A 72,089-nucleotide genomic window follows, 5' to 3' on the forward strand; every position below is an offset into this window, starting at 1 on the left:
TGTCCATCATTCTTCAAATTAAGGAGTGTTCAAATCTTGCATTACTATTTTTTAAGTTTTTAGGTTGGTCAATGCTCCTCTTAAAGGGTATCACTCAGAATTAAATACATTAACCATAAACAAGTCTAGATTAACAGGATTAATAACCTTGTCTGTGTTAAATATTAGGCAACTATTGTAGTTAAAGATGACATGGAAAAAGATGAAACCAGTGTCTCTGTACCTAAGATAGTAATGAGCTGATATGTATAAGAGTGCCTATGCCTTCATTTCATATTGATGCAATCATATTCTGGGGACAGAGTATAAACATCACTGTATCTGTTTTAACTCATCGTTTTATCATAGGTATCTCCCATTATATTAACTATTTCTTTCAACTTTGTGTTATCTCCAAATCTGATAAACATGACTCCTATATCTTTCTCTAAGCCATTATCAAAACGCCTAACTGAAAGGCCAAATTCATTATATTTTCTGAAAGACAGTTTTAAATACACCAATAAACATCCACATTTATAAATATATGTTTCCAAACAGCCATCAATCATTGTTATACTGAGAAAGTGATTTTTATATGTTTGTGAACTTCTACTTCTTATCTGCTTTCTAGATAATTTCACCTTCCTATTCATCCATCCATAACCAGTCCACTACTGGGAGCCTATGTACTGAAGAAGCAGATGCATTCAACAAATGTTAACAGAGCCGTTCTCAAAGCGGAAGTCCCACTTTTGGAGGGCTGTTTTAGAAATTCGAGAACATTTTTTGGTTGTCACAATAATTAGGGAACCCATTAAAATTTAGGACACAGGGATGACCAGGGATACTGTTTATACTGCAGTGCACAGCACTGTCCTGCACATGAGATGACTGACTCATCTCTGCCAACTATCAAACATCATATAGGAGAGCCATAGATGAGTGATTATACAATGTCTGAGCCCAAGTCCTAACTCTACTTGGCATGAAAAAAAAAAAACATACACAAACACACTCACACACACACACACACATATATATAAACACACACATTTTCTCTGTTTATTACACAGAATTTTTCAGAAATGTCATGATGCTAATCAGCAAAAAGTACTTTCTTAGTAAGTCCACCAAGATTTGTTCACTTTTTTGGAAAAACACATCATAAACTGCAGTAATCTTATGAAATTTAAGTTTGCATGCAACACTTCTGTGTCATTCTGCACTTTTAGTTGCCACATCAACACTGTGTCTATGACTATATACACTGAATCTATTTATCAGCTCAATTAAAAAAGCTAAAAGTATAAATAATATTAGAAAGTTTCCTGGTTTTTAAGTGTTTTTCATAAGTAAATGCAAGTGACTAACCACTTAGTATGCCTTCTAGTATATTCATGGTTGGTGGTGGTTTAGTCACTAAGTCGTGTCCAACTCTTGTGACCCCATGAACAGTAGCCCACCAGGCTCCTCTTTCCCTGGGATTCTCCAGGCAAGAATACTAGAATGAGTTGCCTTTACTAAAGATATGCATATTATTTGATTATAAATTAGTTTCCTCTGATTTTTTCTTTTTATTAGAGTTGGGATATAATATTTATGTTTTTGAAAATATGTGTACATAGGTTTTAATATTTAAATTTCAGGATAGTAAATGGAATATTTCAAAGTATTTGCTATAAAAAGGGAGGAGTTAGGTGTGATAGGATTAAAAATATCAATTTAGGGCTTTCCTGGCTGCTAATTGGTAAAGAATTCACCTCCCAATGTAGGATCCATGGTCCAGGAAGATCGCACATGCCAGTGCAACTAAGCTTGTGCACCACAACTACCAAGGCTGTGCTCTAGAGCCCATGAACAGCAACTACTAGAGCCCATGCTCCACAACAATAGAAGCCACCGCAATGAGAAAACCACACATAGCGACTAGCCCCACTTGTCACAACTAAAGAAAAGTCTGTGCAGCCACAAAGACCCAGCACAGCCAAACATAAATAAATAAATAATTTAAAATATCAATTTAATACTTTATATAAATAAAGACTTCTGTGGTTGGGTTTGGTAGAGAATAAACAATAAGAAATAGTTCTGATTTAAGGAGCAAAAGAATAGATTAGAAACAGGTATGTAATAAACACAATGATAGACACATGAAGAAAGTACAAAACACATAGAAGGGAAGCACCTAATTTTGTCCTGAGCATGTAGCAGGTGCTGACATTGCCCCTTGGCCCTCATCATTCCTGTATCTGCTGACAGGTTCTCAGTGCAAGTACTTGCGATTTTCTGCCTCTGGTCTTTCTCTGATCATCATTCTTTGAGCATGTTCACCCCATGCTCAGGGCAGGCTGGAAGAACCACTGAAACAATTACCTATCCTCTTGCAAGACCAATTCTCAAGCAATGAGACAAAAGAACTGATGCATACGTACTCCAGCTTCATCATCTCTCAGGGAAAGAAACTACTTGAATGCAAGTCCTCATTTTAGGGTACTTGTAGGTAAGCTCAACTTAAGATAAGTTGTACATTTCATTTGCTGTTTGCGCGAAGATCCATTCCCTACCTCCTCTCTGATCTGCTTTGCATCTCAAGGAACCGAATTTCCTAGGCTCTCCTTGGCAAGTGACATCTAGCTGGTTTGGAAATGGAAGTCATTGGTAGAAGAATGAGGGGCAAGAAGAGAGGAGAAGGCAGGAGATTTATGTATCTCTCACACTACATGGGCTTCCCTGTTAGCTCAGATGGTAAAGAATCCGCCTGCAGGGCAAGAGACCTGGGATTGACCCCTGGGTTGGGAAGATCCCCTGGAGAAGGGACTGGCAATCTACTCCAGTATTCTTGCCTGGAGAATTCCATGGACAGACCATGGGGTTGCAAAGAGTCAGACACAATTGAGTGACTGACACTCTCACTTTCATTCTACATGATGGTATCTCCAGCAGCAGCTGTGTTCTCTCTGGTCCTCCCAAGGAACAACCTGTCATCAGGTCCCACCTGCAGCCCATACCATGGTTCTAGTTTGGACAATCCCAAATCCTAGGCTCTAATAAGCCAGCTGTTCCTCTTTTCCTTTCAGCATGACTTTTCTAGGAAATTCAAACAGTTTAGTGCTTTCAGATTATTCAGCATAAGATGGTGAATGACAGGAAATGAGCTAGAAATGTCTGAAGCAGTTAGATGAAAAAGGATGTCAGATGTATCTTATGGGATTTATCTCGTTAAGTAAAATTTTCTGAATTTAAATACTGTTTCTTTTTTCTTTTAGAAAACCCTTCACAGTGTTGAGTTATTCAACTGTGTGTGAATCTTTATTTTTAAATGATAAGACAGTTTTTTTCATATGTTTTTAGTTTGTGTATTTCTTTGGGCAACAAAATTATTTCCACCCCAGTGAAAATACAATGTCAATGAGACACACATCAGACTGGGGCTTAAGAGATGTGAATCCTAAAACCTATTCTCCCATATTGGGATGAAGATGACATAAGCAAACAAATAAAAGAAGAACTATTAGAGGTTACTTCACCATCTGGATAAATATCTGCCCTCAAAATGCTTCTTAACTCTTGGAACTTTAAAGAAAATTGGAGGCCAAAATTTGATGTATATGAGTCAAGACACTTTACCCTAAATGAGTTACTACTTCTTATTCTTTCAGTGAAAACAAAATCTAAAGACTGTACAAGGGCTAACTGTATTAAAAACAATCTGGGAAACTGTGAGTTAATTGTTTTTCTTCTTGATTCTTTCTTTCTAACTCCAAAAAAGAAGGGTAATATAGGAATAGTTGCCTAAAACCTAAACTGATAAATCATGGAATACTAAATGCCAAAGTTTAATACAAACAGGAAGCAACAATTTTGTCCTTTTCTATGTTTTCAGAGGTCTGGTGAATGTTATCACAAGGGTTGTTAAATTAGCTAAACCTTAATTCATTTTACTGAGGATATATTAAAAATAAAAAGGAAGCAAACTTCAGAAACCACTGTTACTTTATTTTCAAGTTCTGTCCCCATGACCAAATTTCAGCAGAAGTCATGATAAGTTAGGGAGTAAATTAAAACAACTTTGACAAAAACTACATTGATTGATGTGGACATAAAGGGGGATAAGCATAGCTCAGGTATTTCTAGAGATGATTCAAATGCTTTCAATTCTTCATATCCTAGTGCTCACTAAACCTCCTTAGTTAAAACAAAAAAAATGCTTTCCTTTGTGGGAGACTCACAAATTTCCTGGCATTGCAGGATGACATTTTCCCCGATAGGCTGTCAAAAACTAGGGCATTGAATTGCAGTTTTTTGCCAAGCAGTTTCCCTTCTGACTTATAAAAACAAGTGATATTTCATCCTTCTTTATTGGAGTCACTTAAATGTAACATAAACTAAACCCCATGGGCTCTATCAAAGTGATACAAATTTGAAGAATTCAAAGAATACCTATGATTTTCTTATTCCAGCAACTATTTTCTCCTTATTACACTGTATGACTTCTTTGTTTCATAAGAAATTATCATTATTTAGCCACAAAGAGCTTGAGGGAATCCCTGGTAGTCCACTAGTTAAGAACCTTGCTTGTCAGTGCAGGAAATATGGGTTCGATCCCTGGTGTTGGAAGATTCCACCTCCTGTGGGCAGCTCAGTCTGTGTCCCACAGCTACTGAAGCCTATGAACCCTAGAGCCTGTGCTGCAAGAGAAACCACTGCAATGAGAAGCCTGCACATTGAAACTAGAAAGTAGCCCCCACTCACCACAACTGGAGGAAGACTGCACACAGCAATGAAGACCCAGTACAGCCAAAAACAAATAAAATTAATTAAAAAAAAAAACAACTATCTGCAGGACATGTCACTATATGATCCCCATAGATTCTATAATTTAAAGACTGCTTTGATTCTAAAACTGAAGTATGATGATGCAAAAAAACAAAAAACAGGAAAAAAAAAAAACAACACCTCAGTCAAGAGGATAGATCAAGACTCCTAAATACCACATTTTTAAGCAGCCTCATTGATACCTGAGAGGTAGTAATTTGCCACCGTATTATAACTTTCACTAAATTGAAGTCCATTGAGATTTATAAGCAATCAAAAAAGAATTTATTGATCTCCTGTATTACGTAGCTTGTGTCTGACTGGCTTAGCTGTAAATGCTGGCGTTAGTTACCATCTTTACATGCGGAAAGAAAACTCTAAATTTCCTTGAGTCTCAATGCCCTCATATGCAGAATATTGAAATGCTGATTTCTTCCTTAAAGTAATGCTGTGAAGATAAAATTAGATAATTCCGTGAAGTCATATTCTGGATATATTTCTTTTTCTTATCTGATCTCAAGTACAAGTACTTGGTAGAGTTATGGTATGGAAAGTTTTTAAATAGTCTGGGTGACTACTCTAAATTGAACGTTTGTGTCCTTTCAGAATCCTTATGCTGAAGTCTTAATGCCCAATGTGATTGTCTTTAGTGGTGGAGGAATCTGGGAGGTAATCAGGTTTGGATGAGGTCATGGGGCTCGAGCCCCCATAGTGGAATTGAGCCCTTAAAAGGGGATAAAGAGCCCTGAGCCCTCTCCCTTCACCATATGAGGAAACCAGGAAGAAATCTTGAAATATATACATATATATAGAGAGAGAGATAGATACATATCTATCTATATATATATATATTTTTTTCTAGAAAGATACAACCTGCCCAAACTAGGTTGTATATTTCTAGAAAAAACCTGCAGTTTTCATAGGCTGTATTATTCTAGGAAAAAAATATATAGATATATATATGTATATATAACTGAATCATTTGCTATACAACAGAAATTAACACAACATTGTAAATCAACGCTACTTCAAAAAATAAATTTTAAAAAAGTCAACTTGATTCTGGGGAAAGACAAACGAATAATCACCATGTGTGCTGACTTTATAATCTAATTATCACATTCCGTTCAGTCACTCAGACTTGTCCAGCTCTTTGTGATCCCATAAATCGCAGCACACCAGGCCTCCCTGTCCATCACCAACTCCCGGAGTTCTCTCAGACTCACGTCCATCAAGTCGGTGATGCCATCCAGCCATCTCATCCTCTGTCGTCCCCTTCTCCTCCTGCCTCCAAACCCTCCCATCATCAGAGTCTTTTCCAATGAGTCAACTCTTTGCAAGAGATGGCCAAAGTACTGGAGTTTCAGCTTTAGCATCATTCCTTCCAAAGAACACCTAGGACCTATCTCCTTTAGGATGGACTGGTTCGCTCTCCTTGTAGTCCAAGGGACTCTCAAGAGTCTTCTCCAACACCACAGTTCAAAAGCATCAATTCTTCGGCACTCAGCTTTCTTCACAGTCCAACTCTCACATCCATACATGACCACAGGAAAAACCATAGCCTTGACTAGATGGACCTTTGTTGGCAAAGTAACATCTCTGCTTTTCAATATGGTATCTAGATTGCTCATAATTTTCCTTTCAAGGAGCTGCTGCTGCTGCTGCTTAGTCGCTTCAGTTGTGTCCGACTCTGTGCGACCCCAGAGACGGCAGCGCACCAGGCTCCCCAATCCCTGGGATTAAGTGTCTTTTAATTTCATGGCTGCAATCACCATCTGCAGTGATTTAGGAGCCCAAAAAAATAAAGTCTGACACTGTTTCCACTGTTTCCCCATCTATTTCCCATGACGTGATGGGACCAGATACCATGATCTTCGTTTTCTGAGTGTTGAGCTTTAAGCCAACTTTTTCACTCTCCTCTTTCACGTTCATCAAGAGGCTTTTTAGTTCCTTTTCACTTTCTGCCATAAGGGTGGTGTCATCTGCATATCTGAGGTTATTGATATTTCTCTCAGCAATCTTGATTCCAGCTTGTGCTTCTTCCAGTCCAGCATTTCTCATGATGTACTCTGCATAGAAGTTAAATAAGCAGGGTGACAATATACAGCCTTGACATCCTCCTTTTCCAATTTGGAACCAGTCTGTTGTTCCATGTCCAGTTCTAACTGTTGCTTCCTGACCTGCATACAGATTTCTCAAGAGGCAGGTTAGGTAGTCTAGTATTCCCATCTCTTTCCAAATTTTCCACAGTTTATTGTGATCCACACAGTCAAAGGCTTTGGCATAGTCGATAAAGCAGAAGTAGATGTTTTTCTGGAACTCTCTTGCTTTTTCCATGATCCAGTGGATGTTGACAATTTGATCTCTGGTTCCTCTGCCTTTTCTAAAACCAGCTTGAACATCTGAAAGTTCATGGTTCACGTATTGCTGAAGCCTGGCTTGGAGAATTTTAAGCATTACTCTACTAGCGTGTGAGATGAGTGCCATTGTGCAGTAGTTTGAGGATTCTTTGGCATTACCTTTCTTTGGAATTGGAATGAAAACTGACCTTTTCCAGTCCTGTGGCCACTGCTGAGTTTTCCAAATTTGCTGGCATATTGAGTGCAGCACTTTCACAGCATCATCTTTCAGGATTTGAAGTAGCTCAACTGGAATTCTATCACCTCCGCTAGCTTTGTTCGTAGTGATGCTTTCTAAGACCCACTTGACTTTACATTCCAGAATGTCTGGCTCTCGGTGAGTGATCACACCATCATGATTATCTTGGTGGTGAATATCTTTTTGTACAGTTCTTCTGTGTATTCTTACCACCTCTTCTTAATATCTTCTGCTTCTGTTAGGTCCATACCATTTCTGTCCTTTATCAAGCCCCTTTTTGCATGAAATGTTCCCTTGGTATCTCTAATTCTCCTGAAGGGATCTCTAGTTTTTCCCATTCTGTTATTTTCCTCTATTTCTTTGCATTGATTGCTGAGGAAGGCTTTCTTATCTCTCTTTGCTATTCTTTGGAACTCTGCATTCAGATGCTTATATCTTTCTTTTTCTCCTTTACTTTTCACTTCTCTTCTCTTCACAGCTATTTGTAATGCTTCCCCAGACAGCCATTTTGCTTTTTTTGCATTTCTTCCCCATGTGATTACATAGGAACTGTGTAAAAATCTCTCTCCTTGTGCTCGGCATACACATGTTAATGTCTCATCTGCTCTCTTGCCTTTACTGTAATTGGATTTCTTATCTTATATTAGGTCCAGAGGAGGATACAAAGAAAGTTTGGAGGTTTCCCCTAAAATTAAAAATAGAACTACCAGGGAAGTCCCTGGTGGTCCAGTAATTAAGACTCGACCTTTCCACTGCAAGGAGCACAGTTTCAGTCACTGGCCAGGGAATTCAGATCCTGCATGCCATGTGGCCCAAAAAAACCAAAAAACTAACCAGAATTACCATATAATCCAGCAATTCACTTTGGGATATTTGTCAAAAATATTAAAAGAAATAAAAGCACAAACTCAAAAAGATATATGCACCCCCATACACACATTCATGGCAACATTATTTACAACAGCCAAGATAAGGAAACAATCTGAGTCCATCCATGGATGAATAGATTTTACAATGGATATGTATATACAGAAAGAGAGAGAGAGATGTACATAGATACATAATGGATTATTATTCAGCCATAAAAAGAATGAAATCTGGCCATTTGCAACAACCTAGATGGTCCTCTAGGGCATTATGCTAAGTGAAATAAATCAGACATAGAAAGGCAAATACTATATGATCTCACATGCAGAATCTAAAATGAAACAAAACACCAAAATCTTAGATACAGAGAACAGATCAGTGATTGCCAGAGGTAAGGGGTGGAAAGGGGGAGAAATGGGTGAAGGAAGTCAAAAGGTGAAAAGGAAAAAAAATGCAGTTGAAGTAAAGCTAGCACAGAAATTCTGAATCATGTTCAAAATGCCAACTCTTTTCTATATATGTTTATATTTTTAAAGTATAAAAAAAAAACTTGCCCTCAAGAATTGGTCGTCATAAAACAGAACAATTTGTGAGAATACAAAATTATGTGCTAAACTGAGTAGTACAGATATGGAAGCATTTTCAATTTCTGGCTTTGCAGTGCATTATGAATAAAATATTCTATCTCACTGCTTTACATTTTATAGAAATATTTTTAAAAGATGGTGGGTTTCACAGTGCAATTTCAAAATCAGATCAAGGATGCTATTTTATAATAGAACAGATTTTAGAGATAAGCAGACCTGAGGTTGAGTTTATTCATTTAACCTTCCTGAGATTGTTATAGTAGAGGTTATAAATATCTACTCATGGAATATCAGGAGGATTAACTGAGATGCACCCAGCACTGGGCCAAACACAAAGCAAATAATAAATAACCATTATCGTTGTTACCATAATTTGTGCCTATCAGTCTGATTTGACATTCAAATAGTCTCTTCCACAGAGGCAATAAGGACCATACAAATATAATAACTTGACATTTTGTGATGAAACAGATCTGCTTTGGTACACACACACACACACACACACACACACACATCACTTCTCAGCAGAGTTGGCCACAGACCCAACAGCTTGTGGATGGAGATGTTGGGAGTTGCCATCTGCAGTCGACACTCAGTCACAGGAAGGAATGTTCCCTACCCAGTGGCATTCTGCTTCACTCTCTCCCCCACCCCCATCTCCACTCCTCATCCACGCACACAATTTGCATGAGTAGGTGGTATCAACCCCTTAATCAAGTGTGACTCATTTCTTCCCCAATATATGAATCAAAAAAGAATAGAACATGACCAGACCCCCAGGAATTAGCCAGGTAGCAGCATTCTTCCAAGAAGTTAACATTCAATTGGCTTGTGGAGAAGAAATTTTCTGTTTAATGGGACCATTCTGTCACTCTTTCAGAAACTGTCATGGAAGCTGCTAATGACAGAATGTCAGAAGAATTTTAACCATTGAAGCAAAACAAGTCAATGAAAAGGGAAGAACCAAATGTCACAAAAGGTCTCTTTTTTTCTGAAGGGTCTTCAACTCAGCTATTTAAAAATGTGGTCCTCTCTCTCAGTGGTATCCTCTCCCAGTTTTTCCTGTCTGGGTGTGATTTCTGTCTTTGCTAGCAAGCCAGAAATAGCCTCTTTCCTCTGATGTATGCATGTGTTTGTGGGGGTGGATAGAGAAAAGAGAGAAGCAAAAAGCAAGTGGAGGCAGATCAGGGGAGGCATCTCCTATGAGTCCCCAGGTTTGCAAGGGCACACAGGCCCACTCAAGCCCGAGCTGTCCACACTGGTCTCCCTGCATCCTCTGGCCATCTCTCTCATGAGTCGTGAACAGAAGAATTTCCACTCTTCTCCACAGCCAAGTAGGAGACTGTTTGGGCTAGAATCAAATAGATGGAGTCACTGTTGCAGTGTACAACACCTACTATAAATTCTTGTGTGATTGTTAGCTTCAGAATAGCTCTTGATATTTCATCAATTTAGTCACTGAGGGAGGAGAAGTATCATCAAGAAAACACATGGGATGTTAACAAATTTCTTCCTTCATTGCCTGCCCATGCTGAATGTGCCATCTTTTGAAAATGTTTACATGTTTTAGTACATGAAAATGCTCATCTGTACCTTCCCCTGGGGCCTTTTCCTCTTCACTTCCCTTCCATTTTAAGTTTGATTTCTTCTTCTAGAGTTAGGTATAATTCACAGAACAATGTTTACAAAGGTCAGTTTCTTTCAAGTCAGCCACAGCTCAATTAGTCCAGGGGCCAACTTGAACGTGGGTAAGGAAGTCTGTAGGTGTCCCTAGGAGAGGAGGCAAGAGTTTAGCTACAACTTAAGGAGATGTGTCCCTGAGATAACTTACCCCCCATCACTGGTGTCTGTGTCAGCTGCTGATTTAGAATTAGATTCCACTCCAAGTGTTCACACTTATGGGGGTGGAAAAAGGGATTGGGCAGCCAAGAGTTATTTGAATGATTCAGCTACAGCCACGAAACTGTGCTAGGTGGTTACCAAGCAACAGTCTCAAAAGCCTTCTGGCAGCTCTCTTTAGGATCTCTCTCCTCTTTGCAGTCAATCCTTCTTTGCTTAGCCTGTACTTTCTGCCTATAATTTCTATCCCCTTTTGCTCTTGCTGAATTTTTATTCACTCTTCATGACTTTCCAAGTGCCATCCCTTCCCTGAAGATCTTCACTGCTCTGACATTCACCCTGCAGAAAGAATAATGGGGTGGAAATTAATCTAATTGGCCCAGATCATCTTTTTGAGCCACAAAAACACCCAAGTCAGAGGTCACTGGCCCTCACTCACTTTGGTTTATATGCCCACTATTTTTTTCCATAAGGTTAAGACTGTGGTACCAACATGCAATGAAACATGGACATTTAGATAATGGGGTCTGTTTTATAAAGGATGAAAAATATCCATAGAAAAGGCAATATAAAATCTCTTCTTTCTAACATTTCTCAAACCTGTGCTGTATTCTCAGGGCCAAGCTGCCTCCTGATTGGCAAATAAGGAAAATATACCTCAAATCAAGAAATTTTTGGCTTCCCTGGTGGCTCAGCCAACAAAGAATCTGCCTGCAATGCAGGAAACCCAGGTTCAATCCCTGGGTTGGGAAGATCCCCTGGAAAAGGGAAAGGCTACCCACTCCAGTATTCTTCCCTGGAGAATTCCATGACAGAGGAGTATGACAGGCTACAGTCTGGGGTCACAAGGAGTCAGACATGACTGAGCAACTAACACTTTCACTTTCAATAAATTTTATAGAGAAATATATGACAAAATATGACAATATGTATGACCAAAAATAAACCAATAAATGCAACAAATGGAAAGTTAGGGCTTGTCTATAGTCTATCACTTCCAATGAAAAATGTTTCCATTTGAGTTTCATTACATATCTTTGTATTAAGGTTAATATACATCTGCTCATTTTGAGTGGGCATAGCATGATCTCTGGAGTTAAAAGGACTAGGTTTTAGTAGGACTTCTGCTGTTGTTTACTGTAAAGCTTTGGCAGGACTATTTTATCACTTTAAACTTCCTTTATCAGTAAAATGAAAATATGAATACTAGTTAACATTTATCAAGCATTACTATGTACTGAGCATTGTGTTATATAAACTTTACATATGCTACCTCATTTAATACTCACAAATATCACATGTTTAGCCCCAGTTTATAGACAGAGAAAATCATTATAACAATTGCGTTTATCACAAACATTGATTGAAGGGCCTTAGGAAATGGCAACCCACTCCAGTATTCTTGCTTGGAGAATCCCATGGAGGGAGGAGCCTGGTAGGCTACAGTATACGGGGTCGCAAAGAGTCGGATACGACTGAGCGACTTTACTTTCACTTTACACTTGAGGTAGCTACTATTATAATCCTTTATTAACAGATTAGGCACCAAGGTACTAAGAGGGTAATAGTCTGTTCAAATTCATACAGCTTTTAAGTACAGAGCTAGATTCCAATAACAGTCTCTCTCTAAAGCTTGTGCTGTGAACCAGAATGCACCACTGATCTAAACATTTCTGCTGTGGAGCTGCCACATGTGTTTCTTTAGGAGGAACCAATGAGACTTTAAAAATGAAAAGGTTTGGATGCTGTAAATCTCTATAACAGCAATGGAAAATGCGTGGCATCTATGTCACCACTCCTCCTCTGTCTACCAAAGAAATTGCTAATTGCAGGTAGCAGCAAACTATAGCCCTGCAGTGAGCCAAATTTTGCTACTATTATATAAATAAAGTTTTACTGGAATACAACCATGCCCATTTCTTTCTGTATTACCTTGGCTGCTTTTGGTCTGTGATGGAAGAGTCGAGGGGTTGCAACACAAATCATATGGCCTTCAAACCTAAAATAATATTTACCATTTGGCCCTGTACACCCCCCACCAAAATGGCCAACCCCTGTATTGCAGTATAATTTTCTACCAACCAATAAACAGTTTGAATTGTTATCAACCAACTGCTCCTATGACCCACTAGGATTGATTGAAATTTGACTGTTAGGTATTCTGATGATTTAAAAAATCATTTATCATTACTACTAAGTCAAACAGAGAAACCAAATCATTAATAAATCAGTGGACTCGACTTAGGTCACATTTGGGAAGTCAGCTTTCTTGTTTCTTGGGCTTTTAAACTTTGTGTGGAAAGCTCTTTTCTTTAACCATGGGAATCACCCAGTTAAAGAGTATTTCTAACCTAGGATTGGGGTGGGCAGATTAGGGATTACTTGTAAGCCACATCCTCATTCCATTTTTTCTGGAGATCCTTCTGGATGTGGCCTCTGTAGACTTCAATATCACACTGTGACTAACTGTGCCCCCTAATGAAGCAAGTCTGATTCACCAAATATCTAAAACAAAAGGAAAAATGCAGATAAAGGACTATCTGAAAACCTTCAGGGAAAGCGTTGTAGAGAGAATGAAGGGGATGGTGTTGGCTAAGTTGCCCATTCTAGTACATTCAGAAATCCTATTTCAAGCGAACTTCAAATCTCATTATCTTGTTCCCAAAGGCCAAGCACAAAAATGACCACAGCACAGCTATCTTAACCTTGGGAAGGCCAATTTTAAAGTGCATGACTTCAGTCATGTACAGAGTGACCTGAAGAGCAACAATGTAGCCTATATACAACAATTCCCGGTAGCTTTTCTTAAGGGAATATTGTGCATGCAGATTTCCAAGACACCCACACCTCAGAGATAATGCCAGTGAGTTAATCAAATACTTTTCTGCCTGCACAACTGTGATACCTAAAGCTGCTAGGAACATCATTTTTAGACATCCGTGGGAGGAATTCTTTTTGTAATTCTGCATTTCTTTAACTCCCACCACATGTCTAGGCTTGCCTTCCAAAGACACACACTGCCACCTTTTCAGAGCATTCTTTGTCTTTTTTTTTTTTTTTTAGCCATGGACTTAGTAGCCTTCCTAGGGTTGCTTGCAGCAAATGCTAAAATAGCAAGTATGATTTCACTGGCAGTACATGAACTGACCTGAAAGCAAATCCCATTGGGTCCTCTAGAACTGAGTCTGTCGTCCCTCCTTCCCCTCAGTCTGCTTTTGTTCTTACCTCCTCAGGCACCATTCCACTCTCCTAAAACATCCAACGAGAACAAAGGATCAGTTAACTCTGACACCTTTAACGGGACAGCTATACAAGTTAAACCCTAAGACAATGCTCACGAACAAGGCATAGAGCCAATGTTCTGAAAGCCCATCTCTGATGGGTGAGCAAGATTAATAAATAGAACATGCAAAAGAGTGGACTAAGTTCCGTGACAAGAGTAAACACAAGAGAATATGAAATCCCACAGAGTAGAGCTGGTGGGCTGCCGTCTATAGGGTCACACAGAGTCGGACACGACTGAGCGCCTTCACTTTCACTTTTCACTTTCATGCATTGGAGAAGGAAATGGCAACCCACTCCAGTGTTCTTGCCTGGAGAATCCCAGGGACAGGGGAGCCTGGTAGGCTGCCGTCTATGAGGTCGCACAGAGTCAGACATGACCAAAGCGACTTAGCAGCAGCAGCAGAGCAGGTATCACAGTAGGCTTCCAAGAATATATATTTCAGCTGAGGTAGAGACCATAATGAGCAACGCTTGTGGCTCAGAGTTAAAGAATCCACCTGCCAATACAGGAGATGAGGGTTCAATCCCTAGATCAGGAATATCCCCTGGAGAAGGAAATAGCAAACCATTCCAGTATTTTTTCTTGCCTGGGAAATGCCATGGACAAAGAAGCCTGATGGCATATAGTCCACGAGGTTGCAAGAATCAGACCTGACTTAGCTATTAAACAACAACAGGAAACATAAATGAGATTTAGTCAAGAAAAGACAGTGGAGAGAAAACTGTTCCAGCCACAAGGAACAGCATGTACAGAGACCTGGAAGAGACAGAAAACATTTGGAAACTGCAGGAAGGCTCATAGAACTAGTTAAATAATTAAAGCATATAAACTCACTCATTAGAAAGATCTGAATTTCAATTCTATGACTTGGGGCAGATTATTTAAACTTTCTGAGCCTCAGTTTCCTCATCTATAAAATGGAGATGATAAGCAGCACATAATAAGCTCTCAAAACCCATCAGTGATTATTACACTAGCATTTTATTACTTTATTATAATTCATTATTTTAGCATTATTTTTATTATTTTTAATATTAAAATATTACCTTTTATTATTAAGCCTCAATTTAAGTCTCAACTGAAGAAAACTGAGAATAACAACACTTTACCTTCCTGGGTTTTAACAGATAAAAATTTGCATGGTTTTAAATAAAAAATAAATTCCTGTTTAAACTCTGTTAGGAATGCTTTTACCTGCAAATAAGGAAAGAACTTCTGATAGAGTCAATATAAAACAATAAAATTAAACATTCAGTTCAGTTCAGTCACTCAGTCGTGTCCGACTCTTTGCAACCCCATGAATCGCAGCACGCCAGGCCTCCCTGTTCATCACCATCTCCCGGAGTTCACTCAGACTCACGTCCATCGAGTCCGTGATGCCACCCAGCCATCTCATCCTCTGTCGTCCCCTTCTCCTCCTGCCCCCAATCCCTCCCAGCATCAGAGGCTTTTCCAATGAGTCAATTCTTTGCATGAGGTGGCCAAAGTACTGGAGTTTCAGCTTTAGCATCATTCCTTCCAAAGAAATCCCAGGGCTGATCTCCTTCAGAATGGACTGGTTGGATCTCCTTGCAGGCCAAGGGACTCTCAAGAGTCTTCTCCAACACCACAGTTGGAAAGCATCAATTCTTCGGCGCTCAGCCTTCTTCACAGTCCAACTCTCACATCCATACATGACCAATGGAAAAACAATAGCCTTGCCTAGACGGACTTTAGTCGGCAAAGTAATGTCTCTGCTTTTGAATATACTGTCTAGGTTGGTCATAACTTTTCTTCCAAGGAGTAAGCGTCTTTTAATTTCATGGTTGCAATCACCTTTTGCAGTGATTTTGGAGCCCCCCTAAATATAAAGTCTGACACTGTTTATACTGTTTCCCCATCTATTTCCCATGAAGTGATGGGACTGGATGCCATGATCTTCGTTTTCTGAATGTTGAGCTTTAAGCCGACTTTTTCACTCTCTTCTTTCACTTTCATCAAGAGGCTTTTTAGCTCCTCTTCATTTTCTGCCAAAGGGTGGTGTCATCTGCATATCTGAGGTGATTGATATTTCTCTCAGCAATCTTGATTCCAGCTTGTGCTTCTTCCAGTCCAGCGTTTCTCATGATGGACTCTGCATAGAAGTTAAATAAGCAGGGTGACAATATACAGCCTTGATGTACTCCTTTTCCTATTTGGAACCAGTCTGTTGTTCCATGTCCAGTTCTAACTATTGCTTCCTGACCTGCATACAGATTTCTCAAGAGGCAGGTCAGGTGGTCTGGTATTCCCATCTCTTTCAGAATTTTCCACAGTTTATTGTGATCCACACAGTCAAAGGCTTTGGCATAGTCAATAAGGCAGGAGTAGATGTTTTTTCTGGAATTCTCTTGCTTTTTCCATGATCCAGCAGATGTTGGCAATTTGATCTCTCGTTCCTCTGCCTTTTCTAAAACAAGCTTGAACATCTGGGAGTTCACGGTTCACATATTGCTGAAGCCTGGTTTGGAGAATTTTGAGCATTACTTTACTAGCATGTGAGATGAGTGCAACTGTGCAGTAGTTTGAGCATTCTTTGGCATTGCCTTTCTTTGGGATTGGAATGTAAACTGACCTTTTCCAGTCCTGTGGCCACTGCTGAGTTTTCCAAATTTGCTGGCATATTAAGTGCAGCACTTTCACAGAATCATCTTTCAGGATTTGAAACAGCTCAACTGGAATTCCATCACCTCCACTAGCTTTGTTCGTAGTGATGCTTTCTAAGGCCCACTTGACTTCACATTCCAAGATGTCTGGCTCTAGATTAGTGATCACATCATCATGATTATCTGGGGGGGTTTTCTCACACAAAAAGAACCCTACAACTTCTCTGGCGGTCCAACAGTTAAGAATCTGCCTGTTACTGTAAGGGACACAGGTTCAATCCATGGTCCGAGAATATTCCACATACCCAAGAGCAAATAAGCCCTCAAGAGCCACATTACTGAGCCTGCTGGCCCTTGAGCCTGTGCTCTGCAACAAGAAAAGCTACTGCAATGAGAAGCCATTGCACCACAGTGAAGAGAACCCCTAGCTCTCTACAACCAGAGAAAGCCTGCCTGCAACAACAAAGACCCAGCACAGCAAAAAAAAAAAAAAAAAGAAACCAGGATATAGGTTCCTGCTGGTGCTGATTTTATAAATTGATGACATTTGGGCTGGCATTTCTGCAATTCTCTTGAAATTTCTCTGTGCTTGCTGCCTCCATCACAAATGGTAGCTTTGATTCCTAACGGTAAATTCATATTCAAGTAAGAAAAGCTGGGGAAAGGGTTATGTCCGACACACACCAGCTTATGTTCCCTTTGAACAGGGAAGTGAAACATTACCCAGAAACTTCCAGGAGACATTCACCTACACCAGTTGACTAGAACAGCAACATGTGGCTAACTCTGGTTCAAGGGAGGCTGGAAAGTGAATATTCATCTAGGAATATTGCCACTCAACTCAGAGTTTGTCAGCAAGAAAGGAGAGAATGGATATTAAGTAGACAATCAATACTTTCTGCCATAGTATTACTTAATGACTGTTCCATGTGCTAAGCTCTGTGTAGAGTGTTTTATATGAATTATTTTATTTACTCTTCACGTTTCACACAATGAGGCACTTATTACTACTAGTGTTATTTAATGGATAAGGAGCTGGAGGCACAGACAGAGAAAGAGTAATTTGGGCCTCATCACACATTGCCTTCTCCAGGGGATCTTCCCAACCCAGAATTAAACCCAGGTCTCCCACATTGTAGGCAGAATCTTTACTGTCTGAGCCACCAGGGAAGCCCTGACTGATACACACAACAATTAGGTGGTAAAGGTAGGTGCCAAAGCCAGACAAATGGACTCCAGGCTATGGAGCCAAAAAGAAAGAAATTATTCACAGGGCCTCTCCAAAATGAACTCACATTTTGAGCTACTATTGTGGTTGAAATATAGTGTGAGAAACCACGAGCTTTCGCGTTCCTCTAAACGTCCATCCCACAACTCTGGCACTCACCTTTTTACCAGTACTTGTGTTGAGCACTGTGTCATCTCACATACTCCCTCCTCTCTCACCATGCCTGCCCTTGTGCTTCTTGAGTTAAAGGGCATATCCAAAATTTCTTTAAGTTCACCTCTCCATCAACAACTTGTCCTCAACAAACCCAAAAGAATGCTGCTAATCAAATAAAATCAACCCGAGTTTATTTTTAAATTCAAAAGTTCTGAGTTCTGCTTTCCTAGGCATACAGTCTGTCCGTTAGCCGCCTCAAAGTGGTGGTACTAGGGGTAGAGGGATCATGGGCTGGGGATGCATGGTAGAGACAGACTTCAAATATCCCAGCTCTTCTCAAATAAAATAGCATCTTTAACTTTTCTCCGTTTTTTCTCTTTTTAACTCCTCTCAATTCTGATTTGAGGGAATCAGAAAAGTTCTGTATTTCTTGTTAGGAATAGCATAAAAGAGTAATGTGGCATCAGTGTCTTGACCTAAGACCTATAGGTCTGGGGATGTGTATCTTCATCAAACATCAGTAATTTAAGGTCTGTTTAATGAGATAAGTAAATCATAACAGCAAGCATGTACCTAGACCTAATATAGATCCAGCTGTTAGTCCCCTCAAGTAGCTTAAACAAGGAGACAAAACCAAGTTCTATGCCTCTTTCATTAGACTTTATGCATGAGAATAATTTGAGCTTGGTCAGTGGTATGTAGTTGATGCTATTTGTTTGTTGAAAGTTCTTTGTGTTTCTCCAGAGATCCACCCAGCATTACCCCTTTGCATTGGAGCCTGGTGGTTATGTCTTACCCTTAGGCCTTGCCCTTCTCTCTCCACAGCTAGAGCTGCTATTATGAAATAGCTACCTGCTGGCTCCTTACTGTCCTACCCACTGTTCTCTGTCAGAGCCTGCATGCTCCCCAGTTCTGGGTAACCTTTGGTTACAATGTAGAAGTTATGACAATTAAGTCAGGGGGTTTTTGCGCTGTTGGTGAGCTTGATCAGAGGGATCAGTTGGACACTTCTCCTGCTGTGAGTAATCAGACCAGTACATCAGCCTGTGATGTCTGAAAGAAGCAGAGCCTTCTGGGTCTGGTAGGTAAGAAAGTAAAGTCATTCCTATTGTCCTTGGTGATCTTTTCATGAAAAGCCTTACCTGCCAACAACCAAAGAAGAATGGGTGAGCGACAAACTGTGGCTGGAGCCCTTAAGCCTGGTGCATAGGGCTGAACAGGATGAGAAGAGTCTGAGGAGAGGGAAGGATAACTCCAATTTTACTGCCAAGCAGAATGCTTTTCGGCCTAAAGATTTTTGTTTTCAACAATCTGCCTTGGCCATTTGAATTACAGACTGTATGTTTTTATCTATGGTGATCTCAGCCTCTGCCTAATTCGCCATTGTTTGTCTGAGGTTTTCTTCTTAGAGGTCACAACTGCATGCCAACTTCCTTCACCAAGTAGCTGGTGCATGAGACAAATATGTAAGATCTGACCACATTCTCCATTAGGATTAAAAGCCCACAGCTGGGATTCATAAGGATATTTTAAACACCAAGTGTTTAACCCAGTCACACTCACATAGCCACTGCACCATGGAGAATAGGAGAGGGTAAGGAGGAGACAGAATTTCCATTTGTGTTAGAAAAACAGTATACGCACTTAGGAAGTTGCAATTCCAATTTGTACTGAAGCATAGTGGATATTAGAAAGCATACTTGAAAGAAAAGCCACAGTTATTTGTTTTACATAATAATGGATTCAGAGAAGTTTTCAAAACAGGAAAATTGGTTGATTCATCAAAGTTTATTTCTGGATCTTTTGATAGGCCAGTAGACTCCAAACCCAACTCTAAATGTCCTACAGGATTTCCAAAGAATGTCTCAATATGTCAATTTTCTTCCACTTTAGAAGAAAGGAAAACAAAATAGCTGAAATTTGCTCAGAGCCAGGGGAAAATATTATGTCTTTTTTGCAAAGTAATAGGCCAGCATTAAGTACTTCCCTTTAAAAAAATAAAATTTTTTTTTGTTTCTTTCTCTGCACTATAAGGAAAACTGTGTTTTTCCTCACAATTGGGCAGCATTTCAACAACAAAAAAGCCTTCCACTGAGATTAAAGATCGTTCCAGACATCTAATTTCTCAGGGCACAGATATCCTGCAGCCAAAAATGAGATGAACTCTGGGATCAGGAAGAAAGCTTTCCAAAGCCCCAGTCTGTAGTTGAGTTGACTTGCCCAGCATGATATATTTGGATGATCCAACCATTTTAAAATAACAAATGCTCTCTTAAAGAGAAGGTAACCTCTAATATCATTAGAGACCCCAGTGTTGCTCTGATTGTTACACTCTTTTCTTTTCTTCTTATCTATAATCTGATAACCAGTGGGAAGCCAGGAGAACAAAGCCATCTCAGACACTGTACATCAATCAAGAAATCAGTTGTACTACAATGACAACTCAGCTGGTGGTTCTGAAGGTTTATGCCATGAGCCAGCATCAAATGTAATCATCTCAGGAGTCAGGGCATATTATGGAATAGCAAGAAGCCTCGCTTTAGAGCTTGAGAAGATCAGCAGGGAAATGGGAGCACAGATAAAAGTCTTCAACATATTAAAATGGTTTTAATAAACAATTCAGGATAAAGGAGAGCCTTATGTCACATTTTCATGGGTAGCATGGCCCTGAAGGGCAGCATGCAGAAGTTTTGAACAAAGAGTAGCAGGCATGTTCCTTGGACACCGTTTGTACATCCTCTCTAGTATAAAATCTGGCTGCTGTTGCTGCTAAGTTGCTTCAGTCGTGTCCGACTCTGTGCGACCCCATAGATGGCAGCCCACTAGGCTCCTCTGTCCCTGGGATTCTCCAGGCAAGAGTACTGGAGTATGTTGCCATTGCCTTCTCCAATAAAATCTGGCTAGCTCCACTGAACTGCAGAATGCCGCTGCAAGAAAAATGCCTTCTCTTAAAACCCAAAAGGGTTCTTTTTAAGTATGCATATTATTTTTTTCTGTCATTGACAATCCAAAAAGATCATTTTTCTGTTATTGGGCTCACCCCACCAAAAGAATGATGCAGCACTTGAAAGTTCAGAATCCAGCTTATCTGAATTTACTGTTTGTCATTGATCTTCTGATATTACCTGGCTGGCTGATGAGAGCAAAACACTCAAGTGAGCTAGGTGCACAGTTCAGAGGGAGAAAGTTGATTATTCTCCTTAATCCTCTGAGTTCCACTTACGTGAGAAACTCTAATATCCAGTACTTTCCACTCTGTTAAACTGTGATATTCTCTTTTCCCTTCAATATAATCTAGGGATTGTGATGTGTTTATCTATCTACATGTGGGTTTGTTATGTCCATTTTTTATATACTGAAAACTTTCTGAGATCTCCCTCCCAAGCACTTTTAAATCATTGCCATTGTCAAAATCAATTTTTTTTACCAAACACTAACTGTAAGGAAGGGACTGTGCAAAATGGTTTCTATACATTATCTCCTTTAATCTTCATAATCACCTTGTGAGAAAGACAGTACAAACCCACAAGATGCAAATTAGAATTTTGACTCAAAAACATTTATTAACTTGCCCAAGATCAAGCAGTTAGCAAGCACAGGATTGAAGTTTGAACCAGGTTACCTGAACTCAAATTCCATCTTTTAGCTGTTATTCTACACTGCTTTCTGAGACTGAACTTAAACCTCTCTTTTCAACTTCAGTCCATTTCCTTGTTAAGAGTTTCACATTTCAGTGACCACAGTCCCTCATGCAATACCCAGCAAAGAAAAAAAAGAAAAACAGTTCACTTTTAGTTTAGGAGGTTGGGGAAATCCAGTAACTCTGCAACAATCTAAAAATTACCTTATCAATAAAAAGGCTTTGAAAATCTCACCCCCACACTATGTTCCAATCACACTAAACCACTTGTTATTCTAACTGGGCTCAGCTTTACACTGGCTTTTCTGTTTGCCTCTAATTCCCTTCTTAAAATTTACAAAATGTTCAGCCTTTCCTTATTCGAACATTTAACGTTCATTCTCAACAGCATATTTATTATCAGTGTTGCTAAGAAGATTTGCTTCTTCCAAAGCCCTCTGTCAAATGCAGGCTTCCTGCATATGTTGATGCCCTATGTTTGGGTTCTTTTGTCTGTGTGTTTAAATGCTGAAGTCAGTTCCCTCAGGATACTCCAAGCTCTCTGGCTCACAGCCTTGTGAACTTATCCCTTTGCTGCAAACAGAAGAGAATGCAACAAATGAAGAATCCTTTAAAGCCCTTTTCATAGTGTGAGCTTAAAACAGTCCTCTTCCTCAGTTGAATAGAGATATAGACACTCTCACAATTTCTATGTTAGATGGTCTGACTATCTAACGATTTTATGCTGCATTTCCATATCAAAAAAGCATTTTATTGACTCATAACTCTTACATTTGAACAGGATCTCAGATTTTTTTTCCCATCTTTTTGCACAGAATTATGAGATACTTTAGACACTGTGTGAAGCCTTGAACAAAAAAATAAAATAGAATAAAATAACCAAATGTTACTGCTCTTCTACTCAGAAAGTCCTATTAACCCTTGCAAGGCTGATGTCACCTAATACCTATATAACTAGTTAGTGCTGTGCTTCTACATTAGAGGGGAACATTTCTGGATAGCTTTGCTTTGTAGATAACAGCACTAGCAACTGGTACAGATGAAAGAATAGAAACCAAGATTTCTGCAGTCAAGGAAGTATTGCATGTAGCTCTGCTGTAGAAATTCTGACCTTAATGATGGAAGATAACACTGTTTACAAGGTTCCAAGCATTGTATTAAGTACCTTACATGGATTCTCTCCCTTAATCTTCTCAATAACCCTATAGGGTGAAATAGACATTAGCTTTTGTTCAAATCTGAGGCATTAGGCTAAATGTGCCTGTGTTATCACAACCAGTAAAAGCAGAGAGTCTAGGTCTGGAGTCTATGCTCCTGATCACTAAACTATGCTAAAATTTACTAAAGTGCTGCTGAAATGAATCTCTACTGCTTCCAGACAGGGTGGAACACAAGAGTTCATGAGAAAATGACATAATGAGAAAAGAACTAGATCATTTTCTGAAGTGTATTTATTAGTTGCATCCGGTTTATTCATTCGAAAAGCATTCTTTGAAACTACTTAGTATGTACCAAGCAGTATCCTAGATGTAGATGATGTATCGGCGGCTAAAAGAAAAAAATCTCTCACATTCTTTGGAAAGGAATCAGACAAAAATAATACATAGATATTTTATAATAGGTATTTTTATTGGTATTTACATAGGTACTTTATAATGATAAAATACATAGGTGTTTTATAATGCTAATTCTTGGTAAAAAGCCAGCCAAACAAACAAACAAAAAACCAACAGAAGGAAAAGGAATAGAGAGTTTCAGAGTATAAGAGATCAGGGAGGAAAAAGTAGAATCAGGAGACAGAAGACATGGTCAGTGACAGTGAGGTAAGAGGAAAACCAGGAGAGTGTGACGTCCAAGAAGCCAAGTGGAAAAAAGTTTCCAAGAAGGAGGGGGTAATCAACCATGTCGCCTGCTGCGGTGCCCTCAGATGTGCTGTTTGATAACAACCGTGAGGTCAAACACCTAACAGGAGCAGTTCAGGACCAAAGTGAAAGTGAAACTCGCTCAGTCATGTCTGACTCTTTGTGACCCCGTGGACTTTACAGTCCATGGAATTCTCCTGGCCACAGTACTGGAGTGTGTAGCCTTTCCCTTCTCCAGCGGATCTTCCCAACCCAGAGACTGAACCCAGGTCTCCTGCATTGCTGATACTGCTGCTAAGTCAATTCAGTCGCGTCTGACTCTGTGCGACCCCAGAGACGGCAGCCCACCAGGCTCCGCCGTCCCTGGGATTCTCCAGGCAAGAACACTGGAGTGGGTTGCCATTTCCTTTTCCAATGCATGAAAGTGAAAAGTGAAAGTGGAGTCGCTCAGTCCTGTCCGACTCTGTGCGACCCCATGGACTGCAACCCACCAGGTTCCTCCGTCCATGGGATTTTCCAGGCAAGGGTACTGGAGTGGGGAACCCTCAATAAATCTTTAATCCAATTTTCTGCTGATGGGTGGGGCTGTGTTCCCTCCCTGTAGTTTGGCCTGAGGCCAAACTATGGTAGGTGTAATGGTGACCTTCAAAAGGACTGATGCCAGCATGCCATGGCTCCCAGGACTGTTGTATTCGTGCCTCTGACCCCATGGCAGGCCACTGTCAACCCACACATCCACTGGAGACTTCTGGACATTCACAGGCAAGTCTGGATCAGTCTCTTGTGGGATCACTGCTTCTTTATCCTGGGTCCTGGTGCTCACAAGGTTTTGTTTGTGCCCTCCAAGAAGTCTGTTTCCCAGTACTGCGGAAGTTCTGTAGTCGAATTCCACTGTTCAAAGTCAAATTCCCTGGGGGTTCTCAGTCCCTTTGCCAGATCCCCAGGTTCTGGCAAATCTGTTGTGGGCCCCAGAAGTTTTGCAACGGTGTGAGAACTTCTTTGGTATAATTGTTCTCCAATTTGTGGGTCATCTGCTTGGGGGCTCTGTGGTGGGGCTAATGCCAGCCTCCTCCAAGAAGATGTATGCCACATGGCGCGCCTCCCAGGTCTGCTGCAGCCAGACCCCTGTCCCTGAAGCAGGTCACTGCTGACCTGTGCCTCTGCAGGAAACAGACACTCGAAGGCAAGACTGGCTCAGTCTCTTATGGGGTCCCTGTGTCCTGGTAGGCACAAGGTTTTGCTTGTGTCCTCGGAGAATCTCGTGGGTATAGGGTTGATTTTAGATGTTATTTCACCTCTCCTAACATCTTGTAGGGGCTTCTCCTTTGCCCTTGGATGTGGTGTATCGTTTTTTGGTGGGATGCAACATTCTGCTGTCAATGGTTGTTCAGCAGCTCATTGCAAATTTTGGAATTCTCACAGGAAAAGATGAGCGCATGTCCTTCTATTCTACCATCTTGACAAGAACCATAAAGAAGGCTGAGAACTGAAGAATTGATGCTTTTGAACTCTGGTGTTGGAGAAGATTCTTGAGAGGCCCTTGGACTGCAAGGGAATCCAACCAGTCCATTCTAAATGAGATCAGTCCTGGGTGTTCTTTGGCAGGAATGATGCTGAAGCTGAAGCTCCAATACTTTGGCCACCTGATGTGAAGAGCCAACTTACTAGACAAGACCCTGATGCTGGGAAAGATTGAAGGCAGGAGGAGAAGGAGACAACAGAGGACAAGATGGTTGGATGGCATCACTGACTTGATGGATATGAGTTTGAGCAAGCTCTGGGAGATGGTGAAGGACAGGGAAATCTGGTGTGCTACAGTCCATGGGGTCACAAGATGTTGGACATGACTGTGCAACAAAAGGACTTCTCACCCTTTTCAGTAAGTAAAACACCTTTCAGTTTTAAAGGAGGGGACAGATTACACAGCATTTCTGTGTATATATAATTACAAATTTCATACATCATCTAATGTGTGCTTTCCATAGCACACCATTTGGTAAATGCTTTTCTGTTTTAATAATAATAATAATAGCCATTATATATTAATGGTCTACTGTGGGTAAAGCCAATGAGTCTCAATTCCATTGGAAAGTCATTTCCATCTAGTCAATTGCTATTGGCCTTACTGTTTCTGTTGTCACTGTGTTGTTTTTATCACTTCAGACATACTAAATCAAAATCTCAGTGTGGAACTATAATTGTGATGAATAGCTAAAGTTGAGGAGCATCATGCTAAGTACTTTCTAAGCATTATTTCATTTAATTGTTTCAACTGCTTAAAGCATAGGTTCTATTAGTATAGTTCAATACATTAACAATAGTGTATGTTTGGCCTTAAAACTACTATTCTCATATCTCTCATTTAGGGAAGACATTTCTCATTATTTGTGCTGTTTTTTCTTACTGTATCTTGACTTTGCTTTCAGTTCAGTAGAGTTCAGTTGCTCAGTCGTGTCTGACGCTTTGCGACCCCATGAATCGCAGCACGCCAGGCCTCCCTGTCCATCACCATCTCCGGGAGTTCACTCAGACTCACGTCCATCGAGTCCGTGATGCCATCCAGCCATCTCATCCTCTGTCGTCCCCTTCTCCTGCCCCCAATCCCTCCCAGCATCAGAGGCTTTTCCAATGAGTCAACACTTCTCATGAGGTGGCCAAAGTACTGGAGTTTCAGCTTTAGCATCATTCCTCCCAAAGAAATCCCAGGGCTGATCTCCTTCAGAATGGACTGGTTGGATCTCCTTGCAGGCCAAGGGACTCTCAAAAGTCTTCTCCAACACCACAGTTCAAAAGCATCAATTCTTCGGTGCTCAGCCTTCTTCACAGTCCAACTCTCACATCCATACGTGACCACAGGAAAAACAATAGCCTTGACTAGATGGACCTTAGTCGGCAAAGTAATGTCTCTGCTTTTGAATATACTATCTAGGTTGGTCATAACTTTTCTTCCAAGGAGTAAGTGTCTTAATTTCATGGCTGCAATCACCATCTGCAGTGATTTTGGAGCCCCCCAAAATAAAGTCTGATACTGTTTCCACTGTTTCCCCCTCTACTTCCCATGAAGTGATGGGACTGGATGCCATGATCTTCATTTTCTGAATATTGAGCTTTAAGCCAACTTTTTCGCTCTCCTCTTTCACTTTCATCAAGAGGCTTTTTAGCTCCACTTCACTTTCTGCCATAAGGGTGGTGTCATCTGCATATCTGAGGTGATTGATATTTCTCCCAGCAATCTTGATTCCAGCTTGTGTTTCTTCCAGTCCAGCGTTTCTCATGATGGACTCTGCATATAAGTTAAATAAGCAGGGTGACAATATACAGCCTTGATGTACTCCTTTTCCTATTTGGAACCAGACTGTAATTCCATGTCCAGTTCTAACTATTGCTTCCTGACCTGCATACAGATTTCTCAAGAGGCAGGTCAGGTGGTCTGGTATTCCCATCTCTTTCAGAATTTTCCACAGTTTATTGTGATCCACACAGTCAAAGGCTTTGGCATAGTCAATAAAGCAGAAATAGATGTTTTTCTGGAACTCTCTTGCTATTTCCATGATCCAGCAGATGTTGGCAATTTGATCTCTCGTTCCTCTGCCTTTTCTAAAACCAGCTTGAACATCAGGGAGTTCATGGTTCACATATTGCTGAAGCCTGGTTTGGAGAATTTTGAGCATTACTTTACTGGCATGTGAGATGAGTGCAATTGTGTGGTAGTTTGAGCATTCTTTGGCATTGCCTTTCTTTGGAATTGGAATGAAAACTGACCTTTTCAAGTCCTGTGGCCACTGCTGAGTTTTCCAAATTTGCTGGCACATTGAGTGCAGCACTTTCACAGCATCATCTTTCAGGATTTGAAACAGCTCAACTGGAATTCCATCACCTCCACTAGCTTTGTTTGTAGTGATGCTTTCTAAAGCCCACTTGACTTCACATTCCAAGATGTCTGGCTCTAGATTAGTGATCACATCATCATGATTATCTGGGTCATGAAGATCTTTTTTGTACAGTTCTTCTCTGTATTCCTGCCACCTCTTCTTAATATCTTCTGCTTCTGTTAGGTCCAGATCATTTCGTCCTTTATCGAGCCCATCTTTGCATGAAATGTTCCCTTGGTATCTCTAATTTTCTTAAAGAGATCTCTAGTCTTTCCCATTCTGTTGTTGTCCTCTATTTCTTTGCATTGATCGCTGAAGAAGGCTTTCTTATCTCTTCTTGCTATTCTTTGGAACTCTGCATTCAGATGCTTATAGCTTTCCTTTTCTCCTTTGCTTTTTGCCTCTCTTCTTTTCAGAGCTATTTGTAAGGCCTCCCCAGACAGCCATTTTGCTTTTTTGCATTTCTTTTCCAAGGGGATGGTCTTGATCCCTGTCTCCTGTACAATGTCATGAATCTCATTCCATAGTTCATCAGGCACTCTATCTATCAGATCTAGGCCCTTAAATCTATTTCTCACTTCCACTGTATAATCATAAGGGATTTGATTTAGGTCATACCTGAATGGTCTAGCGGTTTTCCCTATTTTCTTCAATTTGAGTCTGAATCTGGTAATAAGGAGTTCATGAACTGAGCCACAGTCAGCTCCAGGTCTTGTTTTTGTTGACTGTATAGAGCTTCTCCATTTTTGGCTGCAAAGAATATAATCAATCTGATGTCAGTGTTGACCATCTGATGATATCCATGTGTAGATTCTTCTCTTGTGTTGTCGGAAAAGGGTGTTTGCTATGACCAGTGCATTTTCTTGGCAAAACTCTATTAGTCTTTGCCCTGCTTCATTCTGTACTCCAAGGCCAAATTTGCCTGTTACTCCAGGTGTTTCTTGACTTCCTACTTTTGCATTCCAGTCCCCTATAATGAAAAGGACATCTTTTGGGGGGAGAAGGGAGTGGCAAGCCACTTCAGTATTCTTGCCTTGTGAACCCCATGAACAGTATGAAAAGGCAAAATGACAGGATACTGAAAGAGGAACTCCCCAGCTCAGTAGGTGCCCAATATGCTACTGGAGCTCAGTGGAGAAATAACTCCAGAAAGAATGAAGTGATGGAGCCAAAGCAAAAACAGTACCCAGTTGTGGATGTGACTGGTGATAGAAGCAAAGTCCACTGCTGTAAAGAACAATATTGCATAGGAACCTCGAATGTCAGGTCCATGAATCAAGGCAAATTGGAAGCTGTCAAACAAGAGATGGCAAGGGTGAATGTCGACATTCTAGGAATCAGCAAACTAAAATGGACTGGAATGGGTGAATTTAACTCAGATGACCATTATATCTACTACTGCTGGCAGGAATCCCTCAGAAGAAATGGAGTAGCCATCATGGTCAACAAAAGAGTCAGAAACGTAATACTTGGATGAAATCTCAAAAATGACAAAATGATCTCTGTTCATCTCCAAGGCAAACCACTTAATATGACAGTTATCCAAGTCTATGCCCCAACCAGTAATGGGGAAGAAACTGAAGTTGAACGGTTTTATGAAGACCTGCAAGACCTTTCAGAACTAACTGACTTTGCTTTACAAACCTTCTTTTCATGGTTCTTCAGGCAGCACAATAAACCTGAATTAACCTAATAAGATGGGTTTATTTGGTATTTCTGTTAAATATATAATGTTTTATTGGAGAGACCCTATCTATTAAAGTGAAAATTCTGTTGCTCAGAGTAGGTAAAACCAGTAAATAGTCATCATATCACATTTTAGAATATAGTTGCTTTAAATTGTTTCCTCCTGTAAACATTTCACAAATAGCCTGGTAAAGGGAAATTCATTCAAATTATTTTCCTCCTAACATATAGTTGAAATTACCTTAAAAAGAAAGAAATTTTGAATGGTATGGGGAAAGTGGGAGCATAATGGGATATTAAGTTGCCAGCTGAGGACTGAACAGTTAAAATACAGGTGAAGAAAAGGTAGCACCAGAATGATAAAAAGTGAAGAATGGAAAGAGAGAAGGAGAGCAAAACAAATTTGCAAATTTTGAAAATTTGCTGATGATCCAAATAACTCTAATCCTGTTATTGGAGTTAGACTGCTTTAAAATATGCTTTAAAAATATCTCATATGTTAAGATTTACCATTAGCAGACTGCAGTGTCAACTTCTATTTCCCATACCAACTGCCTTATTTGCATAGCAAAATACAAAAAAAAAAGTTCAGAACTAATTCTCTCATTGTGTATATTCTATTTTGCACCCAAATTACTAATGCTCTCCTTCTTTTTAAAATGCAAATTGCACAAGACTTCAGAAATCAATTCAAGAATTTCTAACTTGGTAAGTCTTCCCACCTGGAATTGAAGAGTTAACCCCCTGGGAGAAACCTTAAATGTCTTAAGACTCCAAAGCACTTGAAGTCTCTTCTTTTTTTCTGAACTTTTCACTTCAATTGGCATTTTGAGATTGAAAAACTCAAATAGCTAGTAGAGGTAAATTATCTATGAATAAATGAAAAACTTGATCTTAAATCAAGAAATAGATGAAAGACCCAAGCTATAAAGCTAGAATGGGTTGCAAAGAGAAGGCAAGCATTTAAGATTAGATCACATGTGACAATAAAAGAAGTCAGTAATAAATCCCCAAAGAAGGTAAAAATAACAGTCCCACGCAAATTAAGAAAGCCAAGGAGTCTAAGTTAACAATAAAGATATCCTACTCGTAACTGATGCTCTATTTAAGTACTGTGCCAAGGAGAGGTTTTGCCACATGTTCATCAGTATCAGAGTTATTAAAAGAGTATATCAGTTAATAGGATAAACAAAGACTGTGCTGCAGATCATGCTGTAAAAATCAAAACCTCATAAAATGTATCCTCTTAAAAAAAAAGCGTCAACCTGCTAAATGAATAAGAGCTTGACCACCTTCATCCTTCGTTTTAGTTTAGGTTGTCTTTTACAAAACAACAGAATGGGCACATGATCTTTAATGGGCAAATTGTTAGGGGAAACACTGAAATCACCCACCCTGGCCAGGCACCATAGTAACCATCTGCACAAGTTACTTTATGACTGGAGGTCCCCGTAAGGAACATGGAACTAACAAGACACCATCAAACAGAAGGATTTGGAAAAGTCAAAAGGAGACAGGAGATGCCAGTCCATAGGTCCTACCAACTTCTCCGAATCCTCATGATATCCACCTTGGCTGAGCAATGTGTGACACCAGGAAGGACCCTGAGTCAGAATGACTGGTTAAAGGCCAACCTAAGAACAAACCTCATCACCATAAAACCCAAGGCTGTGAGCCACATGGCAGAGCAGTTCTCCTGGTTTCCCTTACCCTCCTGCTCTCCTCATGGGCACTCCCTTCCCAATAAAGTCTCTGGCTTTGTCACCATGTATGTCTCTTTGGACAACTCATTTCTGAGTCTTAGACAAGAGCCCAGTCTCAGGTCCTGGAAGGAGTCCTCCTTCCTGCAACAATATGAGCTACTTTTCTAGCAATGAAACTGTCCTCTTTCTTCCAGACTGAAATCAGAGACTTGATGGTTTTGCTATATTTAATCAGATTGTTGTTTCATGGAGACAATCAATGGTGTCAATAAGAAGCAACTGATAACAGGTCAGGGCCAAGCGAAACAATGCACATGGGGTTGAGCTACATTTTTGACCTGAGATGTTTAGGTCTTGTTTCAGCACTTTTCTCCTCTTGTAAAACTATTTGTGCACAATGCTGGCAGGGTACAAATCATGATAAATCTTTTTCTATTAAATACACTTAGGGTTTCGGGAGTTCATGTTTTCTCACGTGGAAATGGCTTCACTGCTTTCCCCTTCCATCTCACCCTCCCATACTGAATGCAGCATCCTGCCACCCTAGCATTTAACTGTTATGAAAGATGAATTTTATTAGTATCTCCCTCAGTCAGCAAAAATTCTTAGGCTATGGAACTGTTAGGGGAGACACACTGATTGAAACCGCCCACCCTGGCCAGGTGCCATAGTAACCATTTGCATGAGTTGTTTTATGACAGGAGATCCTGATAAGGAATATGGAACTAATAAGCCACCACCAACCGGAAGAGTTTGGGAAAGGTCTAAAGGAGACACTGAATGTCCGTCCACTTCCCAGAATCCCTCTCGCTAGCATCCATCTTGGCTGAGCGATGCATGCGCCACCAGGAAAGACTCTGAATTAGAATGATTGGTCAAAGACCACCTGGAAACTAATCCCATCACCATAAAACCTGACATTATGAGCCAGAGCAGTTCTCCTGGGTTCCCTTATCCTACTGCTCTCCACCTGGGTGCCCTTTCCCAATAAAATCTCTTGCTTTGTCAGCATATGTGTCTCCTCGGACAATTCATTTCCAAGTGTTAGACGAGAGCCCAGTTTCGGGCCCTGGAAGGGGTCCCTCTTCCTGCAGCAGAACCAGAGGAAAGTACAGCTTTTACAAATGCCTGTCACCATGTTTAACACAAAGGAATAGTTTTCTTAAATAATACTTGTACATTTCTCAGTCTCTGATATATGGATATTAGGTGTGAGAGGTTTGTAGCTAAAGACCGTTAACTATCATTCTTGGTGATCATTTGCATTTATATAGCATATTTCATAGGAGAAAATCAAATAATTGAAGTTGTTATGCTAATGAATGCAAGGCAGCAAGTGTCATTATTTCCATGTCTGTGGTGAGAGAGTGAGGGTCTCTGAGAAGCCAGAAAAGGAGCCTCCCAGGGCCTCCCCAAGACTCAAATGGTTCCCATGGAGTATATAGACCTTGAGAGAAGTCCTCCAACACTTTGATGAGGCCATTTCTGATCCTCATAAAATGAAAATTATTTTCCAGAATTGTTTGGAGGCTCTGATTTTCAATTCATTTCAGACAAATCCCGTGTTGTAGCCAGTGTCTGAAGGGATAAAGCAGTCCTTGTAAATGTTTCTCTTCAAATTCTATCAGAGAGGTGGTGCTCCTGGGACTAAAGAATTGGGCATTTTTGATCCATCATGCCTATCAAATTGCAAATCTTTGAAAGATCTTAAAATCATAATCAAACCAGATGAAGCATGACATTAAGGTCATCTGCCTTGACCCTCCCTAAAATTCCTTTATGGCAGCCTACAAAGAAGATCACTGAATGCTAGATGTGTGCCAAACCACCGCTGATTAAAGAGAAAAATTTCTCATCAGTGAGACAAAGTCTCTCATTTATTTAGCCTCCCTTACATAATGCTCTGCCGGCTCCACACCTTAAGGATACTGTGACAAACAGGAACACAGACCCTGGCTTCAGGCGGATTTACCCCCACCCCTCCCCCATCTCTGCCGTGCTGTTAGGACTCCAACGCAAGCTGAAGCAGAACAAATCTCCCTTCCCTGAGAAACATTTCTGATATCCCACAAAAGTGTACTAGACATCTTTTACTTCTGGTGAATACAGTTCAAGCATTTCAACAAAATATTCCCTTGAAAGAAAGAACCATTTTGTTTGCAACTGAAACTTCTAAATCTGCAGGACTCTCTCAGCTCAGTCTTTATTGACTTACATAAACTGTCTTTGAATTTGGTGATCACTGTCTGGGCTTACACATACTGTGCAGCACAATGCTCCTTTTCTAGTTTCTTAGTAGGAAAAACACTTGTTCAGTTTTTTTTCCACTGTCCCAGTCTAGTTCCACAAGCTGACAGACACGTAAACACATTTGCTGAAAACCTTGTAAGTGCCTCCTACTCAAGTGTTTCGGGAGATAGTTTCATGGGCTCTCTCTATGCTTCCCTGGTGGCTCAGATGGTAAAGTGTCTGCCTGTAATTCGGGAAACCTGGGTTCAATTCCTGGGTTGGGAAGATCCCCTGGAGAAGGAAATGGCAATCCACTCCAGCACTCTTGCCTGGAAAATCCCATGGATGGAGGAGCCTGATAGGTAGGCTACAGTCCATGGGATTGCAAAGAGTCGGACAAGACTGAGAGACTTCACTTCTTCAAGGTATATTAATATTTTAAGAGTTTATTTTAGCACTGGAGTGGTTAGGAGCATTCCACCAACCAGTAGCTAGTGACAAAAGAAGACACAGAAGCTAAGTGAGGAAAGTAATTGGGTAATATTTCCTTATTTGGTAAAATCTAGTTGGCTGTTTGGGATTGGTTGTCTTTAGGTTTTAGTTTCTTAACCTTGAGGCATTTGCAGGCAGAGGCTTTGGTTTACTTACTAGGCTGTTAAGATAATAGAACCACCTTAGTCTGATGGCCTCCTTGCTTAATTAATTTAACACTTCTGTTACAAAGACAAGACCTCAGATTTTATAAGTGGACAATTAATAAGTACCGAAGCATGTTTTCAAATTTAGGTTATTAGTTCATTTGACCAATGAGAAATTTGCGCATTTCTCAAGGTCAAATCTGTTTTAAGCAGAGAGATTTCTAATCAAAGCCTCAAATTCACTAAAAACAAAGAAATGAAACCTTTATATTTTCAGACTATTGACTTCTTTGATTTTGTCAGAATATTATATCTCAAAAACTAGATGTGAGAGTTGGAGTCAGCTAAAACGCACACCAACAGCATGTTTATCCTGTACTCTCCCAGGCATTATTTGGAGGCTCAATGGTATTTCCAAAGCAATCAAGAACAATTCAGTGATTTTTGTTTTGGCTGACTGGCTGGCTGAATTCACCGAGTCGTGTCCGACTCTTGGCGACCCCATGGACTGTAGCCCACCAGGCTCCTCTGTCCATGGGATTCTCCAGGCAAGAATACTGGCGTGGGTTGCCATTTCCTCCTCCAGGGGATCTTCCTGACCCAGAGATCGAACCCAAATCTCCTGCTACTTCTCTACCAATCACATTAAAATGATGGACACATTCTTATTTCCCCAGGGCAGTTTTTTGTTTGTTTTTCCTAAAGAACTTTCAGAACTAAAGATAAGATGAAGAGGCCATAAAGAGGGAGAAAGTCTGACTATTTGGGTTGGAGCCAGATAGAATCTCCAGGATTCAGGATTTGGTCTTCAACTTTAGATAATTTTATTTAAAAAAATTTTTTTTTCCTATTCAAAGTTGATCAGGGCCTCAGGATTGATCTATTAGACTTTTCACAACATGCCAATAGGTAAGTTAATTTCCTAAATACTAATTGTCAAAAGGGAATATAAGTTTGATGACTAGACTATTAATGTCTAAAAATTTAGGGCACCAACTTGCTGTGTCAGTGTGCATAAGAAATTAAATCACTGGTCAAACTCTGTGGTATCAGCATGTGTGGTACAATAACAAAATAAAACAGAGGTAATGGATATGACTTTGGGGTTAGAAGTCAGAGGTTTAAATTCCAGCTCTAGAAGTTGCTAGCTGTGAAACTAATTACTTTGTGCCTCAGTTTTTTATTTGCAAAATGGGTGTAGCAATTGTACCTAATTCACATGTTGTGAGGAACAAATGAGTACAGAACACAGCCCTAAGTAAGCACTGAGTACATGAAATCAGAGTAAAAAGGTTTGAATAGTGTAAAAAGCATATTTCATCTAGACCCCCAAAGTCTGATGAACTCTCTGTGATGTTGCAGAATTGGCCACTCTCGTGCCAGACAACTGTAGTTTATCAGACAGCATATTCATCTCTTTTGGGTAGCTTTAGCCGTTTTCCCAAATTCTTTCCCTTTCTCACCACACCCACTAGCAAACTTTTCATCTCTCTAGGCCTCATCTCTTCTATCAGACCTCCTTGTACCCTTGTCTTCATGACTGCTTTGAGACATTGCCAAATTGGGCCCTCTGCCCTCATGGCTCAGATGGTAAAGAATCTGCCTGCAATGCAGGAGACAGGATTCAATCCCTGGGTTGGGAAGATTCCCTGAATAAGGGAATGGCAGCCCACTTCAGTATTCTTGCTTGGAGAATTCCATGGACAGAGGAGCCTGGTGGGCTATAGTTCACAGAGTCACAAAGAGTCAGATGTGACTGAGTGACGAACACATACACAGGTTCTCTCCACTGTATATTTTCAAAACATCACTTAGAGTGAAATTTTTCTAGAGATGGATAGTCTTATTAATGGATGATCTGAACTAGGTTCAGTTAGACCTATCTTTAAATAATCACCCAGAAATTAGTCTCAGAGCACATAGGTGTGTAAAACCTATGTGCTTACTAGAACTAGAACACTAATTTCACGTGGCCATTGAGTATTAGTTTTGATTGAAATGTTTTGTAAGTGTAAAAGAGACACCAGATTGCAAAGACTTTAATATGAGAAAAAAATTTAAAATCTTTTATGAATAATTTTTTATAAAAATTACATGTAAAAATGATAGTATTATTGAAATACTGGGTTAAAATATACATTTAAAAAATTAAGTTCACATATTTCTTTTTTAATATGGCTATTAGAAAAATTATACAACATATGTGGCTGGCATTATATATATATATATATATATATGTTAATTTATTTATTTTTTATTTTACTTTACAATTCTGTATTGGTTTTGCCATACATTGACATGAATCCACCACGGGTGTACATGCATTCCCAAACATGAACCCCCCTCCCACCCCCCCTCCCCACAACATCTCTCTGGGTCATCCCCGCGTACCAGCCCCAAGCGTGCCATATCCTGCATCGGACATAGACTGGCAATTCGATTCTTACATGATATTATACATGTTTCAATGTCATTCTCCCAAGTCATCTCACCCTCTCCCTCTCCCACTGAGTCCAAAAGTCCGTTATACACATCTGTGTCTTTTTTGCTGTCCTGCATACAGGGTCATCATTGCCATCTTTCTAAATTCCATATATATGTGTTAGTATACTGTATTGGTGTTTTTCTTTCTGGCTTACTTCACTCTGTATAATTGGCTCCAGTTTCATCCATCTCATCAGAACTGATTCAAATGTATTCTTTTTAACGGCTGAGTAATACTCCATTGTGTATATGTACCACTGCTTTCTTATCCATTCATCTGCTGATGGACATCTAGGTTGTTTCCATGTCCTGGCTATTATAAACAGTGCTGTGATGAACATTGGGGTACATGTGTCTCTTTCAATTCTGGTTTCCTCAGTGTGTATGCCCAGTAGTGGGATTGCTGGGTCATAAGGCAGTTCTATTTGCAATTTTTTAAGGAATCTCCACACTGTTCTCCATAGTGGCTGTACTAGTTTGCATTCCCACCAACAGTGTAGGAGAGTTCCCTTCTCTCCACACCCTCTCCAGCATTTATTGCTTGCAGATTTTTGGATCGCAGACATTCTGACTGGTGTGAAGTGGTACCTCATTGTGGTTTTGATTTGCATTTCTCTAATAATGAGTGATGTTGAGCATCTTTTCATGTGTTTGTTAGCCATCCGTATGTCTTCTTTGGAGAAATGTCTATTTAGTTCTTTGGCATTATATTTGTATTGTATATTTGTATTTTTATTGTTATTACAAAAGGAATGAGCTTCCACAATGAAACTTATTTTCATCTAATAGAACTTTTCTATATCAAATATTTAATGTGTACACTAGAGCCCAGCAATTTCACCTTTAGGGATTATCCTGATATAATCAGAGGTATGTACAATGATGTTCATCACAACAACATTTTGCAAACTAAAATATCCATTTACAGGGAATTAGTTGAGTAAATTAGGATTCATCCACTCTGAAGCATGCCTTCTAACACTTTAAAGTAATCATATCAACTTCTATTTTGGGGAGTGGGCAATTGTTGATTTCAACTTCTAAGTCTTTATTTCTCTCTCTTTAAAAAACAAAACAAAACCTAATTTTCTCTGGAAAATCACTCTTGTACACATTCTTGGTCTTTAGTACTGGGGTTAGGTCTATTCTTTATATACAGAAACCATGTAGTCCAAGCTGGATTAATTTGTGTTTCACTCTCTTAGACTCAATATTTTATTCAGGACCGGTCGTTGTACTTTCAAAGAGTTGCACTTGAAGGTGAGTACCGTACATAAGCCTGTTGATATTTGCCACCAAGTTGTCCCCTTTTCCAGAAACAGAACAATGAAGCCCATGCCCTCAGGAAGCTGTAGGAACAGAAAATTTTTCCTTTCTTCCCATCTAGTTTCTTTGGTCAGCCTAATAAAACAGATTAACATAAGAAAACCATTTTAATTTCACAGACACAGGAATCCCATAAAAACATGGGACTCTAAGAAGTGACCAAAGCAGGAAGCTTTAAGATCTTTTAGACAAAGAAACAATTAATATGTGGAGAACTGAAATTAAATAAAGAGGTTTGGGTTTGGGATAGTAAAGTAGTGAAGTAACAAGATTTGTTTATATGACCATCCTGCTCCTAAATTTCCTATCTCTGGTAATAATCAGAGGTATGTACAATGATGTTCATCACAACAACATTTTGCAAACTAAAATATCCATTTTACCTTCTGGCACAGGAAAGGTGCCTATCACATGGAAGATTTATTTCCTGCGATTTACTTATCTCCTGTCAAAAGAGAATCAGAATATTCTTTTTGCACCAACCGTTTCTCAAGTAAATTTAATTCAAAATAATCAATATGCTAAAATGACATCTTTTGAGGTGACATATTCTCCCCTTCAGTATCAATAGACTGAGGTGACTTCAGAGTGTTTTAGAGCAAATAAATAGAATAATGGAACCAATAGTGGGGGAGGGGTATGCATTATCTATGGTGGTCAAAGTAGGTCTTTCTAATAAGATGACATTTAATTGAGATTGAATGGAAAGGAAGCAGGTACATGAAGACTAGGAAGGATAGGGACCATCATCATCCATAAAGTTTCTAAGGCAGGAAATACCCAGATATGTCTGGGTATCAAAGAAGTCTACTGGGGACAAGAAACAGGAAGAATATGAAAAGCAGAATTCATAAAGATAGATTACATACAGATCATGATCATTACATCCAGACCAGGACAACGTTCTATTTGTAGTGCAAAGGTTTTAAGCAAAGGGGTAACGTCCACAAAATATAAATAAAGGTAGTCTGTCTTTCCCTCTTATGTTAACTTTTTCTCAGTTAAGTATCTTAAAACTTCATTATAAGAGAAAAAAGGTATATTCACAAATATCACTCAGAATAAATGTATTTATAAAATCTCTAGCATGTTTTAATTCCCATCATTAACTTTTAAGACATTATGATTATGCTCAATGGCTGCTAAGTGCAGTATTGCATAAGGCAGATATACATCATTCTTCATGCTCAGCTCTCATTCAACCTGAACAGAGTCCTGGAGACAGAGACCATAGAAACAAGAGGAGTTAGAAATATTCTCAAAAGGTGAGTAAATGTTCCAGAGAAGAAACCAGCTAGACAAGCATGCAAATCAGTAGAGTCCCAGAGGGTCTGTTGTTGAAAGAAATCAAGCCAGGTCTAAAAGAAAACTGCCAATGAGATAAATCTTTAAATGCCACTTCACATTTGGTATTGATTTATTTGCTCCTGGATTTTAACTAATATGCCATTCCTAAGGACACATTTGTAGGAGATCAAGAAAATATTTCTCTTTTTCTTTAAAGCAGATGTGTGAATGTCATTTACCTTTTCTAACAGCTAAAAAAACCTAGTCTACTAAACCAATCCACTGGGGTTTAAGTAACATATTGAAATTAAAATGAGCTTATCCTTGGGCCAGCTTTGTGAAAAATTGTGAGTTGCTTTTGAGTAAGTAATTTAGTATCAGGTTTTTAACTGAACACTTTCTGTTATCTTAGAAGATGATCTTTTAAAAAACTTTCTTCAGTAGCATTGTCCCTATCACTCTCCCAGACTATTCCCCACCCCAGGCAAAGCTTACTTGTTTTTCAATCATCTTCAAGTGAAAATGTTTAAGTGGAAGTGCTAAACATACCTATGGTTATATATATATATTTAGTGGAATTTAAGTTTTTCACTTAAACATATACTGAGTACCTATTTTATTCCATGCAAAGTGATAATTAGAAGAAATAATGATAAACACAAGCTTCTATCCAAGGATCTTAAATGATCATGAGTACTATGGGATAAGAGATACAATGGATATACAGATGATGAATTACAGATGCAGACAAAGGATATATGGGGAAAGTGTATGTGGTGGTTCTTCCTAGAAAAGATGATGCCTGACTAATTCTTGAAAGACAGGTGATAAGAGCAGAGGAGGAAGGATCAGAGGGTATTCCAGGGAGAGGTAAGATAAAACAAGAAGTGTGCAAGACTATATCACTAATCTGATTGTGTAACTTCAGACATAAAGCAATAAAAGGAATGAGAAGGAAACAAATGTGGGTGTTCTCAGCCTCTGAAACCATGTGAATAAAGTAAATAAGCTGACTCTGAAAATATTAGACATAAATAAAAACAAATACAATCAAAAGTTAGAGAGGTTAATAAACTATCCAATAAAATGAAACAATATCCACTCTATTTCTAATATATTCCAACATTTATTCTTAGAGTCTTACTTTTTAGTTTAGTCTTCCAGTTAAAAGTATATTATTATTTGTTTTATTACAGTAATATTTTGAAACAGCTTTACTTTACTACAAGTACATATCCACAAAATAACAAGAAAAGTTAAACAATGTGGGGGAATAATTCTTGAGAAATATTTATGTGATAAATGCAGTAAATGCATGCTGAATAGGTTTGCGGTGACCCTGGGTAGGGTTGCCGGGAGAAATATCAATAACCTCAGATATGCAGATGACACCACACTTATGGTAGAAAGTGAAGAAGAACTAAAGGGCCTCTTGATCAAAGTGAAAGAGGAGAGTGAAAAAGTTGGCTTAAAGCTCAACACTCAGAAAACTAAGATCATGGCATCTGGTCCTATCACTTCATGGGAAATAGATGGGGAAACAGTGGAAACAGTGGCTGACTTTATTTTTCTGGACTCCAAAATCACTGCAGATGGTGATTGCAGCCATGAAATTAAAAGACACTTACTCCTTAGAAGGAAACTTAACGACCAACCTAGACAGCATATTAAAAACCAGAGACATCACTTTGTCAACAAAGGTCCGTCTAGTCAAGGCTACGATTTTTCCAGTGGTCATGTATGGATGTGAGAGTTGGACTATTAAGAAATCTGAGCGCCAAAGAATTGATGCCTTTGAACTGTGGTGTTGGAGAAGACTCTCGAGAGTCACTTGGATTGCAAGGAGATCCAACCAGTCCATCCTAAAGCAGATCAGTCCTGCTTGTTCATTGGAAGGACTGATGTTGAAGCTGAAACTCCAATACTTTGGCCACCTGATGCAAAGAGCTGACTCATTTGAAAAGACCCTGATGATGGGAGGGATTGGGGGCAGGAGGAGAAGGGGACGACAGAGGATGGCATCACTGACTCAATTGACGTGAGTCTGAGTGAACTCCGGGAGTTGGTGATGGACAGGGAGGCCTGGAGTGCTGCGATTCATGGGGTCACAGAGTCGGACACAACTGAGCTACTGAACTGAACTGAACTGAACTGTAGTATTTTTGATTTATGATATATTCAACTTATGATAGATTTATTAGGATTTAACCCTACTCTTAATTTGAGGAAGATCTGTACTTCATTAAGTACATTCTTAAGTGAAATTGGCATTTTTAAAGAAGATTATAAGTGTAATGGTGAAAAGCTACTAGGATAGCTGATTGCCACAGCTATAAGAGCAAGTGTACCTCTCAAAATCTCTCTTAAGCTAGTAATTGCCTAATAGATCATTATTTTGAAATTCTATAACTTGCTTTTTTCATTTTTAAAAAATATTATACTTCATCCTATAATTTCAAAATAATGATTTCTAAGTGATAATAAGGTTAATAAGATTACTAAAGGTGATAACTGGTGATAGCAAGGTAATATCACTGAGAACAAACTGAGTTAATTCCTGAAAAAGTATATTTATACCCTAAGTCTACTACCTTAGAAAATCCAAAATACATAAGTATACATCTTATTAGCTATCAAAAAGAGGATGTTATCAAACTTCAAGTAGCTTCTGAAAGATCCCACTGCATATTCATAAAGAGAATAAGAGTGAAAAAGGTGAATAACATTTTAGCTTTATTATGAAAACAGTTTTAATTGCACTCAAATCCTTACTTAAATGGTCTCAGGCACTTCCAGAAACCCTATATCAACTTTAAGAATCTCTGGCTAATATCCTTTCTGGAAAGAATATGTAAGTTATAAAATACAGTATTATGATATACTAAAATAGATTTTCCAGCCCTAGTTTTTCCCTTTTTCCATGGTTAAAAATCCAGGGCTCTTCAAATCCACGCTGAAACTGAAAGATGCTTTTTGGTCCACCAAAAAGAACTCTGCATTCCACCCTTCATTCAATGCAAAAGCCAGCTGAGGTGAAATCCCCAGAGGCCAACAGTGACCAGGAGTAAAGTTCCATACAGCCTTCAACCACAGTAGTCTTCAAATAGCTTGATCAGGCCACCTCCTAGAGTCCCTTCATCTATCATTTTATGCCTCCAGCTGTTCTTTTTTTGAGATTTTGTTTTTGTGTAATATGGCTGGGCGTTCTGGCCTCAATTTTCTTGTCACACAGTGAAGGAAGTGTTCTATCTGATAGGAAGCCACATGTCAGCACCTGTTCTCTGGGTTGATTTGTTCATTATTTCCATTTCTCTTTTCTGATACTGCAGGGTCTTTTTCTGTCAACAGCAACAACAACACATCTATACTCCCTGGGCCTCCATCTTTTCTATGGATGTCAAAATCCAGGGTCTGATGAGTGCCCTTAAGGCTCAGCCTATCACTTAAGGAGGGTGTCTGTTTAGATGTGCAATTTTTTGTTTAACTGAATTTACAGTTAAGCCTTGTTGAAATATAAAGTTTGACTTTATGTGGGTGGATAAATCTAATGGAAAAAGGGAGGTAACTTTTTACCACACTAGGAGACAATTATGCTTTTATTATGCAAAAGAATATATTGCTTTAGGTTTAAACATTCAAACATCAGTGTAACCTAGTGCAATCCAATTCATTGTAGCAACCATATTTTGAGATCCCACTGGGGACAAGCACCGTGTGTAAATGGACTGGGATTCTTGGGAAATAAGGAAATGATTAAAGTTGAAGACACAGGTAACACAGAAAAATTGATGCTCTTAACCTAGCTAGATAGGTAATTTTTGGTTTTTGTGGCACACAAGTAAGCATAATCCATCTAGGTATTTTTTAACAGTTCATGACAGCCTATTCTATGTTAGGCAGATAATTGTTTATAGTTAGGCAAATGGATTTAAACTCAAACAGCCTGATTAAGTAGCTTTAAGCTTCAGGTTTCAGTAGACATATAGGATTTTAACTTGGTCACTGTAACATTAGTGAATTGTTCAGATAAGTGTTGTTTTCATATAGAGAAGGACACAGGTGCAGATCTTAGCCCATGACAGCTGTAGGGACTTTAGTGTACTGGCCAATAAGAGTGGTACTTAAACTATATGGTACTGCTTAGCTTGGTACAGGCAAAGTCAGAGTAAGAATGAAATCACAAAATGAGGATAAAGAAACATATGAGGAAATATCAGACAAGCCAAATTTGAGGAGCATTCTATTCTTCAAAAATATCATAAGTGCTGAGCATATTGCCAGATTAAAGGACATTAGAGATATGATAACAGTATAGCGCTTGATCTTGGAATGCATCGTGCACTGATAAAAATATTTATTTAAAGGGTAATACTGGTATAATTACAAAAATTTGATTCTGAACTATATATCAGATATCTGTATCAGATGCTAAATTTCCTGAATTTGGTGATTTCATTGCAGTTCTATAAGAAGGAGATACATTATCCATCCTAAAGATTTTATGACTTTTTTTAAAAGGTCATGATTTTTATAATTTTTTCAAATGATTCTTCAAATAATGATATATGTTATAGATGTATATAGAGGTGTGTGTGGGTTATAGGTACACATAGATGTTGGGGAGGGACTGGGGGGCAGAGAGAGAAATAAAGGAAAAAATAAATGTGGAAAAATATTAACAGTGAGTGAAGCTAGATAAAGGATATCTGTGTGTACATGTTCTTTATAATATTCTTGTAAAAATTTTTTTTTTAGGTTTGAGATTTTAAAAATATAAAAAAGAGAAAGAAACACAGTCCTCCTTCTTATCTCCACACCACTGTACCCCATAAAGTCTTACTTTTCAGGGAGAATTATGAAAAAAACAATGGTTTCATTTACTTTGAATCTCAAAACAGATCATCTGGCCATAAGACCTGGGCCTAAAACTCTAAAAGCAGCTGGAACCTCCCTGGTGTAAACCCTTTGGAGTTTCTAACTTTAAATCTTTAAGGCCAAGCCTTGGTAGGTAGAGCTGCAATTTTATCAAATTCAAGAATCTCTCAGCAGCCCATGATGACAACGTGGCTGTAATGAGTTTTGCTCATTATGCAAATTGTGAACTTAATTTCAAACAACCAAAGCGGCACCTTTCCAAAAGAGTGAAAGATTTTTTTGTTCATAAATGAAAAGTGAATGAGGTTCCTAATGTGATGCTTTATTCAGTTACTATGGAAAAACAAATTGAAGAATTTATGGCAAATCCAAAGGGCCAAATAGTGTTTAACTTCACTTCTAAGAATCACATTTGCCTAGAAAATAAGAGCACAACTGGCATGTTTAAAAATATTCTTCAGACTTTAAATTAGAATAAAAGCAAAGTAAATGAGTAAATAAAGGAGAAAAAAAATGAAGACTAATAAACTAGAAGAAGAATTACATTTCTTGAAGAGAAAGTATAAAGATCTTGGATAACAGATTATTCATAGATGAAAATGAAGATGAGATCTTAAAGATCAAGGGAAACTAATAAATGAAGAGGAAAATGTCAGTCACTCAGATCTGGCATCATCAACTCAATGGACATGAGTTTGATCAAATTCCAGGAGATAGTGAAGGACAGAGAAGCCTGGTGGGCTGTAGTCCATGGAGTCACAGAGTCAGAGAGGGCTGAGCTACTGAACAACAACAAAGAAAAAAGGGAGATGTTTTCATTAACAGGAAAGAGAAATAGGGTCCAGTGAAGTGAAAGTCACTCATTCGTGTCCAACTCTTTGCGACCCCATGGACTATACAGTCCATGGAATTCTCCAGGCCAGAATACTGAAGTGGGTATCCTTTCTCTTCCAGGGGATCTTTCCAACCCCAGGGTTGAACCCAGGTCTCCCACATTGCAGGTGGATTCTTTACCAGCTGAGCCACAGGGGAAGCCCACAGATGCTGGAGTGGGTAGCCTATCTCTTTTCCAGTGGATCTTCCCAACCCAGGAGTCGAACTGGGGTCTCCTGCATTGCAGGCAGATTCTTTAGCAACTGAGCTATCAGGGAAGTCCTAATAGGGCCCAGAGAAAAAGAAAGAGAAGTCGCTCAGTTGTGTCTGACTCTTTGCAACCCAACGGACGGTAGCCTACCAGGCTCCTCTGTCCATGGAATTGTATAGGCAAGAGTACTGGAGTGGGTTGCCATTCCTTTCTCCAGGGGATCTTCCCTACCCAGGGATCGAACCCAGGTCTCTTGCATTGCAGGCAGACGCTTTACCATCTGAGCCACCAGGGAAGACCAGGAGCAATAGGTCCCAGAGTAACCAACAAAAGAAAAATGGCAAGTTCATAGTTAGCAGACAGGCTTCCCAGAAAAAATCAGGTTCCAAGAAGCTAATAAGAAATACTCATTTAAAGCAGCAGTTGGAGATTTCACAGTAATTGGATAAAAATATTACCCCTCCCCTCAACAGCTAAGCTACAATATTACAAATTATATAGATTTGAGATGAAAAGACCAAAAAGTATTCTAAGAACACAGACTTTAAGAATTGCTAGTGAACTTTAAGGTGACACCTGTGAGAGGTATGTAGACACTAAGTATGTCCTGAGAAACTATGCCCTTAAACACTGGAATTATGATTCTGAAGGCAGACACAGCTAAAATAAAGCAGATTAAAGGAGAAATAAGAAAGACAGTAGGCTGAGTTCAAGTTTGGACAAAATATTGCCCAGTGGGTAAAATTAAAGCAAACACTGACAAGATTTATTTTTCACTGGTTGCTTTGGTTATGCCATGAATTCAATGATTTCATGTATCTTGCTATTGGATAAAACAGAAGACAAAATCAAGAGAAATGTATAGAAAATCAAACATCTGGACAGAAGGAAAAGAGAAGGTAAAATGAAAGAAAGTCTTTGGTTCCAGGTAAAAGTGCTCATGTAACATATGCTAGAAAAAGGAGAAGACAAGTCTAAGAAGTCAGTTAAGCTATTACAAACACAATCGAGTGTTCATAAAAGATATGTAGGGGGATGATAAGGAAAAATTATAGCAACAGAAGGAAATTTAATTCCTGCAGAAATAAAGTTAGCAGAAAGATTTAAAATATTCCAAAAATAAGGAAGAAGTGAGTTAAGTAGAAGGAAGAAGTCATGGGTGTCACTAGGTTCCTGGGGAAACAGGCTTCAAAAAAATCAACGGTTTTTCTTCTGGAATTGACTGAGAATGATTATTCAGATGAAACAAATGTGAAGACAATGCATATCTCTCCAAGGACACAGATTTCTCAGGTATAAGCAATCCCATAGCAGAACTGTCAATTGTTAGTTACCATAGCACAAAACTCAGAATGTCTGCTCAGAGTTAAGAAGGAAGACATAATAAAGCTGGTGCCAGAAACACAGGGGCCAAAGGGAAAATGCAAATTAAGAAGTTCTGAATACACTAAGTGGAGAATAAAGACACCTCCAAATACAGTCTGGTGATTGGGACTGTGACCTTTGCAATTGCCAAACTGTGATAAGTGAAATAACTCAGGTGGAGAAAGACAAATACAGTTTGTTTTCACTTACATATGGAATATAAAAAATTAAACAAGCAAACAAATATAATAAAACAGGAATAAGACTCAGATACAGAAAACAAACCACTGATGAACAGAAAGGAGGGGGTAGAGAGAGGGGTAAAATAGGTAGTGTAGTAGTGTTAGTCATTCAGTTGTGTCCAACTCCTTGCGATCCCATGGAGTGTAGCCCATCAGGCTATATGTCCATGGAATTCTCCAGGCAAGAATACTGGAGTGGGTAGCTATTCCCTTCTCCAGGGGATCTTTCCACCCAGGGATAGAACCCAGGTCTACTGCCTTGCAGGCAGATTCTTTACCCTCTGAGCCACCAGGGAAGCCCCTGGGTAAAGGGGATTTAGCAAAATAAGTGAAGGGGATTAAAATATACAAATTACACAGTATAAAATAAATAAGATACAAAGATGTAATGTACAGCACAGAGAATATAGTCAATGTTTCATAATAACTTTGTATTGAGTATAATCTAAACAATATTGATTTACTATGTTGTACACTTGAAATTAATAAAATTATAAGTCAACTATTATCAATTTAAAAAACAAACAAACTGTGCTAGAGAATGTAGCAATGTCTCAGATACCATTTTCTGCCAGCAAATGACAGAATACATAGGTAGGTTTTTTTTCTACGTGTAGTAATTCACATTATCCTGTAATCAGTTTCCTGATGGGAGATTGTTCTCAATTAAAATTTTGTTCATAGTTTGTGCTATCAGGACAACTAGCCTAATCTGCCAATCATCCTAAAGCGGCCAAACATCTGTTAATTCTCTTTTAACCTCAGATAAGTGAATCTTTGTTTTGGATTGATTCTAACATTATTTTGACTCTAGAAGTAAGAATAAACTTCTTTTACTTGTCTGAAAGATAGTAAAATTCTGTTTCAGAAGTTTCTGCTTCTGGGCATAATTGAATAACTACTGGACACTGGGAACAATTATGAAACTAAACAAATAAGTGAAATGACAGTTATCACATATTAATAAGAAATAGCATAGGACTGTGGTCCTTGAATAAGGGAAATCCATGAAGTAAGTACCACAGTCCTCTTGACTTTCTGTATGCAGGCACTGGCTATACTCCAACATTAACAGACAGACCCCAAGCAAAGCATCATATTCTCAATAAGCTGCTGAGAATGAGACCAGAGTTGAATGTTGAGGCAATGCTGAGACAGATAAAATATATGGAACATAATACTGCAGAGAAAAGTGGTATGCAGACTACCACAGATCTACAAGAGGTATTCTAATGTCTTTGGCAAATACAACGTTGAACACAAATAGGAAAAATCCCCTTGAGGCCTGACAGAGAACAACTACTGAGGAATTGCCAGCTGAATGGATATTCTTGAGATTGTACAGTGCAGAAAAAAGTAGGAGTTACAAACAGACAAAACTAATCTCAAATGTTTAAGTGGCTACTGTATGAATGGTTATCATTCTAGAAAATATTGTTGCTTACCATAAAAAAATAAAATAAATGATGGTGAATTGGTAAAATATAATACTAATATAGTGAGAATATAACATGTAGAATAAATTATTTGACAACAACAACACCAAAAAGATGAGAGGAAAGTAAGTAAAATTATACCGTTGTACTGTCTTATGTAATATATGCTGTTTTTGTTTAGTTGCTAACTCATCATCACCAAAAGCTCACGGCTCACCATATGATTCACACAAGATGCATATTCCATGGATTTAGACAGATGTATAATGACATAAATCCATCACCATAATGTTATAGAATATTTTCACTGCCCTGAAAATCCTATGTTTTGCCTATTTTTCTTCCCATTACCACTGCTTCTGGAAATTACTGATCTTATTTGATCTTTTTATTGTCTCCATAGTTTTTCCCTTTCCAGAGTTTCATATCATTAAGATATGGCCTTTACAGACTGGCTTCTTTCCCTTAGTAATATGTATATAAATTTACTCCATGGTTTTTCATGGTTTGATAGCTCATTTTTAAGTGCTAAAAAATAATTAATTGTATTGATGTAACATAGTTTACTTATTCAGTTACCTATTGAAAGATATCATGGTTGCATCCAAGTTGTGGAAATTATGAGTAAGACTATTTTAATCATCCTTGTGCAAGTTTTTGTGTGGTCATAGGTTTTCATCTCCCTTGGGTAAATAACGGGAGTGTGATTTCTGGATCATATTGTAAGGCTATGTTTAGCTTTTTTTAAGAAACTGTCAAACTGTCTTCCAATAGCTGTACATTTGGCATATTTCCACCAGCAGTGTATGAGAGTTCCTGTTCTTCCACATTCTAACCAGCACTTGATATTGTAAATGTTCTGGATTTGAGCCACTCTAATAAGTATGTAGCGGCATCTCATGGTTATTTTAATTCACATTTCCTTAATGACGTCGCTGTGCAGCATCTTTTCATATACTTATTTGCCATCTGGGTCTCTTCTTTGGTATCAGTGAAGGTCTTTTGCCATTTTTTAAATTGTTTCCTAGTTTTATTGTTGAATTTTAAGTTATTAGTACCTTATAGATAACAGTCCTTTAGCAGATATGTATTTTGAAAATACTTTCCACTGATCTCTGGCTTGTCTTTTCATGCTCTTGACATTGTCCTTTAAAGGGCATAAATTCTAAATTTTAATGAAGTCCAGTTTATCAATTAATTTGTCAGATTATGTCTTTTGTGTCATATCTAAAAAAATCACCAAGGTCATGTGTATGTTTCTCTCATGTTATCTTCTAGGAGATTTATATTTTTGTGTTTCACACACAGGCTTATGATCCATTTTGTTATAGGTTTATGTAATTGGCATAAGGTCTGTGTCTAGATTCATTTTTTTACATGTGATTGCTCAGTTGTTCCAATATCATTTGTTGAAGAAACTATCTTTGCTCCATTGTAATGACTTTGCCTCCTTGTTAAAAATAAGTTGACTATATTTAAGTGAGTCTGTTTATGGGTTATCTATTCTGTTTCACTGAAACGTTTATTCTTTTGCGATGCCAGGTTGTCTTGATTACCTAGTTTTATACTGTCATGGAGTTGGGTGGTCTCAGTCCTCCAATTTTGTTCTTCTTCAATATTGTATTGGCCATTTGGACACATTTACATCTTCACATAAACTTTCAAATCAGTTGATATTCGTAAAAGAAACCTCCTAAGATTTTGATTGGGATTGCACTGGATCTATGGACTAAGTTAGGAAGAACTGATATATTGACAATAGTGAATCTTCTTTTTTATGGAAATGAAATATCTCTCCATTGATTAGTTCTTTGATTTCATTCATCAGAGTTAAGTAGCTTTCCTCATAATAGATCTTGTAGGTATTTTGTAAGATTTATACCAAAGTATTTCACTTTGGCGGACGCTAATGTAAATGATATTATTTTTAAATCCAAATACCACCCATTTGTTTTTATTATACAGGAAAGGAATTGACTTTATATATTAACTTTATATTCTGCTACATTACTATAATCATTTATTACTTCCCAAAATTTTATCAATTACTTTGGATTTTCTACCTAGGTGATCATGTCATCTGTGAACAATAACACTTTCATGTCTTCCTTCCCAATCTGTATACATCTTCTTTTGTTGCCCTATGATTTTATTAAGGATCAGAATAATGTCAAAACAAAAGCTGTGAGAGGGTACAGACTTTTCTTGTATCTAATCTTGGTTAGAAAGCTTTCAGTCTTTCACCATTAAGTATTATGTTGGTTGCAAGTATTTTATAGATTTTCTTAACCAAGTTGAGGAAATTTCTCTCTATTCCTCATTTATTGAGAGGATTTTATCATGGATGGGTGTTGAATTTTGTTAAAATGCTTTTTCTGCATCTATTGATATGATCGTGAGACTTTTATTTTTTAGTCTCTTTATGTAATAAGTTATATCAATTGATTTTAGAATGTTGAATCAGACTTGCATACGTGGGGTAAACTTCACCTGGTCGTGGTGTTTAATTATTTATGCTTTTTTCAGACTGGTTCCAATAGGAAAAGGAGTACGTCAAGGCTGTATATTGTCACCCTGCTTATTTAACTTCTATGCAGAGTACATCATGAGAAACGCTAGGCTGGAAGAAGCATAAGCTGGAATCAAGATTGCCGGGAGAAATATCAATAACCTCAGATATGCAGATGACACCACCCTTATGGCAGAAAATGAAGAGGAACTAAAAAGCCTCTTGCTGAAAGTGAAAGTAGAGAGTGAAAAAGTTGGCTTAAAGCTCAACATTCAGAAAACAAAGATCATGGCATCTGGTCCCATCACTTCATGGGAAATAGATGGGGAAACAGTGGAAACAGTGTCAGACTTTATTTTGGGGGGCTCCAAAATCATTGCAGATGGTGACTGCACCCATGAAATTAAAAGACACTTACTGCTTGGAAGAAAAGTTATGGCCAACCTAGATAGCATATTCAAAAGCAGAGACATTACTTTGCCAACAAATGTCCATCTAGTCAAGGATATGGTTTTTCCTGCGGTCATGTATGGATGTGAGAGTTGGACTGTGAAGAAAGCTGAGCACCAAAGAATTGATGCTTTTGAACTGTGGTGTTGGAGAAGATTCTTGAGAGTCCCTTGGCCTGCAAGGAGATCCAGCCAGTCCATTCTGAACGAGATCAGCCCTGGGATTTCTTTGGAAGGAATGATGCTGAAGCTGAAACTCCAGTACTTTGGCCACCTCATGCGAAGAGTTGACCCATTGGAAAAGACTCTGATGCTGGGAGGGATTGGGGGCAGGAGGAGAAGGGGATGACAGAGGATGAGATGGCTGGATGGCATCACTGACTCAATGGACATGAGTCTGAGTGAACTCCGGGAGTTGGTGATGGGCAGGGAGGCCTGGCGTGCTGCGATTCACGGGGTCGCAAAGAGTGGGACACAACTGAGCGACTGAACTGAACTGAACTGAACTGAACTGACTGAAAATTTTGATTAACTAACACTTTGAGATTTTTGTACTTAACTTCATTAATGATATTAGTCTATAATTTCTTTTTTTTTTTTGTAATATCTTTATCTGGTTTTGGTATTAGGGTAATACTGGCCTCAGAGAATGAATTGGGAAATATTCTCTCTACTTCTGTCCTCTAAGATACATTGTCTCTCAATTCAGTTCAGTCACTCAGTTGTGTCCGACTCTTTGGGACCCCATGAATCGCAGCACGCCAGGCCTCCCTGTCCATCACCAACTCCCGGAGTTCACTCAGACTCATGTCCATCGAGTCAATGATGCCATCCAGCCATCTCATCCTCTGTCATCCCCTTCTCCTCCTGTACCCAATCCCTCCCAGCATCAGAGTCTTTTCCAATGAGTCAACTCTTTGCATGAGGTGGCCAAAGTACTGGAGTTTCAGCTTCAGCATCATTCCTTCCAAAGAGCTCCCAGGGCTGATCTCCTTCAGAATGGACTGGTTGGATCTCCTTGCAGTCCAAGGGACTCTCAAGAGTCTTCTCCAAGACGACAGTTCAAAAGCATCAATTCTTTGGCATTCAGCTTTCTTCACAGTCCAACTCTCACATCCATACATGACCACTGGAAAAACCATAGCCTTGACTAGATGGACCTTAGTCGGCAACGTAGTGTCTCTGCTTTTCAATATGCTGTCTACGTTGGTCATAACTTTTCTTCCAAGGAGTAAGTGTCTTTTAATTTCATGGCTGCAGTCACCATCTGCAGTGATACATTGTAGACAACTGGCAAAATTTAGTTCTTAAATGTTTTGTACAATTTAACAGCAAAATCCAACAGGGCCTGGTGCTTCTTATTCGGAAGAATATTAATTACTGATTCAATATAGATTTAGTCTATTTGGATCATATATTTCTTATTGTGTGAATTTTTGCAAGTTGTGTCTCTGGAGAAATTGATCCATTTCATTGATATTATCAAATATTGGGGCATGGAGTTGTCCTCAGTATTGCTTTATTATCTTTTATGGGATCTTTAGTGACATGTTTTTAATTTCTGATATTAGTAATTTGTGTTTTCTCTATTTTATTTGGTAGCTAGGCTAGAAGCTTACTGATTTTATTGTCTGAGTGATTCTTTATTGAAAAGTGAAAAAGACTGACAAATTCCTAGCTATATCGGTCAGACTGAAAGAGAGAAAGATCACCAATATTAGGATTTAAAGAAGGGAACAATTTCTAATGTCTAGAATTGTTTTCAGATTATAATAAGAAAATGTTAAGAAACAGATATGCTAATATATTCAACAAATTAGTTGAAATATTGAAAAGTTATTTGAAAGGCTAAAATTAACAGGTGATTCAAGGAAACCTAAATATGAATAGCTCACTATGTAATAAATAAGTTATATTTTAATTTCAAAAACCTTTCCCTGAAGAAACTCTATGGTCCAGATGACTTTATTAGTGAATTCTATGACAAATTTTAGGATGAAATAAGACCAACCAGGAAATGGAGAAAAAAGTAATGAGTTTCAATGTCTGAATAAGGCAAATGACCCTCATACAACAAACTGGAAATAAATTTACAAAGAAAGCATATTAGAGGTAATATTCATCATGGACATACATAAAAAATTCTTAACAATATATTAGCATATTCAATTAAATAACATGAAAATCAAATATGTTTCTAAGGAAATAAAGAGCCTCTTGATAAAAGTGAAAGAAGAGAATGAAACAGTTGGCTTAAAACTCAGCATTCAAAAAACTAAGATCATGTCATTTGGTCCCATCACTTCATGGCAAAGAGATGGAGAAACAATGGAAACAATGGCAGACTATTTTCTTGGGCCCCAAAATCACTGCAGCTGCTGGCTGCAGCCATGAAATTAAAAGATGCTCACTCTTTGGAAGAAAAGCTATGACACCACCCTTACGGCAGAAAGTGAAGAGAAACTAAAAAGCCTCGATGAAAGTGAAAGTGGAGAGTGAAAAAGTTGGCTTAAAGCTCAACATTCAGAAAACGAAGATCATGGCATCCAGTCGCATCACTTCATGGGAAATAGATGGGGAAACAGTAGAAACAGTGTCAGACTTTATTTTGGGGGGCTCCAAAATTACTGCAGATGGTGATTGCAGCCATGAAATTAAAAGACACTTACTCCTTGGAAGAAAAGTTATGACCAACCTAGATAGCATATTGAAAAGCAGAGACATTACTTTTCCAACAAAGGTCCGTCTAGTCAAGGCTATGGTTTTTCCAGTAGTCATGTATGGATGTGAGAGTTGGACTGTGAAGAAGGCTGAGTGCCAAAGAATTGATGCTTTTGAACTGTGGTGTTGGAGAAGACTCTTGAGAGTCCCTTGGACTGCAAGGAGATCCAACCAGTCCATTCTGAAGGAGATCAGTCCTGGGATTTTTTTGGAAGGAATGATGCTGAAGCTGAAACTCCAGTACTTTGGCCACCTCATGCAAAGAGTTGACTCATTGGAAAGACTCTGATGCTGGGAGGGATTGGGTACAGGAGGAGAAGGGGATGACAGAGGATGAGATGGCTGTATGGCATCACTGACTTGATGGACGTGAGTCTGAGTGAACTCCGGGAGTTGGTGATGGGCAGGGAGGCCTGGCGTGCTGCGATTCATGGAGTCACAAAGAGTTGGACACGACTGAGCGAGTGAACTGAAATGAGCCTTGACACCATATTAAAAAGCAGAGACATTATTTTGCCAACAAATAGTCAAAGCTATGGTTTTTCCAGTAGTCAAGTATGGATGTGAGAGATGGACCATAAAGAAAGCTGAGTGCTGAAGCATTGATACTTTTGAACTGTGGTATTGGAGAAGACTCTTGAGAGTCCCTTGGACAATGAGGAGATCCAACCAGTTCATCCTAAAGGAAATCAGTCCCAAATTTTCATTGGAAGGACTGATGATGAAGCTGAAACTCAAATACTTTGGCCACCTGATGTGAAGAACTATCTCATTTGAAAAGACCCTCATCTGGGAATGATTGAAGGCAGGAGGAGAAGGGGATGACAGAGGATGAATGGTTGGACGGCATCACAGACTCAATGGGCATGAGTTTGAATAAGCTCTGGGAGATGGTGATGAACAGGGAAGACAGGCGTGCTGCAGTTCATGGAGTTGCAAAGAATCAGACACGTCTGAGCAACTGAACTGAAGGAAGTAAATTTGGTTTAACACTGAAAAATAACTGTAACTTAACATATTTAATGAATAAAGGGAAGTCAATACAATTATCACAATACCAGACCACCTTACTACCTCCTGAGAAAGCTGTATGCAGGTCAGGAAGTAACAGTTTGTACAAGACATGGAACAACATACTGGTTCAAACTTGGGAAAGGAGTATGTCAAGGCTATATATTGTCACCTTGCTTATTTAACTTCTATGTAGAGTACATCATGCTAAACACTGGCCTGGATGAACCACAAGCTGTAATCAAGATTGTCAGGAGAAATATCAACAACTTCAGGTATGCAGATGATACCACTCTAATGGCAGAAAGCAAAGAGGAACTAAAGAGCCTTTTGAGGATGAAAGATGAGAGTGAAAAGCTGGCTTAAAACTCAACATTCAAAAGATGATGATCATGGCATCCAATCCCATCACTTCATGGTAAACAGAAGGGGAAAATGTGGAAAAAAAGACTCATTTTATTGTCTTGGGCTGCAAAATCACTGGAGACAGTGACTGAAGCCATAAAATTAAAAGATGCTTTCTCCTTGGAAGGAAAGCTATGACAAACCTGCTGCTGCTGCTGCTAAGTCGCTTCAGTCATGTCCAACTCTGTGTGATCTCTTAGATGGCAGCTGCCAGGCTCCCCTGTCCCTGGGGTTCTCCAGGCAAGAACACTGGAGTGGGTTGCCATTTCCTTCTCCAATGCATGAAAGTGAAAAGTGAAAGTGAAGTCACTCAGTCATGTCCGACTCTTCACAACCCCATGGACTGCAGCCTACCAGGCTCCTCCACCCATGGGATTTTCCAGGCAAGAATACTGGAGTGGGGTGCCACCGCCTTCTCCAATGACAAATCTAGACAGCATTTAAAAAAGGAAAGACATTTGTTGACAAAAGTCCATATAGTCAAAGCTATAGTTTTCCCACTAGTCATGTACAGATGTGAGAGCTGGATCACAAAGAAGGCTCAGAGCAAAAGAATTAATATTTTCAAACCATGGTCCTTGAGAAGACTCTTGAGAGTTCCTTGGACAGCAAGAAGATCAAGCCAGTCAATCCTAAAGGGAATCAACCTTGAATATTCATTGGAAAGAGTGATCCTGAGGCTAAAACTCCAATACTTTGGCCACCTAATACAAAGAGCCCACTCATTGGAAAAGATCCTGGTGCTGGTAAAGACTGAGGGAAGGAGGAGAAGGGGGAAACAGAGGATGAGATGGTTGGATGGCATCACCGACTCAATGGTCATGAATTTGAGCAAACGCCAGGAGATTATGACAGATAGGAAAGCCTAGAGTACTGCTGTTCATGGGATCACAAAGAGTTAGACATGAATTAGTGACTGAACAACAACAAATAAATAATTAAATATAGTCTTCCTAAGATTAGGAATAATTGAAAAATATTCTTTCTCATCACTATTATTTAACACTGTACTGCATATTCTTGACAGTGCAGAAAAATAATCAGAAATATTATAGAATGGAAAGAGACAGATGATGCTTTTTTAAATAGAGAAACCTCGTGATGCCCAAAACATCCGAATGAATCTACAAAGAAAAAAGTAATAAAACTAGTAAGTGAATTAATTTAGCCAGTTTCTATAATCTGGTGTCAACACAGAAAACAAACTATTTTAATTATGCTAGTAATAAATGTAAGATAAAATATTTAAAGATAAAATTATAATAGAAAAAATTATAGCTTGGTTTATTTTTCTAATAAATGCAAAACTTTTATACTGATATATACTAAATATTGTGAGACACATGATATACCTGAAAATGTAGAATGATACTAAGTTCATGACTGAATAGATTTGATGATTTTCATTACAGTAAAATATGAATTCTGCCCATATTGATCCATTGATTCAATATAATCTCCAACAATACCCAACAGGATTTCTTTTGTAGAAATTAATAAGGTAGGTATAAATTTAAAGGGAAATTCTAATGGCCTAGAATAGTAAACACAATTTTTAAAATAGAAGAAAAAAAGAAAAGTAGTAGTTTTCACTTTCATGCATTGGAGAAGGAAATGGCAACCCACTCCAGTGTTCTTGCCTGGAGAATCCCAGGAGCCTGGTGGGCTGCTGTCTATGGGGTTGCACAGAGTCGGACACGACTGAAGCGACTTAGCAGCAGCAGCAGTAGGTCTAAGTAATTTTGTGGAGACTTTTTGTAAAGTCACTGAAAATGAGACAGTTTAATATTATCATTAGTTCAGTTCAGTTCAGTCGATCAGTTGTGTCTGACTCTTTGCGACCCCATGGACTGCAGCACACCAGGGCTCCCTGTCCATCACCAATTCCCAGAGTTGATGCAAAGTCATGTCCATTGAGTCAGTGATGCAATCCAACCCTCTCATCCTCTGTCATCCCCTTCTCCTCCCACCTTCAAACTTTCCCAGGATAAGATTCTTTTCAAATGAGTCAGTTCTTTGCATCAGATGGCCAAAGTATTTGAGTTTTTGCTTCAGCATCAGTCCTTCCAATGAAAATTCAGGACTGATTTCCTTTAGGATGGACTGGTTGGATCTCCTTGCAGTCCAAGGAACTCTCAAGTCTTCTCCAACACCACAGTTCAAAAGCATCAATTCTTTGGCGCTCGGCTTTCTTTATAGTCCAACTCTCACATCCATACATGACTGCTGGAGAAACTACAGCTTTGACTAGACGAACCTTTGTTGTCAAAGTAATGTCTCTGCTTTTAAATATACTGTCTAGGTTGCTCATAGCTTTTCTTCCAAGGAGCAGGCATCTTTTAATTTCACAGCTGCAGTCACCATCTGCAGTTATTTTGGAGCCCAAGAAAAGAAAATCCGCCATTGTTTCCCAATCTATTTGCCATGAAGTGGTAGGATGGCAGATGATATGATCTTAGTTTTCTGAATATTGAGTTTTAAGCTAATTTTTTCACTCTCCTCTTTCACTTTCATCAAGAGACTGTTTAGTTCTTCTTTGCTTTCTACCATAAGCATGGTGTCACTTATGTATGTGAAGTTATTGTTATTTCTCCGGGCAAACTTAATTACAGCTTGTGTTTCATCCAGCCTGGCATTCCACATGATGTACTCTGCTTAGAGGTTAAATAAGCAGGTGACAATATGCAGCCTTGATGTATTCCTTTCCTGATTTGGAACCAGTCTGTTGTTACATGTCCAGTTCTAACTGTTGCATCTTGACCTGTATATAGATTTCTGAGGAGGCAGGTCAAGTGGTCTGGTAGTTTCATCTCTTGAAGAATTTTTCCACAGTTTTTGGAAAACTGATCCACACAGTCAAAGGCTTTGGCATAGTCAATAAAGCAGAAGTAAATTTTTTCTGGAACTCTCATTCTTTTTCGACTATTCAACAGATGTTGGGAACTTGATCTGTGGCTCCTCTGCCTTTTTTAAATACAGCTTCAACATCTGGGAGTTCACATTTCACATACCTTTGAAGCCTGGATTGGAGAATTTTGAGCATTACTTTACTAGCATGTGAGATGAGTGCAATTGTGTGGTAGTTTGGACATTCTTTGGCATTGTCTTTCTTTGGGATTGGAATGAAAACTGACCAGGTTTCAGTTGTATGGCCAATGCTGAGTTTTCCAAATTTGCTGATATATTGAGTGCAGCACTTTCACATTATCATCTTTTAAGATTTGAAATAGCTCTACTGGAATTCCATCACCTCCACTAGTGTTGTTCATAGTGATACCTCCTAAGGCCCACTTGACTTCACATTCCAGGATGTCTGGCTCTAGGTGAGTGATCACACTATTATAGTTATCTGGGTCATGATGATCTTTTTTGTATAGTTCTTCTTGGTATTCTTGTCACTTCTTCCTAATGTATTTTGCTTCTATTAGGTTCATAACACTTCTTTCCTTTATAGTGTTCATTTTTGCATGAAATGTTCCCTTGGTGTCTCTAATTTTACTGAAGAGATCTCTAGTCCTTTCAATTTTATTGTTTCCCTCTATTTCTTTGCATTGATCACCAAGGAAGGCTTTCTTATCTCTCCTTGCTTTTCTTTGGAACTCTGAATTCAAATGAGTATATCTTTCCTTTTCTCCTTTACCTTTAGCTTCTCTTCTTTTTTCAGTTATTTGTAAGGCCTTCTCAGACAACCATTTTGCCTTTTTGCATTTCTTTTTCTTGGGGATGGTCTTGATAACTGCCTCCTGTACAATGTCACGAACCTCCATTTATAATTCTTCAGGCACTCTATCAGATGTAATCCCTTGAACTATTTATCACTTCACTGAATAATCTTAAGGAATTTGATTTAGGTCATACCTGAATGGTCTAGTGGTTTTTCCTATGTTCTTCAATTTCAGTCTGAATTTTGCAATGAGGAGTTCATGATCTGAGCCACAGTTGTATTGTTGGAAAGGGTGTTTGCTTTGACCAGTGCATTCTCTTGGCAAAACTCATTAGCCTTTGATCTGCTTTGTTTTGTATGCCAAGGGCAAATTTGCCTGTTACTCCAGGTATCTCTTGACTTCCTAATTTTTCATTCCTGTCCACTATAATCAAAATGACATCATTTTTGGGTATTAGTTCTAGAACAACTTGTAGGGCTTTAGAGAATTGTTCAACTTCTGTTTCTTCAGCATTACTGGTCTGGATTACTTGGATTATTCCATAGACTTGGATTACTGTGATATTCAGAGGTTTTCCTTGGAAAGGAACAGAGATCATTCTATCGTTTTTGAGATTGCATCCAAGTACTGCATTTTGGACTCTGATTGACTATGAGTGCTACTCTATTTCTTTGAAGGGATTCTTGTCCACAGTAGTAGATATAATGGTCATTTGAGTTAAATTCACCCATCCCAGTCCATTTTAGTTCACTGATTCCTAAAACGTCAATGTTTACTCTTGCCATCTCCTGTTTGACCACTACCAACTTCGTTTCCAAGGCAAACTATTCAATATCATGGTAATCCAAGTCTATGCCCCAATAAGTAGTGCTGGAGAAGCTGAAGTTGAACAGTTCTATGAAGAACTACAAGACCTTCTAGAACTAACACTGAAAAAAGATGTCCTTTTCCTCATAGGGGACTGGAGTGCAAAAGTAGGAAGTCAAGAAACACCTGGAATAACAGGCAAATTTGGCCTTGGAGTACAAAACGAAGCAGGTCAAAGGCTATCAGAGTTTTGCCAAGAGAATGCATTGGACATACCAAACACCCTCTTGCAATAACACAAGAGAAGACTCTACACATGGACATAACCAGATGGTCAACACCGAAATCAGATTGATTATATTCCTTGCACCAAAGATGGAGAAGCACTATACAGTCAGCAAAAATGAGACTGGGAGCTGACTGTGGCACAGACCATGACCACCTTATTGCCAAATTCAGACTCAGTTGAAGAAAGTAGGGAAAACCATTAGACCATTCACGTATAAGCTAAATCAAATCCCTTATGATTATACAGTGGAAGTGAGAAATAGATTTAAGGGACTAGATCTGATAGACAGAGTGCCTGATGAATTATGGATGGAGGTTTGTGACATTGTACAGGAGGAGAGGGATCAAGACCATCCCAAGAAAAAGAAATGCAAAAAGCAAAATGGCTGTCTGAGGAGGCCTTACAAATAGCTGTGAAAAGAAGAGAAGTGAAAGGCATAGCAGAAAAGAAAAGGCATACCCATTTGAAAGCAGAGTTCCAAAGAATAGCAAGGAGAGATAAGAAAGCCTTCCTCAATGATGAGTGCAAATAGAGGAAAACAGTAGAATGGGAAAGACTAGAGATCTCTTCAAGAAATTTAGAGCTACCAAAGGAACATTTCATGCAAAGATGGGCACAATAAAGGACAGAAATATTATGGACCTAACAGAAGCAGATGATATTAAGAAGAGGTGGCAAGATTACCCAGAAGAACTGTACAAAAAAGATCTTCATGATCCAGATAATCATGATGGTATGATCGCTCACCTAGAGCCAGACATCCTGGAATGTGAAGTCAAGTGGGCCTTAGGAAGTATCACTACAAACAAAGCTAGTGGGGGTGATGGAATTCCAGTTGAGCTATTTCAAATCTTAAAAGATGATGATGTGAAAGGCTGCACTCATATTTCCAGCAAATTTGGAAAACTCCACAGTGGCCACAGAACTGGAAAATATCAGTTTTCATTCCAATCCCAAAGAAAGACAATGCCAAAGAATGCTCAAACTACCACACAGGTGCACTCATCTCACACAGTAATAAAGTAATGCTCAAAATTCTCCTAGCCAGGGTTTAGCAGTACATGAACTGTGAATTTCCAGATGTTCAAGCTGATTCCATAAGGCAGAGGAACCAGAGATCAAATTGCCAACATCCATTGCTGGATCATGGAAAAAGCAAGAGAATTCCAGAAAAACATCTATTTCTGCTTTATTGATTATGCCAAAACCTTTGTGTGAATCACCACAAACTGTGGAAAATTCTTAAAGAGATGGGAGTACCAGACCACCTGGCCTTTCTCTTGAGAAATATGTATGCAAGTCAGGAAGCAACAGTTAGAACTGGACATGGAATATTTAGAACATGTTAGAGCATGACATGAAACAACAGACTGGTTCCAAATACAAAAAGGAGTACGTCAAGGCTGTATATTGTCACCCTGCTTATTTAACTTATATATAAAGTACATCATGAGAAATGCTGGGCTGAATGAAGCACAAGCTAGCATAAAGATTTCCAGGAGAAATATCAATAACCTCAGATATGCAGATGATACCACCGTTATGGCAGAAAGTGAAGAAGAACTAGAAAGCCTCTCAATGAAAGTGAAAAAAGAGAGTGATAAAGTTAGCTTAAAGCTCAATATTCAGAAAACTAAGATCATGGCATCTGGTCCCACCACCTCATGGCAGATATATTGGAAAACAATGGCAGAGTTTATTTTTGGGGGCTCCAAAATCACTGCAGATGGTGATTGCAGCCATGAAATTAAAAGATGCTTGCTCCTTGGAAGGAAAGTTATAACCAACCTAGACAGCATATTAAAAAGCAGAGAAACTATTTTGCCAACAAAGCTCTATCTAGTCAAGCCTTTGGTGTTTCCAGCAGTCGTGTATGGATGTGAGAGTTGGAATATAAATAAATCTGAGCACTGAAGAATTGATGCTTTTGAACTGTGGTGTTGGAAAAGACTCTTGAGAGTCTCTTGGACTGCAAGGAGATCCAACCAATCCATCTTAAAGGAAATCAGTCCTGAATGTTCATTGAAAGGACTGATGTTGAAGCTGAAAGTCAAATACTTTGACCACCTGATGCAAAGAACTGACTCATTTGATAAGACCCTGATGCATAGAAAGATCGAAGGCAGAAGAAGAAAGGGGCAACAGAGGATAAAATGGTTGGATGCATCACAGACTCAATGGATGAGTTTGAGTAAACTCCAGGATTTGGTGATGGACAGGGAGGCCCTCATGCTGAAGTCCATGGGGTTGCAAAGAGTCAGACCCAACTGAGAGACTGAACTGAACTGAACGGAATTTACCTTGATTCATGGACATAACATTCCAGGTTTTTATGCAATATTGCTCTTTATAGCATTAGACTTTAGTTCCATCACCAGTCACATCCACAATTGGGTGTTGTTTTTGCTTTGGCTGGGTCTCTTCATTCTTTCTGGAGTTATTTCTCCACTGATCTCCTGTAGCATATTGGGCACCTACCGACCTGGGGAGTTCATCTTTCAGTGTCCTGTCTTTTTGCCTTTTCACGCCGTTCATGGAGTTCTCAAGGCAAAAATATTGAAGTGGTTTGCCTTTCCCTTCTCCAGTGGACCATGTTTGTCAGAACTCTCCACCATGACTGGTCCATCTTGAGTGGCCCTACATGACAGGCCTCATAGTTTCATTTAGTTAGACAAGGCTGTGGTCCATGAGATCAGTTTGGTTACTTTTCTGTGATTGTGTTTTTCATTCTTTCTGCCCTGTGATGGATAAGGATGAGGATTATGGAAGCTTCCTGATGGGAGAGATTGACTGAGGGGAAGTCTTGTTCTGATGGGCAGTAAATCTTTAATGCAATTTTCTGTTGATGGATGGGGCTATGTTCCCTCCTTGTTGTTTGACCTGAGGCCAAACTATGGTGGAGGTTCTAAAGATAATAGTGACCTCCTTCAAAAGGTCAAACTTATTAAAGGAATCATATAAAACTACACCCACCTTTATATGGTCATTTGATTTTTTTAACAAATTTTTAAGCAATCCAATGTGGAAAGCAAAGTCATTTCAACAAACAGCAATAAGACTACTGAGAAAACATAAACTAAAAGTATTACTGCATGAACCTAAATATAGAAGCTAAAACTATAAACTTTTTAGGTGAAAACATAAGAGAATATTTTCATGAATATTTCATGAGATAAATTTAGATAGGGCACAGAAAGAAGAAACCATAAAAAAACTTATAAATTACATTTACTTAAAAAATTAAAATATCTGCTCATAAACAGGCAATATTAGGGAAATGAGTAGGCAAATTATAGACTGGGATACAGTAGTCAGTCCCTGTGTGTGTGTTTGTGCACATGTGTGTGTGTGTGTGTGTATTATATATCAAAATACTTGCATCCAGACTATATAAACATTCCTACATCAGTAAAGAGAAAATCGAGCTAATTTTAAATATAGTTTCATTCTTGAAATATCCATCAAACAGAAACAAATGTGAATATTCAATAAGCACATAAAAGAAGTTCAGTATCACTACTCACACATTAGAATGATTAAAATATAAAAGAAACTAGCTGTGAAGACCTGCAGTATTCAAGTATCTCACATATTGATGATGTAAATATAAAATAATACAATAATTTTTGGGGAAAAAATCCCATATGATTATTGTATTCTGAAAATTCTATTCCTAAATATTTATCCAAGAGGAATGAATACATCTGCAACAAAACCCTTGTATATGTATTTCAATAGCAGGTTTATCCACAATAGTCAAACCTATAAACAGCCCAAATTTCTATATAAATGAACAAAATTACAATAAAGTTGTCATACTCATTCTATTTAAGAATACACTCTGTGACAATAACACTGATTTGAAATCACACTAGAAGATATAAAGTACAGCTGAATTGAATCAATCTTTCAGTATATTGTATAAAATATTTATATTGAACAAAAGTACATGAAAACATGTGTATTTGTGAAGCAGAGAGTGAACAAAAGAAAAATGGCCCATAAATTTTGCATGTTGGAGGGAAGGAAGACAGAAACAGTAGTGCCTTCCATCTTTAAAAGAGCTTGAAGAAAATTATACATCTTCCAGCTATCATTTCATGATGATGTCACACCACTTTCCAAAGGTCTTGCTTTTACTACAGTAAGTAAAAGCCTAGAAATACATTTCTTGGATAACTTTGGGAAATATATTTGATATTTCAAAGACTGAGGAAAAGAAGAAGCCGTTAGACACATACAAAAATTAGAGAGATGGCCAGTGTGGAATTTTACCAGCAGATTCCAGCTGTCCCTAAAATACCATACTTAGACTTTGCAGGGTGTTGAGATTATTAACATCTTCTTTGCAATTCTTTCTCTTCTGAATCGCCTCCTCCCCAAACAGCAATGGTTATAATGCCTTCATTCCTCCAGAATTTCCAAAAGTTGTATGACTCTGACTTTGTATTAAATCCCTTCTTACTTGAAACAGTTAGTGTGATTTCTGTTTTCTTAGGCAAACCTTGACTGATTCAAATTAAGACAAGTATTATGGGCTTCAGAATTCTTTTTGATTCATTTTTTGTTTGTTTTTTATGTACCTATTATATGCCAAGAAACATGCTGTTGTTGTTTTTCAGTCTCCCAATCATGTCTGACTGTCTGTGACTGTAGCACACCAAGCCTCCCTGTCCCTCACCATCTCCCAAAGTTTGTCCAAGTTTGTGTTAATTGTATCAGTGATGTTGTCCAGTCATCTCATCCTCTGATGCCCTCTTCTTCTGCCTTCAATCTTTCCCAGCATCAGGGACTTTTCCAATTAGTTGTCTGTTCACATCAGATGACCAAAATACTGGAGTTTCAGCTTCAGCATCAGTTCTTCCAGTGAATATTCAAGGTTGATCTCCCTTAAGCTTGACTGGGTTGATCTCCTTGCTGTCCAAGGGATTTTCAGGAGTCTTCCCCAGCACCATACATGACCACTGGGAAGACCGCAGCCTTGACCATACAGACTTTTGTTGGCAGAGTAATGTCTCTGTTTTTCAACACATTGTCTTGGTTTGTCATCCTCCTTCATGTATCACTGCCTTGTGGCAAAGGGGCTTATGTAACTCAGTGAAGCTATGAGCCATCCCATGCAGGGCCACCCAAGAAGGACAGGTCATGGCAAAGATTTCTGACAAAACATGATCCACTGGAAGAGGGAACGGCACCACACCCCACCCCCCCCCAGTATACCAGTCATGAGAACCTCATGAACTGTATAAAAGGCCAAAGAGATACATTAGATGTCATTGTACATTCAGATCAGTAGATCTGTGCCCTCATGATATTTACATTTAGTGTGAAAATCAGGCAGTTAAAACTGATTTTAAGAGCATCTCAGGTGATTCAAATCTAAAAGTTTTGAGAACCAGAAATAAAATCTTTCCACCAAACCTGCTTTTCATTCCCAATTTCTCTTTTCTCTTCATCCAGGCACTCAAGCCATAAAACTAGGAAGCATTCTGGACTTCTTTCCTTCTTTCCTCACTATTCTAATCCAGTCAAACATGAGGATTTGTTTGCTAAATAGCACTTGATTATGTTCCTTCCTCACCATGCCATTGAAGCTGAATTATGTTGATGAAAAATGAAGAGATTTGAAACCAGATAAACCCTAATTTTAAATACTGGTTATGCCATTTGCTGGCTGTGAAAAGTGGAATATATTATACCATTTCTCTAGGGCATTAAAAATAGTAGTGCATAACAGAAATTTTTTGGAGGGTTAAAGATAGTATTTCCAAAGCATCTAGTGTACTGCCTGGCTCATCAGTAGGTATCTTCATCCTCTACCCACATTCCATGCATTTGTTTCCCTTAATAATTGTCAATCACATGGACCACATCTTTAGGAGTAATATCCTAACAGATCTCTTTGTCTACTGTTTTGCATCACTTAAGTATCTTTTCACTAATGATTCCAGAATTTCAAAATATAAATTTAATTATACTCCTCTCCTGCTTAAAATGGCTTTCAAAGTTTTTCTAAAGTTTACAGAATGGAATTCAACCTCTTTACAAGATTTTTATTATCTGATCCAGAGATACTCTTCTAGCCTTCTTTGCTCTCCCTTGTATATACCTGCGATCTTAGCCAAAACAAAATCTTAGTTTCATGAATGAGTGAATTAAATTGATGTAACAGTAGTCTTGGGACTTCTCTGGTGTCTCAGTGGTAAAGAATCTGCCTGCCAATGCAGAAGACATGGGGTTCAGTCCTTGGGTTAGGAAGATCCCCTGGAGAGGGAAATGGCAACCCACTCCAGTATTCTTACCTGGAAAATCCCATGAACAGAGGAGATTGATGGGGTACAGACCATGGGGTCACAGAGAGTTGAACACAACTTAGTGACTAAATAACAACAGGAGTCTCAGCAAACAGGGTATTAAATTCTAGCTTTTTTACTTGTATTATTTTGGGGAAGTATTCTCTGTGTTTTACTTTTCTCATCCATACAAAGAAGATAATAGCATCCATTTCAGCTGTCTTGAGGTTTGTGAGTGAAGTGAAGTCTCTCAGTTGTGTCCAACTCTTTGCAATCCCATGGACTGTAGCCTACCAAGCTCCTCTGCCTATGGGATTTTCCAGGCAAGAATACTGGAGAGGGTTGCCATGAGGTTTAAGATGAGTGAAATAAAAGTTCTGTTTAGGCTGTAAGATTCCATGGAAATACATGATTAACACTATTTGATGTTGTCATTATATTGTGGTCATTGGTGTTTTTGTTTATCAATGTGTGAAAATGTCTTGTAGAAGTGAACACTACATACTTTTCAGTTCAGTTCAGTTCAGTGGCTCAGTCATGTCCGACTCTTTGGGACCCCATGAATCGCAGCACACCAGGCCTCCTAAGTAAAAAGCAGACCCATTTACTCAATGGCTAGACAAAATGAAGAATAGGAAAAATTTAGAAGAGACATATGGGTATTAGTAAACATGTTAAATTCAGAAGAAAATTAATTCCCTTATTATGCTTGCTTGCTTATTACACAACAACAAATTTGTGTTAAAGAATTCAGTAAATATTTAGTTTAAACACTAAAGATTTCCCTTTAGCTGAAATCTCCTTGGGAGGCTTTCTACTTTCATGAATCTCACATAAATATCTAAATCCTGATTTGGAAGCTGTGATTTGCCATTGTAAAAGAAGCTCAAACTTTAGTTGATGAATGTTCAAAAGATCAGGCTTAATAAAAGTTCATCAGTGGTACAGAGAAGTCATTTTGGATCCCAATCAAAGGATTTTTTTAAAGTCTTTTAGAAGAGCAAGAGTTTGAGAGATAGGCTTGATAAGCTAACAACATTAAATCTTTGAGAGGATTTAGGAAGGGATTTAGTGAGTCAATCACATCACTGTAGTGCTCTACCTGTAGTTGCCAGGGTAAAAAGAAACATGGAATTCCCATAATGAACTTATTTTTTCAAACTAACATCAGGAATAACACAATTATTAGCCAACTTACTGCTTCCCAGTGTGTCCAAATAAGTTTCCAGATGCTACTGTTAGAAAAAGGTAAAGTTTTATTCTGTTTTCCCTCTAGATAAGCATACATGCATTTCAAATAAATGACCTGCTCCTTTCCCATTTAATGACTCTATTTCTCTCTAAATTATACAAGTACTTTATTTGTACTTTATGTTATTACTGGTAATTGTTTGTGACTTGTCTGACTCACACAAATATTCTAGTCTCTTCAGAAAAGAAAATCTATTGCTACCAAGAGTGGTGGGGAAAAAAAAAAAAAAGCGGGTCAACACAACATAACACTCTAGCGTAGACCTTTTACTTATTCACTTATTCAGTCAATATTTAATAAGAAACAACCTTGTGCCAAGCCTGTAGTAGAGCCTATGAAAACAAACAAAAATAATAAACTGTAAACATAAAGCATGATTTTGGTATCATGAGCTTCAGTATAGCAAAGGAGACAAATATCTAGTAGTAAAGTGGTTATAAAATTCTGTGATTAAAAAAAAGAAAATCCTCTCTTAAAATTTTTGTTTTCAGTGTTGAAACCAGCAATGCACTTTCCACTTGAGAAGCACCTCTGAAAAGAGGGTATTGGATCTAGGAGAAAAAAAAGTTGAAATTTTTTGCTAAAGAATGACTTCAGGCTTTACGGAAAAGATGTGGTAGTAACTGGTACTTCTTTCTAAAGTGTTTGTTTCAAACTCATCCTTAAAAACTCACACCAAGTAACTGGCAGAGGATATCTGATCAGAAACAATAAATACATATTAGGATTTATTATGTCTGTGTTGCATCTCTTCAGAACCTAAGCAGGCATAAATCAATATAGGCAAGAAAAAAGCAACAAAATCTCAACAATTGATGCTAAATTAACAAAATAGCTATCATTTTTGAACCACATATTATGATCCTAGTAGCTATATGTAGTTGTGGGACATTGGAAAATGGGTATCTACTAAAGAAAAAATAGCTATATTTACTAAAAAACTGTATGATGGTCATCTAAATAGATGGTAAAGAAACCCAAGAAAAAAATCCAACATTCATTCATAATAAAAATACTCAGAAACTAGAAATTAAAGGGAAATTCCTCAATGTGATAACAGTATTAGATTGACAGTTTAGGATATCAAATCCTTTTTGACAATCTGCTGATGTCCATGTAGAGTCTTCTCTTGTGTTGTTGGAAGAGGGTGCTTGCTATAACCAGTACGTTCTCTTGGCAAAACTCTATTAGCTTTTGCCGTTTCATTCTGTACTCCAAGCCCAAATATGCCTGTTACTCCAGGGGTTTCTTTTTCACTTTTTACAAAATTACTTTTGCATTCCAGTCCCCTATAATGAAAAGGACATCTTTTTGGGGTGTTAGTTCTAGAAGGTCTTGTAGGTCTTCATAGAACATTTAATTTCTGCTTCTTCAGCATTATTGGTCGGGGCATAGATTTGGACTACTATATTGAATGATTTTCCTTGGAAGGGAACAGAGATCATTCTGTCATTTTTGAGACTGCACCCAAGTACTGCATTTCAGACTCTTTTGTTGACTATCAGGGCTACTCCATTTCTTCTGAGGGATTCCTGAGTTAAATTCACCCATTCCAGGCCGTTTTAGTTCGCCAGTTCCTAAAATGTCGATGTTCACTCTTGCCATCTCCTGTTTGACCACTTTCAATTTGCCTTGATTCATGGACGTAACATTCCAGGTTCCTATGCAATATTGCTCTTTATAGCATCAGACTTTACTTCCATCACCAGTTACATCCACAACTGGGTGTGGTTTTTGCTTTGGCTCTGTCTCCTTGTTCTTTTTCTGGAGATATTTCTCCACCTATCTCCAGTAGTATAAGCATATTGGGCACCTACAGACCTGGGGAGTTCATCTTTCAATGTCCTATCTTTTTGCCTTTTCATACTGTTCATGGGATTCCCATAGCAAGAATACTGAAGTGGTTTACCATTCCTTTCTCCAGTGGACCACGTTTTGTCAGAACTGTCCACTGTGACTGGACCTTCTTAGGTGGCACTACACACCATGGATCATAGTTTCCATGAGTGAGACAAGGCTTTGGTCCATGTGATCAGATTGGTTAGTTTTCTGTGATTGTGGTTTCATTCTGTCTTCCTTATGATGGATAAGGATACAAGGCTTATGGAAGCCTCCTGATGGGAAAGACTGACTGAGGGCAAACTGGGTCTTGTTATGATGAGTGGGGCCAGGTTCAGTAAATATTTAATCAGATTTTCTGTTGATGTCTGGGGCTGTGTTCCCTCCCTGTTATTTGATCTCAGGCCAAGCTATGGTGGAGGTAATGAAGATAGTGGTGTCCTCCTTAAAAATGTCCCATGCAGGCACTGCTACACTCAGTGACCCCAACCCTAAATCAGGCCACCACTGACCCTGACCCATGCTTCTGCCAGAGACTCCTGGACACTCACGGGCAAGTCTGGGTCAGTCTCTTGTGGGGTCACTGCTTCTTTCTCTTGGGTCCTAGTGCACACAAGGTTTTGTTTAGTTGACTGTGGCTCAGATCATGAACTCCTTGTTGCCAAATTCAGACTGAAATTTAAAAAAGTAGGGAAAACCACTAGACCATTCAAGTATGACCTAAATCAAATCCCTTAGGATTATTCAGTGGAAGTGAGAAAAAGATTCCAGAGATTGGATCTGATAGAGGGCCTGAGGAACTATGGATGGAGGTTCGTGACATTGTACAAGAGACAGTGATCAAGACCATCCCCAATAAAAAGAAATGAAAAAAGGTAAAATGGTTGTCTGAGGAGGCCTTACAAATAGCTGTGAATAGAAGAGAAGTGAAAGGTATAGGAGAAAAGGAAAGATATACCTATCAGAATGTAGAGTTCCAAAGAATAGCAAGGAGAGATAAGAAAGCCTTCCTCAGAGATCAGTGCAAAGAAATAGAGGAAAACAATAGAATGGGAAAGACTATAGATCTCCTCAAGAAAATTAGAGATACCAAGGGAATATTTAATGCAAAGATAGGCACAATAAAGGACAGAAATGGTATGGACCTAACAGGAGCAGAAAATATTAAGAAGTGGCAAGATTACACAGAACTGTACAAAAAAGATCATCATGACCCACATAACCACAGTGGTGTGATCACTCACCTAGAGCTAGACATCCTGGAATGTGAAGTCAAGTGGGCCTTGGGAAGAATCACTATGAACAAAGCTAGTGGAGGTGATGGGATTCCAGTAGTGTTTTTTCAAATCCTAAAGGATGATGCTGTGAAAGTGCTGCACTCAATATGCCAGCAAATTTGGAAAACTCAGCAGTGGCTACAAGACTGGAAAAGGTCAATTTTCATTCCAATCCCAAAGAAAGGGAATGACAAAGAATATTCAACTACCACATAATTGCATTTATCTCACACGATAGCAAAGTAATGCTCAAAATTCTCCAAGCCAGGCTTTAACAATACATGAACTGTGAACTTCCAGATGTTCAAGCTGGTAACAAAAGTTAGAGGAACCAGAGATCAAATTGCCAACATCCACTAGATCATAGAAAAAGAAAGAGAATTCCAGAAAAACATCTATTTCTGCTCTATTTACTATGCCAAAGGCTTTGACTGTGTGGATCACCACAAACTGTGGAAAATTCTGCAAGAGATGGGAATACCAGACCATCAGACCTGTTTCCTGGGAAATCTGTGTGGAGGTCAAGAAGCAACAGTAGGAACTGGACATGGAACAGCAGACTCGTTCCAAATCGGGATTGGAGTGCATCAAGGCTATATATTGTCACCCTGTTTATTTAACTTCTATGTAGAGTATATCATGAGAAATGCTGAACTGGATGAAGCCCAAGCTGGAATAAAGATTGCCAAGATAAATATCAATAACCTCAGATATGCAGATGTCACCACCCTTTTGTCAGAAAGCAAAGAAGAACTAAAAAGCCTCTTGATGAAAGTGAAAGAGGAGAGTGAAAAAGTTGGCTTAAAGCTCAACATTCAGAAAACTGAGATCATGGCATTTGGTCCCATCACTTCATGGCAAATAGATGGGGAAGCAATGGAAACAGTGACAGAATTTATTTTGGGAGGCTCCAAAATCACTGCAGATGGTGCCTGCAGCCATGAAATTAAAAATGCTTGCTCCTTGTAAGAAAAGCTATGACCAACCTAGACAGCATATTAAAAAGCAGAGACATTACTTTGCCAACAAAGGTCCATCTAGTCAAATCTGTTTTTTCCAGTGGTCATGTATGGATGTGAGAGCTGGACCATAAAGAAAGCTGAGTGCTAAAGAATTGATGCTTTTTGAACTGTGGTGTTGGAGAAGACTCTTGAGAGTCCCTTGGACTTCCAGGAGATCCAACCAGTCCACACTAAAGGAAATCATTCCTGAATATTCATTGTAAGGACTGATGGTGAAGCAGAAACTCAAATACTTTGGCCATCTGATGGGAAGAACTGACTTATTTGAAAAAAACAATGATGCTGGGAAAGATTGAAGATGGGCGTAGAAGAGGACAACGGAGGATGAGACGGTTGGATGGCATCACCGACTTGATGGACATGAGTTTGAGCAAGCTCCAGGAGTTGGTGATGAACAGGGAAGCCTGGCCTTCTGCAGTCCATGTGGTTGCAAAGATTTGGAGATGACCGAGTGCCTGAAAAAACTTCTTTTTTGAGTGATCTTTGGCAGTTCATGATATCAAAGAAGTTATTCAGTTAATCTACATTGTAAAAATGTATTGACATAAGGTTGTTCAATGTATTTTCTTATTATCATCATAATGCTTAGAGGATCTGTGGTAATGTCCCCTCTTTCATTTTTGATTTGTGGTTTGGATCTCTTCTCTCTCAAACAAATACATTCTTTCTTTCTCATTGTATTTCTTGGTCATTCTGACTAAATGTTCATTAAAGGAATTTGACATTAAACCACAAGCCATGTCTACCAGCAGTGCTCTTTGCACTACTAGGGTACAAAGACTAGCATGCAAATGGACTCAAAATACTGGCAGAGAAATGGACTAGTCAGCAGGAGAAAA

The sequence above is a fragment of the Oryx dammah genome, unplaced genomic scaffold (assembly GCF_014754425.2).
Source record: "Oryx dammah isolate SB20612 unplaced genomic scaffold, SCBI_Odam_1.1 HiC_scaffold_28, whole genome shotgun sequence".
In the NCBI taxonomy this organism is placed as follows: Eukaryota; Metazoa; Chordata; class Mammalia; order Artiodactyla; family Bovidae; genus Oryx; species Oryx dammah.